At 43.4% G+C, this 52,978-nt stretch overlaps 2 protein-coding genes across 2 annotated transcripts; both read right to left on the reverse strand.

Moving 5' to 3' along the window:
* Positions 1-1,847: 1,847 nt before the first annotated feature.
* Positions 1,848-2,533, reverse strand: LOC119920760. Its single transcript, XM_038740913.1, has one exon. The coding sequence runs from the start codon at positions 2,531-2,533 to the stop codon at positions 1,853-1,855; it is 681 nt and encodes a 226-aa protein (XP_038596841.1). The 3' UTR covers positions 1,848-1,852.
* A 14,889-nt stretch (positions 2,534-17,422) lies between these two features.
* LOC119921125 (translation initiation factor IF-2-like) lies at positions 17,423-28,450 on the reverse strand. Its single transcript, XM_038741485.1, has 3 exons — positions 28,375-28,450; positions 27,521-28,048; positions 17,423-17,754 (listed from the first exon to the last, which is right to left on the reverse strand). The coding sequence occupies exons 2-3, from the start codon at positions 27,944-27,946 to the stop codon at positions 17,749-17,751; spliced, it is 432 nt and encodes a 143-aa protein (XP_038597413.1). The 5' UTR covers positions 27,947-28,048; positions 28,375-28,450; the 3' UTR covers positions 17,423-17,748.
* Between the last annotated feature and the right edge of the window lie 24,528 nt (positions 28,451-52,978).

The following is a 52,978-nucleotide window of genomic DNA, read 5'->3' on the forward strand; positions in this document are numbered from 1 at the left end:
GTTGATTCCCAAGCTGGGGAGTGATTTGGAGAGCACACTGTTCACAAAAAAACCCTGATGGAGGGCAAGTAGATCTTAGTCTGCTTGTTTGTGGGTATCGGTATTCTGCATTTTGTTGGTATAATAAATCTTGGTTCTTTAGATAAGTGGCTGGTTTGGGCTCCTCTTCCTGGTCATATCCTGAATCCTCCTACCCAGTTTAGAGAAAGGACCTCTGTGGGTGACATGCATGCAGCAATACCATCTTTTACTTCTGTCAAACCTCAGCCACTTTTATATGGAGATTTATATTTAAAAAAATAGAAATCCAAGTGGTTTTTATTGTTGCTGAAAATAAACAGTACTGTTTTTCAATCCAACAGAAGAGGTTAACCAGATGGAAACCCGGGGAAAGCCAAAATGACAGCAGGTAGGTACTGGGGTAGTACTAGATAATAATTACAACAATAACAACGATAGTAATAATAACAACAATAATAATTATGTTATATATTAAGTCCTATGTGCCAGGCACTGTTCTAAGCACTGGGGTAGATACAAGGTAGTGTAGGACCAGACAAAGTCCCTGTCCCACATGGTCTTAATCCCCAGTTTTACAGATGAGAAAACTAGGCCCAGAGAAGTGAAGTGACTTGCCCAAGGTCACCCAGCAGTTATGTGGTGGATCAAATCAGATGCAGTCTCCATCTGATACGAGGCTCACACCAAGGAGGAAGGAGAACTGTTTTTAATCCTGATATAACAGATGAGAAAAGTGATGCACAACAAAAGTTTAAAGTAGAGGGACAGGGCATTGCTCACAGCTGAGTTTGAGGGGCAAAATCAGATTGAAAATAAAGATCCACATAACTTTAGAATGTACAAGTTTTTGTCCCGCTTTGTTTCTGCTGTCATTGAGAGACGCAGCGTGACTCCATGGAAAGAGCATGGGCTTTGGAGTCAGAAGTCATGGGTTCAAATCCCAGCACCGCCAATCGTCAGCTGAGTGACTTTGGGCAAGTCACTTAACTTCTCTGTGCCTCTGTTACATCATCTGTAAAATGGGGATTAAGACTCTGAGCTCCGGGGAGCAGGGACTGTGTCCAACCTCAACATGTCTAAAATAAAATTTCTTATCTTCTCACCTAAACCTTGTCCACCCCCTGAAGCACAGAGAAATGAAATGACTTTCCGGAGGTCACAAAATAGGCAAGTGATGGAGCCGGGATTGACCCCAGTCCTTCTGACTCCCAGGCCCAGGCTTTAACTACTAGGCCATGCTGCTTCTCCCAACATATTCAAGCAATATTCAAACACTCGCTTCATTAAGTTCTTAGTGCATGCCAAGAACTGAACTGAACCCTTGGGAGGTACAAATTACGGAGTATTCATTTATGTATTTGCAGGGGCCCAGTGGACTTGGTGAGGCAGGTGGCGCTGGTAGTCTCAGGCAGCTGGCGACAATGGCCCGGCCGAGGACTCGGGCTGGCTGGTGCAGTGGCCTGGAGGTGTCCGGGCGGCTGGATTGCTGGCCCAGCAGATGCTTCAGGGAGGGTGGCACCAGTAACACGGTAGAGTAGGCAAGGGGGATGGAATTGGGTGAAGGTAAGGGTGAAGGTAAAGGTGAAGGTATTGGGTTAGCTGGCATCAGTGGTCCAGGAAAGACGCCGGGGAGGGTGGCGCCAGTGGCCCAGCCTAGGCATAGCCATGTGTGGTGCAGTCACCGTACGTACCAGTGGCCAGATGTTGGAGAGGGCGGCACGGTGAGAGTTCCGGGCTCCAGGAGGTGTCAGGGAATGATGAAGGTGCTGGCAGGCCAGTGGAGGCGTGAAGCTGGCCATCAAAGTCTGTCCCCACTGGTCCGCTGTGGAGATTACTTGGCAGCATTGTCGCCGGATCCAGGGGCGGTCTCCCCTTCCTGCCCCAATTCTTTCTGGTCTGATGGATCGGACGGTTGGCCATGTCGGTGTGGAGTGGCGTGGCTCTGGATGGCAGTGAGGTGGGAGCTGCTGCTGCCATGGAACGCAGCTTCCACTGGCCTCACCTGACCAGTGGCAGGACCCTCCATATCGCTGATCTTCTTTCTCTTTGCTGGAGGTCCGTCATCCTCTGGGGAGTGGGGCCCCTTCTGGGGCTGGGGAGGGGCCAGTGGCATGAACACTGGTATGAATGCCGGCATTAATACTGGAACAGCCACGGGCTGGGGAGGGTGGACCATTTCCAAGGCTCTGGGGCACCTGAATCCCCTGATAATGCGGGTTATGAAAGAAGCCCAATGTCCCAGCCTTGTCACCTTTGCTGGCTCTGTCCACTGCTTTCCAGGCCTCTTGAATGTCTTTCTGGGGGACCCAGGTTCCTCCCTTTCCCTGTTGGTAACCTCCTCATGGGTCCTCTTCCTGGGCCGGCAAGGGGCGGATGGCACTGCCGCTGGTGCAGGTGATGGAGCAGGCACCGCTGCAGCCTGGGGGTGCTGGGGCACCTCTGAGGGTTTATAGCAGGGTATACCTCTGATGATCCCAGTTACAAAGGATGTCTGGTGACCGAGGGCAGTCATCCCAGCCTTCTCTGGCCTTCCAGCCCTTTTCGGCCCTTTAGCAGGGGGGCCCCTCCTCCTCCCCTCCCTTCTGGTTTACCCCTTTATGGGGCCTCTTCCTTGTCTGGGGATGGGCAGGTGGCAGCATCCCAATTTTCATTTTCTGCGGCAATGGAGGGTCCCCAAAATAATGATGCTTTCCACTGCAGTCCCTGCTCCCCACCTCGCTGGGTATAGCCCGTGGTGGGGAGCTTGAGGCCCTGCAAAGGAAACAGAAGAGAGGACCCACCCCCTGGTCAGCAATGAGCCAGAGAGTATTTGTCAGATTGAGAAGGGAGGGCATTCCAGGCCTGAGACAGGACGTGGGCTAGAGGTCGGCAGCAAGATTGGCAAGGTAGAGGCACAGTGAGGAGTGAAGTATGCAGGCTGGGTTGTAGACAGTGAAGCGAGGTGAGATAGGAGGGGGCAAGGGGATGAAGTGATGAGGGAGGGCCCAGGGCTGGGGAAAATGTGAGGCAGACCGCCCTCCACCCGGCCAACTCTTGGACTCTTCAGTGATAGGGAAACTCCAATAGCCTCTAGAGAGGCCCTACCTGCTAGGTGGCAATGGGTAGAGCCTGGCAATTCCTTCCAATGCAAGGTGAAATTCAACTTTACCATGATGGCTTGTCGATGTTTTTTCTCAGAGAAATGAGAGGTTACTCTGGGGGTTGCCTGTTTTATAGGGTTGGAGGGTCTGTGAGGTTGTCAGGGTTCTGTGAGGTCACGGGGTGGAGGTGAGATCCTGGGGGGGGCAGGGGAGGGGCAGGGACCCTCTCTCACAGGCCTGGCTCAGGACCTGCCCATGGATCGAGTGACAATGGGAAAGGAGTCCAGCACACAATGGCCGACCCCCACTACTACTATCATTACTGCTATTACTGAACCAGTCATATTTTTGCAGCACTTACTGAGTGCAGGGTGCCATATTAAGAGCTTGGGAGAGTACAACGTAACAGAGTTAGTAGATTTGTTCCTTGACAAACAATGGATCACAGCGAAGATTAGTTTAGAGGGGGAGGTGAGTTCAGTCACTGGGGCAATCTCTAGATACCCTGCTATTTTTGGTGCAAATGTGATCTCGGCTCTCAAGCCTCAGATCTTTAATCCCACAGTAAGTGCTCAATAAATATGATTGAATGAACTAATGAATGAACCAGAACACTATATAATTATGAAGCATTTTTAAAATGGAATGTGTTAAGCACTTACTATGTGCCAGGCACTGTTCTATGGGCTGGAGTAGATACAAGATAGTCTGTCATATTTATTCAGCACTTACTGTGTGCAGAGCCCTGTACTAAGCACTTGGGAGAGTGCCATGCAACAATAAACAAACCCAATCCCTTACAGTCTAGAGGAGGAGACGGACACTGTTGTGAATTAAAAAAAAAGAAATGACAGGTAGGTCCATAAGTGCTGTGGAGCTGGGAGGGAGGATGAGTAAAGGGAGCAAGTTAGGGTGATGCAGAAGGAAACGGGAGAATTGGAAAGGAGAGCTTAGTCAGGGAAGGCCTTTTGGAGGAGATGTGTGTCTTCAATAAGGCTTTGAAGAGGGGTGAAGTAATTTTCTTTTGCATATGGGGAGGGAGGGCATTTCAGGCCAGAGGCAGGAAGTGGGCAAGAGACAGACTGTGAGATAGACGAGGTTGAGGTACTGTGAGAAGGTTGGAATTAGAAGAGCAAGGTGTGTAGTCTGGTTTATAGTAAGAGAGTAGCCAGGTGAGATAGGAGGGGGCAAGGTGATTGAGTGCTTTAAAGACAATGGTGAAGAATTTCTGTTCGATGTGGAAGTGAATGGGCAACTACTGGAGCCTTTTGAAAAGTGGGGAAACATGGCCTGAACGTTTTTGTAGAGACCTGATCTGGGCAGGAGAATGAAGTAAGGACTGGAGTGGAGGGAGCCAGGAGGCTGTGAGGCCAGCAAGGAGGCTGATACAGTAACCAAATAGGATAAGTGACTGGATTAACATGGTAACAGTTAGGATGGAGAGGAAAGGGCAGATTTTACTGTGTCGGTGTGTGAAGGTGGAACCAACAGAATTTAGTGATTTAGTCATGGATTGAATATTTTAGTGGAATGAGACAGAGGAGTTGAGGATCAAGCCAAGGTTATGGGTTTGTGACATGAAGGATGGTGGTGCTGTCTACAGTGATGGGAAAGTGAAGTGGTGAACGGGGTTTGGGTGGGAAGATAAGGAGTTTTTTTTGGACATGCCAAGCCTGAGGTTTTGGGAGGACATCTACCCCAGTGCTTAGTACAGTGCCTTGCACTTAGTAAGCACTTAACAAATACCATTTTATTAATAATAATAATAATAACCAATCAAGGGTTCTTATTGAGTGCTGATTTTGTGAAGAGCACTTGGAAGAGTACAACACAGCACATCATCGCATAGGACAATGCTTAACACAGCATTTAACAAATACCATAAACACACACACACACACATATGTACGCTCGCATGCACACATATGCACACATGCACGTATGCACACACACACACACACACACACACCTGAGTTGGTAGACACATTCCTTACCCACCAGGGGCTTAATAGCATACGTGGCTCAGTGGAAAGAGCACGGGCTTGGGAGTTAGAGGTCATGCGTTCTAATCCTGACCTTGCTGCTTGTCAGCTGTGTAACTTTGAGCAGATCACTTAACTTCTCTGTGCCTCAGTTCCCTCATCTATAAAGTGGGGATTGGGATTGAAACTATGAGCCCCAAATGGGACAACCTGATCACCTTGTATCCTCCCCAGCACATCGAACAGTGCTTTGCACATAGTAAGCGCTTAACCAATGTCATCATTATTATTATTATTACTCAAGGAGTTTGGAGAGGAGTGGCAGGAGGGTGATGGGGCGATGACTGGAGGGAGCCATGGGGTCAGGGAAGGGTTCTTTTTGTTTTTTTAGGATGGGGAGATAGGGGCATGTTTGAAAGCAGAGGGGAAGAAGCCATTGGGGAGCAAAAAGTTGAAGATGACTTGCCCAAGGTCACCCAGCAGGTATGTGGCAGATCTGGGATTAGAACCCAGATCCTCTGACTCCCGGGCCCATGTTCATTCCACTAGGCCATGCTGCTGGGTGGCGCCCAAAGTATTAATCCAACAATCAATTAGTCAACCATATTTATTGAGCACTCACTGTGCAAAGAGCACTGTACTAATTGCTTGGGAGAAGACAATATCCTAATATATTGGACACATTCCCTGCCCACAGTGAGCTAACAGTCTAGAGGGGGAGACAGACATTAATGTAAATAAATAAATTACAGATATGTATACAAGTGCTGTGAGGCTAGGAGTGGGGATGAAATAAAGGGAGCACATCAGGGTGACCCAGAAGGGAGTTGAAGAAAAGGAAAAGGGGTAAATCTGGGAAGGCCTCTTGGAGGAGATGTGCCTTCAATAAGGTTTTGAAAGGGGGCGAAGTAATTGTCTGTTGGATATGAGGAAGGAGGGCCTTCCAGGCCAGAGGCAGGATGTGGGCGAGAGGTCTGTGGCAAGATAGATGAGAACGAGGTATCAATCAATTATATTGAGCATATACTGTTTACGTAGTACTGTGCTAAACACTTTGGAGAGTAAACTATAACAGAGATAATAGACACGTTCCCTACCCATATGGAGCTTATGGTCTAGATGGGGAGACATTAATATAAATAAATACATTACAAACATACACAAAAATGCTGTCAGCAATCTCCCATCACAGGAGCTTTTGGTTGAAATTTACCCCTAAAGCAGACTTGGGTCAAAATGTAATTTTTCCACTGTAAAAACTGTTTCGACACACTCACCTGCCCCAATTATATCGAGCCACTAACTGAAAAATAGTTCTTTTCACTGAGAACATTACGAATGAATACTTGCTATCAGGTTTTTCATGTACATTATTTAGAAATGTGGATCAACAAAAGCATCTCCCGCTTTCTTCTTCTGAATACCTGGGCTTCTTGAGGGAAACATGTCTGAAGGAAAGCCCTGTCTGTGATCCACCCAGCCGGTGTTAGTTACAGGGCTTATGGTTGATTCATACCTCCCTCAAGTGGTTGGATTCTGTGAAGAAAATCGGTCCCGTTATCCTTAAAGAGCAGATACAGGCATCAGGCAGTCAGTTAGTTAACCGTATTCATTCATTCATTCATTCCTATTTATTGAGTGCTTACTGTGTGCAGAGCACTGCACTAATCTCTTGGAAAGTGCAATTCAGCAACAGAGACAATACCTGCCCAAAACAGGCTCACAGTCTAGAAGGGGGGGAGACAGACATCAAAACAAGTAAACAGACATCAATAGCATCAATATAAATAAAAATTATATATACACACACATCGTTAATATAAATAAATATAATTATAAATATGTACATGTATACACAAGTGAGAGCCTGCCTTGTGCAGAATGCTGTCTTAAGCACTTGGGAGAGTTCAATATAACTATATAACAGAAACATTCCTTGCCTACCAACCAGTTTACAGTCTAGAGGGGTGATGTGAGTTGAAGTTACATGACTAGCCCTACAAAATTGAATTAGAAGTGGAAGCAAGCTTCAGACCACCTCACATTTGAAAGCTCAGTCCAGTATTTCCTTAAGGGTAGGGAGCGCATCTACTTACTCTCTTGTATTGTACTCTCCCAAATGCTTAGGGCATTTGAGAACATTAAGCACACACAAAGTGCCTGATGAATATCATTGATTAAATGATTGATTGAGCAAGGCAAGAAGTCCAGCAAATGGCTTTTAGTTCAGTGGTTAAACCGCAAGGTGCAGTTGTGATTTTTGAAGGGACTTAGAATGATTTTGACTCCTTTCCTGGACATTATCTGCAAGGAACCTAATTCACCATATGGTTTGCCATCAGTGTGATCATCAGACTCATCCTTAAGTGTGTCAATTTCCAGTTATGTGCTCTTTTTATTTAAGGCATGATGTGTGGTCACATGAATATCAGTAAAGGAACTGGTTAATTTCATTAGCCAGTAAAAAAAAATCCATAATCTTATTAGCATGATAAGAAACTGTATTGAAACATAGAAAATGAAAAAGTGTACTAATTAATAGAGAAAATGTTTGAAACACACATTAAAACTTGTGTCCCAAACTGGCATTCAGATAATAGTAATAGCAATAATAATAACCTTATGGCTTAGTGGAAAGAACACGGGCCTGAGAATCAGAGGACCTGAATTCTAATCCCAGATCTGTCACTTTAATCAATCAATCAATCATATTTATTGAGTTTTATGGGGTACAGATCCATGAACTAAACCCTTGAGAGAGTACAGTATGAAAGTTGGTGGACACCCTTACACTTACCTGCTTTGTGACCTTGAGCAAGTCACTTAATTTCTCTGTGCCTGTTTCCTCATCTGTAAAATGGGGATTAAATCCTAATCCATTCATTCATTCATTCAAGTGTATTTATTGAGCTCTTACTGTGTGCAAAGCACTATACTAAGCGTTTGGGAGAGTACAATATGACAATAAACAGACCTATCCCCTGTCCAAAATGAGCTCCCTCCTACATAAGCTTGTGAGCTCCAAGTGGGACAGTGAGTACCCAGTAAGCACTCTGCACACAGTATGTGCTCAATAAATATGACTGACTGGCTGACAGGGATTGTGTCCAACCTGATTGTCTTGTATGGGCCCCAGTGCTTATTACAGTGCTTAGAACACAATGAGGGCTTAACAAGTACCACAAGTATTTGTTCAGGGCTCACTATATGCCCCGCATGTTGCTAAATGCTGTGGGGAGATGCAAGTTAGCAAGGTTGTCGTGGGAAGGTAATGTGTCTGTTATATTGTTATATTGTACTCTCCCAAGTGCTTAGTACAGTGCTCTGCACACAGTAAGTGCTCAATAAATACGATTGAGCGAATGGTGACTGAAAGGGACAGTGTCTAACCTGATTGCTCCAGTGCATAGGACAATGCTTAGCACATAAGAGGCCTTAACATGTACCATTGCTATTTGATCCTCCCCCTTCTAGACTGTGAGCCCTCTGTTGGGTAGGGACCGTCTCTATATGTTGCCAACTTGTACTTCCCAAGCGCTTAGTACAGTGCTCTGCACACAGTAAGTGCTCAATAAATAATATTGAATGAATGAATGAATGATCAGGGCTTACTCTGTACCAAGCATGTTACTAAGCGCTCTAGGGAGATACAAAACAATGAGGTCGTTGTGGTCAGGGAATGTGTCTGTTCCATTGCTATACTGTACTCTCCCAAGTGCCTAGTACAGTGCCTTACTGTAAGCACTCAATAAATATGATTGAATGACTGATTGGCTGACTGACAGTCTAACCTGATTGCCCCAGCACTTAAGTTCAATGCATAGCACAAAATGAGGGTTTAACATGTACCATAGCTACTTGATCAGGGCTTACTATGTACTGAACATGTTACTAAGCTCTGTGGGGAGATACAAGACCATAAGGTCGTTGTGGGCAGGGAAAGTGTCTTTTACACTGCTATATTGTACTCTCCCAATTGAGTGCTCTGCATACAGTAAGCGCTCAATAAATACGGTTGACTGACTGATAAGATAATCAGGTTGGACATTTTCTCTGCCTCTTATCAAACTCATGTACCAAGTAGGACCAAAATTCACAATGTCAGAACAGAAAGGCTTTGGTGAAAACCTGGAATCTGAGGTTTTTTGACTTTGACTGAATTACTCCTGCTATTCTTTATTAGGTGTTGGAGTATATTCCATTGTCTATTCCACCTGGAGAGGCATCAATTCCTGCCCTCGAGGCTTAGAACCTAAGTCAGGCTGACAGTACAACCCAGACAGGTTTCTAATATCCTCTTAGCAGCTTGGTGACAGAATTCTTTTTCCATGTGTCAAAGACTGTACACAGGCGTTTCGATCACAGTCACAGTTTAGTGAGTTGATAACAAAGGATGTCCTCATGATATCTCTCAAAGAACCACAAGGGGATAAGTTTGAATAAGCCCCGAAAAATGGAAGTATTTGTCCCTTTATGAGTTCTGTCATTTTTGCACAAAAATCTTTATTTCATTTTTCCTTTCGCTCACTCTTCTCAGCCTCTTGATTTTTTACGATCAAGGGCATTTATTGAGCTCTTAGTAGTAGCGATAGTAGGTAGTAGTAGCAGCAGTAGTACTAACAGTATTTATTAGGTTCTTACTGTATGTGGAGTACTGTGCTAAGAACTAGGAACTCACAATTAAAGGGTGGAAGTGGGGAGAGGGGACTGGAGACAGATGAATCAGGAAAGATGAAATAATAAAACACAACCCAGTCAAATGGAAACACAATAAAAACAAAATCGGTAGGGGGCTGGAGCTAGAGGAGCAGAATTTCAGGCTCCTTGTGGCTCAGAGTCCAAGGCAGAGCGGGTACCTCAGCTGCCCCTTCGGCAGCCACCAGTCTCCTCTTGCTGTGGGCAGAGCATCAGATGTAAAAGTTCCAGAGTTGGTTTTCCCTGGTGTTGTTCTGAAGGAATTCCAGTGTCCCCCATATCTGCTTTGGGGGCTTTGACAGAGCTTCAAGAGTTCCAAAGTCATTATGAGTCACCTCCTGGCTGATTGAAGCCCCTCCTTCCCCCAACCAAGTAGCAGGTCAGCCAGGCCTCAGACTTGCATTCAGCTCCTCAGCGGTAGGGACAAGGTCAATTACTTCTGAGGTGTGTTTCTGAGTGCCCTCTGAGGGGACCAGAGAAAACACAGCCACAGACAAAGAGGTTAGCATTACAGCTAAGCTGCTAGCCCAGTACCACGTGAGTTACTAACCTAGTGGCTCATACCTGCCACATTCTGTTTGACAGCCCCCTGGAAATATCATTACTTTTTGATTCATTCATTCTTTTTTTTTCTTACTTTCTCGTCTAAGCACTGTTAATCAATGTGTCGCCTACATTACAGAATTCTGAGACAGTTGTTTAGCAATTTGTGGCCAATATGGACTTTTGATTTAATCTTTCGTTTGTTTTTCTGTGGGATTTGTTAAGAGCTTGCTGTGTGCCAGACATTGTACTAAGTGCTGAGGTACAGAGGAGATAATCAGATTGGATACAGTCCCTGTCCCGCATGGGGCTCACAATCTTAACATCCATTTTACAGATTAGGTAACCGAGGCCCAGAGAAGTGAAATGACTTGCCCAATGTCTCACAGCAGCAGACAAGTGGCGGAGTCAGGATTTGAATCCTGGTTCTTCTGACTCCCAGGCCCATGATGTATCCACTAAGCCATACTGCTTTGTGTATGGCTTTCTCGGTGCAGGCTGATATATTACTCTGGTTCTCTTTCGACATAGAATCAACATCAGCAACACTAGTAGTACTAGTATTTAGTAAGTGCCTACTTTGTGCAAAACACTGTTCAAAGTACTGGGAAAAATGCACTGTCGGGAATCTGACGCTGTTTCCAATCTCCATGGGGTTTACCATATAAGAAGAAAGAGGAATAGGATATTAGTGGCAAGACACATAGGAAAAGATCAATCAAAGAATACATAGGCACTTGTCTGCTGGGTGACCTTGGGCTTTACTTCACTTATCTGTGCCTCAGTTACCTCATCTGTAAAATGTAAAAATCTGTACCTCATGTAAGCCCCATGTGGAACAGGGACTGTACCCAACCCAGTTTGCTTGTATCCACCCCAGTGCTTTGAACAATGCCTGGCACATAGTAAGCACTTAACAAATACTATTATTATTATTATTATTATTATTATTATTGTTATTATTATTAATCAGGTGGAGATTAGACATAGTCCCTGTCCCTAACTCACTGTGACCAAGGAATGTGTCTGTTATATTGTTATATTATGCTCTCCCGAACGGTTAGTACAGTATTATGCACGCAGTAATGCTCAATAAATGTGATTGACTGACTGAGAAGGGACTGGAGAAAGAAACATCAGGGATGATGAAACACAACAGGGATGATGAAAAAATAAAACACAACACAAATACACAAAATAAAAACAAAATCAGTAGGGGGCTGTGGCTAAAGGAGCAGAATTTCCTCATTGATTTGAAGTCCCTTGATTTGACCTCAGATCCATCAGTAGGCTTTATTGAGTGCTTACTGTGTGCAGAGCACTGTACTAAGCATTTGGGAGAGTATTATATAATAGAATCGGTAGACATATTCCCTGCCGACAAGAAGTTTACGAAACAACACAAATGTTAAAAATCATGTGAAAGACAAAGGTAGATAGAATGAGAATAATTTGGGGACTGTTGCTTGAGAATTAAAGGCTCCTCAAAGCTCAGCATCCATTAAATAAACAGTCACGGTCAATCATTCAATCATATTTATTAAGCGCCTAGTAATACCAATAATATTTATGGTATTTGTTAAGTGCCCACTATGTGCCAGACACTGTTTTTAGTGCTGGGGTAGATACATGGTATTTGGGTTGGACACAGTCCATGTCCCACATTGGGCTCACAGTATTAATCCCCACTTTACAGATGAGATAACTGAGTCCCAGAGAAGTGAAGTGACGGGCCCAAGGTCACAAAGCAAACAAGTAGCGGAGCCGGGATTAGAACCCAGGTCCTTCTGGCTCCCTAGCCTGTGCAGTATCCAGTAGAGCACTGTACTAAGTGTTTGAGAGCATTTAATATAGAAGTAGAACTGTATGTAATGCCCTTCCCAATATTCCAAGTGCGGAGAGGGCCTCAGGTTGCTGCTGGGGGAGGGGCTGGAGGTTAGTTCCAGTGGTGAGGGAGGGACTGGAGCTTCACTCTGCCCCAACCCATGATGCCTGGCTGATTCCACAGGGCCCTCAGTACGGTTTTGTTGAGGGTGGCTTCCAAGCATGGCACAGTAATTCTTAAATCAGATTTCAGATGGAACTCCAAATCTGTTGAGAAAGAAGAGTGCCCCAGAGTTTCCCAATTTTTCTTTCTTAAAAATTTCTCCTCCTAGATGGTATTTGATATTTAAGTGAGAACTCAAAGAACCCAGTTACGAGGGCATAGGATAGCTCTCCGGATGAGTTGAGATCATTCTGTGCAATGAAGTCACATTTTTTAACCCCTCCGTTCGTACCATTTTATGTCCCTTCTGATCTCGAAACAGAATGGGAGGCTATAAATTTGGCAGTGCTAAAAAATTCCATCCAATTTTCCAGTTTCAGAAAGAATAGTTCTCTGGGCTATTCAAAGATATTATAAATGTTAAACATTAATTCTGTCCACCTGCAGAAAGGAAGCTTGGCCTGAGCATTCAAGCAATTGCATAAAGCTATGAATTAAAAATCCAATTTTGAGGGCACGTTAGAAGAACTGAATGGGGTTTGTCACATAAAACAGTGAACGGGCTAAGAAATAGAATGGCCCTTTATACAATATAAGAGCATTTCAGAGCTGGAAAATCTGTATTTAAATGTCTATCTATTTGTCCATTCAGTCATGAACTAAGTGATTTATTTTCTTGTCCCCCTCACCCCATTACATTTTCACGTACAATATTGCATGGGTGTTTCAAAGAGCCCATTTTGAATTATGTATAGATAAAATTATGGCTAAAAATGGTATTCATTAAACGTTTATTATGTTTCAAGCACTGGGATAGACACAAGATAATCAGGTTGCACACGGTTCCTGCCCATATGAGGCTCACAGTCTAGATAGGAAGCAATGGGACTTCCCATTTTACAGATAAAGAAACTGAGGCACAGAGAAGGGAAGTGACTTTCCTCAAGGTCACACAGCAGACAAGTGGCACAGCCGGAATTAGAATCCAGGTTCTCTGACTCCCAGACACATGCTCTTTCCATCAGGCCGCACTGCTTGTGTAGTGGGCTAACAAGCAGAACACTATTATAATAGTAATAGTATTTATTAAGCACTTACTGTGTGCACAGCCTTGTACTAAGTGCTGGAGAAAATACACAGATGTGAATTAAACACGGTCCCAGTCCCTCATGGGAGTCACAATCAAAAAATGATGCAGACTCAATCAAAATGTAAAATGATGTGAAATGAGCACCATAAGGGAAAATGATGTTTGAAGTCTATATCCTGGGGAGAGGGGTAGGCCTACATGGAAGGGAACTCCACTTAGGCTCCTCAGTAATAATAATAATAATAATAATAATAATGGCATTTATTAAGCACTTACTATGTGCAAAGCACTGTTCTAAGCACTGGGGAGGTTGCAAGGTGATCAGGTTGTCCCCCAGGGGGCTCACAGTCTTCATCCCCATTTTACAGATGAGGGAACTGAGGCCCAGAGAAGTTAAGTGACTTGCCCAAAGTCACACAGCTGACAAGTGGCGGAGCCGGGATTTGAGCCCATGACCTCTGACTCCACAGCCCGGGCTCTTTCCACTGAGCCACGCTGCTTGGTGGCGGAAGGGGCAGTGACAGCGGTGATGATGGTAAGGATGATGGTGATGGTGATGATGAAGATGATGATGATCATAATGAGATTTCCCATTGAGAATAACAGATGAATTACAGTCCTAAGACTTCAAGGTGGAGAATCTTTTCTCTTCTTTTTTTTCCTTGTCTCTTCTTTTCTTTTCCTTCTTTTTCTTTTTTCTTTTCCTTTCATTTTCCTTTCTTTTTTCTTTCATTTTCCTTTCTCCTTTCCTTTCCTTTCTCTTCTTTTCCTTTTCCTTTCCTTTCCTTTCTTTTATCTTTTCTTTTTCTTTCCCTTTCTTTTCTTATCTTTTCTTTTCTTTTCTTTTTCCTCTGTCTTCCTTTTCTTTCTTTCCTTTCACTTTATTTTTCCTTTCTTTTCCTTTCTCTTCTTTTCCTTTCTTTTCTTTCCTTTCATTTCTCTTCTTTTCCTTTCCTTTCCTTTCCTTTCCTTTCCTTTCCTTTCCTTTCCTTTCCTTTCCTTTCCTTTCCTTTCCTTTCCTTTCTTTTCTTTTCTTTTTCCTTTCTCTCTTCCTTTTCTTTCTTTTCCTTTCCTTTTCCTTTCATTTTCCTTTCTCTTCTTTTCCTTTCCTTTCCTTTCCTTTCTCCTCTTCCTTTTCCTTCTCCTTTCCTTGCTTGTCTTCTCTTCTCCTTTCCTTACCTTTCTATTCCTTTTTTTTCTGTCCTTTCCTTTCTTTCCTCTCCTCTCTTTTTCCTTTTCCTTTTCCTTTTCTTTTCTTTTCTTTTCCTTTCTTTCCTTTTCTACTGTCTCTTCCCTACCATAGCACTGTATCATAGTGCTACACTGTAGTGCTCTAATCCTAGCAGGAAATGACCTTATTAGCCAGACATTATCTAAGATACCTTATGATGGTATTTGTTAAGTGCTTACTATGTGTCAAGCACTGTTCTAAGTGCTGGGGTAGATACAAGCTAATCAGGATGGACACTGTCCCTGTCCTATATGGGGCTCACAATCTTAATCCCCATTTTACAGATGAAGTAACTGAGGTAGAGAGAAGTTAAATGACTTTCCCAAGGTCACATAGCAAACAAATGTTGTAACAGGAATTAAAACCCAGGTCTTTCTAACTCCCAGGCCCATCCTGTATCCATTAGGCTATGCTGCTTCCTAATGGACCTGTCCATCTTTTGGCATGCCCTAGATGGTTCTTAGGTCAGAAACGTTGACCGTGGGTGACTTAAGTCCAGCAAATATGGGATGAGAACCCATGTCTCATTCCCAGAGCCATGTTCTTTCCACAGGACCAACAGCATGCTTCATTTGCAATAAACCTTTGGCTGAAATGCATCTTCCTTTAATCAGAGATGGATGGTAGCATTACAAGTGTTTATGCTGTTTATAGGGAAAGAAACAAAAGGGGGGAAATCAAATCCCTCTAGACCGCACACTCCTGGAGGGCAGGGCACATGTCGACCAACTCTATTGTATTATATGCTCCCAAGCACTTAGTACAGAGCTCTGCATACAGTAAGCACTCGGTACCTACCACTGATTGATTGATTAATCAAATCACTGGATAGGAGGAAAAACAGAAAACACTCAACTTGGATTTGCTCATTGGACTGAAAGTCAGACTGTAAACTTGTTGCGAGCAGGGAATGTGTTTGTTTATTGTCGCAGTATATTCTAAGTGCTTCGTACAGTGTTCTGCACACAGTAAGGGCTCAATAAATACAATTGAATGAATGAATGAAAACAGAGGTGTCTTTTATTTTGATGGTTCTCTGCCCAATATCTAGTCCACCTAGACCCAGGGTAGGTGTTCAATAAATGCAACTGTTTGAATTCGAAGTTCATCCAAGTTCATCAGAGTTTATTCAAATTTCTTAGTGGCGAATAAAAAGGAAAAGAGATAAACAAAATAATTAAATTCAGAAGGATATCTGAAGTCAGATGAGCTGATCTGTTCACTAACTGGGACGTTCTAGTCAATAAAATAGCACTTAATATTTGAAATGCAGTTGTTTTGAAATAACGTCCTTACTACAAAGATTCAACTGCTAAAGGCATTTGCCATTATGACTGTCTGTGAGCCTTTCAAAATGTTCTGATCAGGTACCTGGGAAACAACAGAAACTTATCGGTTTCAGACTTTGCCCCATCATGACCTACATTCATATTCACCAACCTCAGGATCCATGAACAGTCTTACTCTGTCTTTTCAGCCCATGAACAAAAACATAGGTCACGTTTCTGATGTCTTTGTGTCATGTGAGTTTTGTTTTAGTGAAAAGCACTTAAGAGCATTTCACAATGCAGATGCAGTGAACACTTTGATTGTCCACGTTGGAGAAACCTTGTTCATGGCCTCCTTCTGGTCTGAAATGCCCCCCTGTCCCCTTCATATCTGACAGAACATTACTCTCTTCATCTTCATAGTCTTATTCAAATCCTATCTTCCCCAAGACCTTCTGCCATTAAGCCCTCATCTCCTCTATTTTCTCTCCCTTCTACATCACCTTTGCTTTAGGAAACTTTCCCTTTAAGCACTTGATATTCACCCCACCCTCAACCTCTCAACACTTGGGCACATATTATGCTAGCGGTGTCATTTTCAATACAGAGGAGAGCTATATATGTATTCTGGATAGAGACAGAGAGTGTCCAGAGGATATTTGCATTCTTTTGAACTGAAGAGACAGAGAAGAAATGTAATGTCTACATAATCTTGAGCACAGTGAGGGAAAAACAAAGTGTTTAACTCTTCCATACCCTGAGCAGGTAGTTTGAAACCTCTAGTGTCAAAGGGTTTGGTCTCAACTGACTATGGAGATAAAACTGTTTTGATCTGGAACATTAGCATGAGCATAAACAATCAACAAAGAGACTGATACACAGAAAAGGCCGTTTTAACCATTTGGCATAAAGGACTGTGGTTGCTTGGTTGGCTGGTCAGTTATATTAAACATGTTCTGTGTGCTGAGCACTGGGCTAATTGCTGGGGTAGGGAAATTATAATTAAATCAAACACTGTCCTTTGACCACACAGGGCCTAAATTCTAAGATGGGGTAGGCAGATAAAAAGAATGATAGCAAGAGATTTTGAGTCATGGGAGGGATAGAGGCCCTGTCTAAATTCCCAGCTGGGTATTCTTTCCCAGCACTTAGCACATACCTCTAAATTATATATTATAAATTATTTATTCATAGAATATTTTTATCTATATTACCTATTAATTATCTATATTACCGTCTCTCCCTCTAGACTGTGTAAACTTATTGTGGGCAGGCAAGGTGTCTGCCAACTCTGTTGTACTCTCCTAGGTAATTAGTAAAGTGCTCTGCCTATAATAAGTACTCAATAAATGCCATTCATTGGTTGACTGAGTTCAGTATTCAGCAAACAGTAAACATTTTATAAGTATTAGTACTACTAGGAACAGATTACAAATGATAGTAATAGAATCAACGTCAAGATAATAATGGTAAAAGACGTAAGTAAAGGGTTCTTCCAATAAGGAGTCCTCAAACTCTTCAAAGATTCAGGCAAAGAGTGTTTAATGATGAACGGTGGTGGTGCTTCTGGGTATCATGAAGGTGGGACTTGGCATCCGGTGATGGCAGACTTGGAACTCCTGGTCTTGAAGGGGATCCAGATCTTCCTTATGTCAAGCTCTGCCCACTCTCTGTCCCTTCAGGGAATGGGGCTTCTAGCACATGGGAAGAAGTTGTTGACACCGAACTTGGACCACACACGGTCAACTGCTCATGAGCAAGGCAGCAGGAGAGAGACTTTCACTCCAACAGGTCACCGTGGTTGAGGAAGGAGCACCCATTCTGGTTGTGCCAACAGCAAACCCCAAAGACTCAGCACTGAAAAGAATAATGATAGTACGTATTAAGCGCTTACTATGTGCCAAGCACTATTCTAAGCACTGGGGTAGATAAAAGTTAATTGGGTTGGACACAGTCCCTGCCCTATATGGGGTTCATATTCTTAATCGCAGAGTAGCTCAGTGGAAAGAGTACGGGCTTAGGAGTCAGAGGTCATGGGTTCTAATCCTGACTCTGCCACTTGTCTGCTGTGTGACTTTGGATAAATCACTTAACTTCTCTGTGCCTCAGTTTCCTTACCTGGAAAATGGGGATTAAGACTGTGAGCCCTATGTGGGATAACCTAATCACCCTGTATCCCCTCAGCACTTAGAACTGTGCTTAGCACATGGTAAGCACTTAACAAATGCCATCATTATTATTATTATTGTTGTTATTATTAATCCCTATTTTACAGATGAAGTAACAGAGGCCCAGAGAAGTGAAGTGACTTGCCCAAGGTCACACAGCAGTCAAGAGGCATAGCCAGGATTAAAACCCAATACCTTCTGACTCCCAGGCTTATACTCTATCCACCAAGCTGCACTGCTTCTCTAATCCAGCTGCTAGTTCAGTGTTACACGCTCACACATCCACATCTACAGATACTGCTCAAGCTAATGACGATGGTTCATTGGTCTCTCCCAATATGGTGTCCTTACATTTCTTCATCTTTCCCTTCTTTCCTCACCACAGCCATTGCTGGGAAGGAAGCATGCTGGGGTAATAACACACACACACACACACACACACACACACACACACACACACACAATAGATTGACACTGAGCAAAGCACTACCTAATAATAATAATTGTGATATTTTTTAAGTGCTCACTATCTGCCAAGCACTGAACTCAGAAAGGCTAGGGCAGATGCAAGTTAGTGAAGTCTGACAGTCCCTGTTCCACGAGAGGCTAACAGACTAGAGGGAGAACAGATATTAATACAATGTTCTGCACACAGTAAGCACTCAATAAAAACCATTAATTGAGGTATTGAATCCCCATTTTACAGATGAGAAAGCTGAGACACAGGGTATTTCAGTAATTTACTCAACGTCATACAGCTGCCAAGAGGCAGAGCTGGGATTAGAATCCAGGTCCTCTAACTCCCAGGCCCTTGCTTTTTTCATTAGTTTCCCAAATAATATTCCTTAAGAATTCATCTTGAATTCTCATACTCTCTGCTGGTACCATTGTTAGTCTTTTGGCATCCAAATTATTTCTCTACTTTTTTTTTTTACAACAAATAACTTTACAAACAATAATGAGCAGGGATAAGTGCACTAATGAAAAGGAAACTTTCCTTTATTCAGACTTGGTTTATGTTTGCATCCAGTGTTCTAGAAAAAAAAAATAGAGTAGAGCACCCAGAAGATTTGCGGGATATTTATCTAGTATTTTTCTATAGTTCCCTCATAAATCTTCCCTCAGCTTTCTAGGGCGATTTTGTAATTAATATTAAAGAATATGTGGTTTTGATACTCAGAGCTCAAGATTGTAAGCTTCAGAGTCTTATGCTACCACCTAGTGGAAAAGGTAAGTCATTATTGTACTAAAACAATCTTTGGGCATTGAATGGTTCACATGAGCTGCATTGATATTTATTGTTGTGAAGGTTGTACTTCAGTCTCATTGAAAACATCTCATTATTTCAATAGTTAGTTTTAAGAAAACAAACATGCACAATCTTGTCTGCATGGCTCAATTTATGTGAATCACTCAAAGGACATCTCTCAGCTCATTGTGGGGAGGGATTGTGCCTGTTATATTTTTGCGTTGTACTCTCCCAAGCGCTTAGTACTATGCTCTGCACACGGTGAGCACTCAGTAAATACGATTGATTGATATAAAGGCAATTGTCAAGCAAACATATAGCACCTTTAAAACTTGGCTACAATACTGTCAAGATTCTGACTCTAGTGTCATCATCATTAAGCAATGACAGGGTTTATTTAGCATTCTGTGACCAGTGGAGCTCCAGAATCTCAGAAATGCACTCATTTTTGAATTGTCAGACCAAAAGCAGGAGACATAAGTCAAGGAGGCTTCTAAATGCATTCAAATCTAAGGAATACAGATAACCATGTCAGCGCCGCTGCATTCAGAATGAATAGGAGGAGAACGTTTGGCTTATTCTTGTGGGAAATATTTGCTTGGTATATAAATGCAGATTGGGCTGTGTAAATCAACCCATCCGTGGTATTTACTGAGACCCCAGTGATGCAAAACAGTGTAATAAGCAGTTGGAAGAGTACAACAGAGAAACACATTCTCAATGAGTTTAAAATTTAGTGGGGGAAATAGACAAAGATTATATATCAATAGAGGAGGAAGGACAGGGATATGGCCAGTGCTACTACCAAGATGAAGACGAAATAACTGATTAAATAATTCCATACCAATTAATCATATTTATTGAACACTTGCTGTGTGCAGAACCCTGTACTAAGAGTTTAGGAGAGTACCATATAACACACACATTCCTGAGCTTACAGTCTAGAGGGGAGTCCATATGTACATCCTTTCTAGAGATAGGAATATAATTCACAAGTCCTCAGTGTGGCCATTTGGTCGACATAATTAGGATGTTGTGGATTAATCCAGGAAGGCTTCCTGGTAGAGGGTTTTGAAGTAGGGGAAAGCTGAGGTCTGGCTGATTTGGTAGAGGAGTTAGTTTCAGGCTGGGGAAGCATCAGGAGCAAGGGCTGGGGAGGGGTTTGGAGGGAGAGTCAAGAGGGTATAGTTAGAACATTTGCTAGAGAGTAGCAAAGAGAGGGAGCTGGGGAGTAGCTGTGAAGCGAGCCATTTTGGAAAGTGGAGAGAGCTGATGGTCAGCTTCAAATCCAGTAGAATGGAGTTTTGGGTTTGTTTATTTTTTCTGGTGTGGGGTAGGATGAGAAGCTATTAGAGGCTTTGGAGGAGTGGAGAGACCTTTCAAGAAGATGATCCAGGGAGTGGCATGTAAATCTAAACTGAAGGGAAGAGTGGCCAGAGGAAGGAGGCCAGTGAGGAAGCTGATATTGAGTTCTAACCATGAAAAACAGGGTTTTGTTTAGGTGGAGAGAAAGGGGCAGATTTGAGAGATGTTGTGGAAGAAGAACCAGCAGGATTTAGTAGTTGATTGAATGGGATCGTTGAAAGACAGAGAGGAGTTGAGATTGCAGCTCTTGGGACAGAGAGGACGGTGGGGTAAACTTGTTGTGGGCCTGTGATGTGTCTGTTTATTGTTATAGTGTCCTTTCCCAAGTACTTTGTACAGTACTTTGCATACAGTAAGTGCTCAGTGAATATTATTGAATGAATGAATGTGGGGACAAGGTGGGTGTAAATTGCCTGAAGCGATTGATTGGTTTCCCGGAGGGCCTGAGGGCCCCATCTGATATCACCTCCACCACCCAGGGAAAGGGGTGCTTGCAAGTATCATAACTATTACCAAATTCATGCATTCATTCAATCATATTTACTGAGAACTCGCTGTGGCAGAACACTGTACTAAGCACTTGGGAGAGTACAATAGAGCAACAGACACATTCCCTGCCCACAATGAGTCTTGTTCTGTGCCCCACCTGCTCACCTACACAACCCTATCTAACAGGGGTCTGTTCAAGAGGCCTCTGAGTCTGAAGGTCTGAACCGCCTGCTCCCCACCCCACCCCTCAATCCAGGCACCTCCAGTCCAACAGCTCCGCCCTTCTGCCCAAACAGAGATGGCTGGGGGGGAAGTGGTAGACTTTACCACAGCCCAGCTGGGACACAGAGTCCCAACTGCCTCCCCCACTTCCCCCTATGAATCAGCCTGGAAGCCCTCCAATCTCTCTGTCTGACCTCAGGGCTAATCGTGAGCTAAAAGTAAACAACTTCTTTGCCAAGGAAAGGCTAAATGCCTCTAAAACAACCTGAAATAATAATAGTGGTATTTGTTAAGCACTTAATATATGTGCTATATTGTACTAAGCGGCTGAGGTAGACCCAAGCAAACTGGGTTGGACACAGACCTTGTCCCATGTGGGGCTCACAGTCTCAATCCCCATTTAACAGATGAGGTAACCGAGGCTCAGAGAAGTGAAGTGACTTGTCCAAGGTTAAACAGCAGACCAGTGGCAGAGCGAGATTAGAACCCATGACCTTCTGACTTCTAGGCCTGTGCTCTATCCACCACTTCATGCTGAAATGACAGTCTTCCTGATCCCACCCTTTTGTGGTTTCCCCTTCAGTACTTGGGGACCAAGTACAAATCAGCTGCATCAAGTAATCCAGAGTTTCAGGTAACGATTTACCACAGTGCTCGTGTTTGTATCCTGGGACACAGATCGGAGACCAAAGGGCAGAACACCTGAGACTCGGACCTTCCGAATTGCAGAAGTGGGGTGTACCGCTAGATGGCAAAACAATGTTTGGGATTTTATAGCATCTTGGAAAGGCCAAGAAGAGCCTCTGGAGGACAACCATCAGAGAGCAGCAGAGAAAGAGATAAATACCGTGCAACCCAATCTTGAACGATGTGACAAGAGCGGTGGGCTGTTTAGAGACCCAAGGAGCAGACAGACCAGCTCGATCTGCAGCTATCGACAAATGTGTTGCTCATCTCATGAAGATTTGGCATATTGTACTCCCCCAACTGCTTAGTACAGTGCCCTGCACACAGTAGGTGCTCAATAAATCCTTTTGAATGGTTGATTGATTCTGATGGATAGGGTTGAAATAAGTCCCAAAGTGTAATTCAAGTACAGAAACTGAGCCTCCCCCTTGGAAGTAGAAAGATAAAAATAGAGTCAATGGCACTGGGAATTAAAGCTGTTTTCCCTGCCTTGCTACACTGGGAAAAAATGGAAGAAGAGCAGGAACATAATAATTCACTTCGCCAATGAGTAGAATACTTCCTATGCTGCTGTGATCACATCAGCATGGCTTCGGTTGGGGTGAGACCTTCAAGGAGAATGAGAAGCAGAGTGGCCTCGTGGATAGAGCATAGGCCTGGGATTCAGAAGGATCTGGGGTCTAATCCCGGCTCTACCACTCATCTGCTGTGTGTGTGTCCTTGAGCAAGTCACTCCACCTCTCTGTGCTTGAGTTATCTCATCTGTAAAATGGGGATTAAGACTGTGAGCCCCATGTGGTACATGGACTGTGTCCAACTTGATTATCCTGTATCTAGCCCGGTGCTTAGTAAAGTGCCTTGCACTTAGTAAGCACTTCACAAATACAATTTTATTAATAATAATAATAATAACCAATTAATCAAGAGTTCTTATTGAGTGCTTATTTTGTGAAGAGCACTTGGAAGAGTACAACACAGCACAACATCGCATAGGACAATGCTTAACACAGTCAGCATTTAACAAATACCATAAACACACACGCACACATGCACTCACGCAAGCACACACACACACACACACAAAAAAAAACCCACTCCCCCTGCCCCCCAACTTGGTAGACACATTCCTTACCCACCAGGGGCTTAATAACATACGTGGCTCTGTGGAAAGAGCACGGGCTTGGGAGTTAGAGGTCATGCGTTCTAATCCCGGCTCTGCTGCTTGTCAGGTGTGTAACTTTGAACAAATCACTTAACTTCTCTGTGCCTCAGTTCCCTCATCTGTAAAATGGGGATTGAAACTGTGAGCCCCAAGTGGGACAACCTGAGCACCTTGTATCCTCCCCAGCGTTTAGAACAGTGCTTTGCACATAGTAAGTGCTTAACAAATGCCAATATTATTATTATAATAGCTTGACCAGTGCTGTAATAATAATAATAATAATAATAATAATGATGCCATTTGTTAAGTGCTTACTATGTGCGAAGGACTGTTCTAAGCATTGTGGGGGATACAAGATGATCAGGTTGTCCCGCGAGTGGCTCACAGTCTTAATCCCCATTTTACAGATGAGGTAGCTGAGGCCCAGAGAAGTTAAGTGCCTTGCCCAAAGTCACAAAGCTGACAATTGGCAGAGCCGGGATTTGAACACATGACCTCTGACTCCAAAGCCCGTGGTCTTTCTACCTAACCACGCTGCTTCTCTAATGACTTCTGTAATAACTGTGCAAAATGATTGACCAGTTCTCTTACTGTAGCAAATGATTGCAAAATTTGCTTATTATTTGTTATTCAAAAGCTTCTGTTCTAAAACTCACTCAACCTACATATCTGGTTACTGAAATGAACATACGAAATGAAAATCTTATTTTCATTTCAGTAATCAGATCTGTAGGTTGGGTCAATTTACTTTCCATTAAGCAAAAGGAATATGTTGAACTCTGTCCCTTTGTTAATAACAACAATAATAATAAGGATAATAAGAATTGTGTATGTCAGTTGCTTATTAGATAATAATGATTGTGGCATTTGTTAAGTGCTTACTGTGTGATAAGCACTGTACTGAGTGCTGGGGTAAATTCTAATCAGGTGAGGCATAGTCCCTGTCCTACATAGAGCTCAGCTCTATGAAAATAAGTTGATACTGAGTGAAATTCTACTAGACACTACCCCGAGTCCCTTTGTGATGTACTGCTGCTCCATTGGCTTCCCTTTATAATATAATAATAATAATAATAATAGTATCTTTTAAGCACTTACTATGTGCCAGTCAGCCTACTAAGCATTCACTCATTCAATCTGACTCCACCCACCTCTCAAATTCAAATTCTGAGGTATGTATTATGTACATATTGCAACATCAAGTAAAAGATTCCACAGATACTGTGTATTATGAATGTGGAAGAGCAGAAGTTCTAATTGATTCATTTATGCAATTGCATTCATTCCACTGTGTGCAGAGCACTGAACTAAATGCTTGGAAAGTACAATACAGTAATAAAGAGACAATCCCTGCCCACTCCGGGCTTACAGTCTAGAAGGGGGAAGGCAGACATCAAAAAAAAAATAAACAGGATTCAAAATAAGTAAATAGAATTATAATTATATACGTAGCAAAACAAGTAAACAGGCATTAATTTTACAAGATTAGAGATACGTACATAAATACATAGCTTTGGGGCAGGGGGGTAGAGCAAAGTGAGCGAATCGGCGCAACAGGGAGGGAAGGGGGAGCTGAGGAAAAGGGGAGCTTAGTAACAGCATATATTGATTGTCATTTTTGTAATCCACATATATAGGCCTAGAATTATAACAAGAGCGGAGCAGGTACAATACAGTCAGATCAGACGCAGTCTCCATCTGACACGGGGTTCACGCCAAGGAGGAGGGAGAACCATTTTTAATCCGTATATAACAGATGAGGAAAGTGATGCACGAGGAAAGTGATGCACAACGAAAGTTTAAAGGAGAGGGACAGGGCATTGCTCACAGCTGAGTTTGAGGGGCAAAATCAGATTGAAAATAAAGATCCACATGACTTTAGAATGTACAAGTTTTTGTCCCGCTTTGTTTCTGCTGTCACTGAGAGACGCAGCGTGACTCCGTGGAAAGAGCACGGGCTTTGGAGTCAGAGGTCATGGGTTCAAATCCCGGCTCTGCCAATCGTCAGCTGGGTGACTCTGGGCAAGTCACTTACCTTCTCTATGCCTCTGTTACCTCATCTGTAAAATGGGGATTATGACTCTGAGCCCCGGAGGGACAGAGACTGTGTCCAACCTGTTTCCAACCTGTGTCCAACCTCAACATGTCCAAAACAAAACCTCTTATTTTCCCACCTAAACTCTGTCCTCCCCCTGAAGCACAGAGAAATGAAATGATTTGCCAGAGGTCACAAAATAGACAAGTGATGGAGCTGGGATTAACCCCAGTCCTTCTGACTCCCAGGCCCAGGCTCAAATTACTAGGCCATGCAGCTTCTCCCAACTTATTCAAGCACTATTCAAACACTCGATTCATGAAGTGCTTACTGTGTGCCAAGAACCTAACAACACTTGAGAGGTACAAATAACAGAGTATTTATTTATGTATTTGCAGGGGCCTGGCGGACTTGGCGAGGCAGGTGGAGCTGGTGGTCTCAGGCAGCTGGCGATTGTGGCCCGGCTGAGGTGTCTGGCTGGTGCAGTGACCCGGAGGTGTCCAGGTGGCTGGATTGGTGGCCCAGCAGATGTTTCAGGGAGGGTGGCACCAGTAACACAGTAGAGTAGGCAAGGGGGATGGAATTGGGTGAAGGTAAGGGTGAAGGTGAAGGTAAAGGTGAAGGTATTGGGTTAGCTTGCATCGGTGGTTCTGTCTCCCCCTTTTAGACTGTGAGCCCACTGTTAGGTAGGGACTGTCTCTATATGTTGCCAATTTGTACTTCCCAAGTGCTTAGTACAGTGCTCTGCACATAGTGTGTCATCCTCGACTCCGCTCTCTCATTCACCCCTCACATCCAAGCCGTCACCAAAACCTGCCGGTCTCAGCTCCGCAACATTGCCAAGATCCGCCCTTTCCTCTCCATCCAAACTGCAACCCTGCTCATTCAAGCTCTCATCCTATCCCGTCTGGACTACTGCACCAGCCTTCTCTCTGATCTTCCGTCCTCGTGTCTCTCTCCACTTCAATCCATACTTCATGCTGCTGCCCGGATTATCTTTGTCCAGAAACGCTCTGGGCATATTACTCCCCTCCTCAAAAATCTCCAGTGGCTACCAATCAATCTGCGCATCAGGCAGAAACTCCTCACCATGGGCTTCAAGGCTCTCCATCACCTCGCCCCCTCCTACCTCACCTCCCTTCTCTCCTTCTACTGCCCAGCCCGCAACCTCCGCTCCTCCGCCGCTAATCTCCTCACTGTACCTCGTTCTCGCCTGTCCCGCCATCGACCCCCGGCCCATGTCATCCCCCGGGCCTGGAATGCCCTCCCTCTGCCCCTCCGCCAAGCTAGCTCTCTTCCTCCCTTCAAGGCCCTGCTGAGAGCTCACCTCCTCCAGGAGGCCTTCCCAGACTGAGCCCTTTCCTTCCTCTCCCCCTCTTCCCCCTCTCCGTCCCCCCATCCTACCTCCTTCCCTTCCCCACAGCACCTGTATATATGTATATATGGTTGTACATATTTATTACTCTATTTATTTTACTTGTACATATCTATTCTATTTATTTTATTTTGTTGGTATGTTTGGTTTTGTTCTCTGTCTCCCCCTTTTAGACTGTGAGCCCACTGTTGGGTAGGGACTGTCTCTATGTGTTGCCAATTTGTACTTCCCAAGCACTTAGTACAGTGCTCTGCACATAGTAAGTGCTCAATAAATACGATTGATTGATTGATTGATTGATTGGTTAGTACAGTGCTCTGCACATAGTAAGCACTCAATAAATACAATTGATGATGATGATGATGATAGGCACCGGGGAGGGTGGAGCCAGTGGCTCCAGGAGGTGTCAGAGAACGATGAAGGTGCTGGCAGGCCAGTGGTGGTATGAGGCTAGTCAGCAAAGTCTGTCCCCACTGGTCCTCCCTGGAGATTAGGTGGCAGCATTGTCGCCAGATCCGGTGGTGGTCTCCCCTTCCCGCCCCGATTTCTTCCGGCCTGATGGATAGGACGGTCGGCCATGTCAGTGCAGGGCGGGTTGGCTCTGGATGGAGGTGAGGTGGGAGCTGCCACTGCCGTGGGCCACCGCTTCCACTGGCCTCACCTGATCGGTGGCAGGACCCTCCACATCACTGGTTTTATGTCTTTTGGACAGAGGTCCATCATCATCCAGGGAGTGGGGCAGCTTCCAGGGCTGGGGAGGGGCCGGTGGCACAGGCGTTGGTATGAATGTGGGCACAACTATGGCAGTGGCCACTGGCTGGGAAGGGCGGACCACCTCCGAGGCTCTGTGGCACCTGAACCCCCTGATTACCTGGGTTACGAACGAGGCCCGACGTCCCAGCCTCGTCACCTTCGCCAGTTCCGGACGCTTCTTTCTGGGCCTCTTGAGTTTCTTCCTGGGAGGCCCAGGCTCCTTCTTGTCCCTGTGGGTCACCTCCTCATGGGCCCTCTTCCTGGGCCGGCAAGGGGCTGATGGTGCTGGTGCGGGTGCTGGAGTGGGCACTGCTATGGCCTGGGGGCGCTGGGGCACCTCCGAGGGTTTATAGCAGCGTATGCCTCGCACAACCCTTGTTACAAAGGATGCCCGGCGCCCGAGAGAGGTCATTCTGGCCTTCTCTGGCCTTGGCTTTCTAGCCTTTTTCCGCCTTTTAGCAGGGGGGCCCTCCTCCTCCCCTCCCTTTGGGTTTACCCCTTTAGGGGGCCTCTTCCTTGTCTGGGGATGGGCAGGTGGCAGCATCCCAACCTTGCTCTGTGCCAATGCAGGGTCCCCAAAAGCCTTCCACCGCAGTCTCTGCTCCCCACCTCGCTGGGTATAGCCCACGGTGGGGAGCTTGAGGCCCTGCAAAGGAAACAGAAGAGAAGACCCACCCCCCGGTCAGCAATGAGCCAGAGAGTATTTGTCAGATTGAGAAGGAAGGGCATTCCAGACCTGAGATGGGCCATGGACTAGGGGTCGGCAGCAAGATAGAGGCACAGTGAGGAGCAAAGTATGCAGGCTGGGTTGTAGACAGAGCGAAGTGAGGTGAGATAGGAGGGGGCAAGGGGATGAAGTGATAAGGGAGGGCCCAGGGCTGGGGGAAATGGGAGGCAGACCGCCCTCCACCCAGCCAACTCTTGGACTCTTCAGTGATAGGGAAACTCCAATAGTCTCTAGAGAGGCCCTACCTGCCAGGTGGCGATGAGTAGAGCCTGGCGATTCCTTCAGATGGTAGGGAAGACTCAACTTTGCCGTGATGGTTCATTGCTGTAGGAATGAGAGGTTGCTCTGGGGGTTGCCTGTTTTATAGGGTTGGAGGGTCTGTGAGGTTGTCAGAGTTCTGTGAGGTCACGGGGTGGAGGTGAGATCCTGGGGGGGCAGGGGAGGGGCAGGAACCCTCTCTCACAGGCCAGTCTCAGGACCTGCCCATGGATTGAGTGACAATGGGAAAGGAGTCCAGCACACAATGGCCGACCCCCACTACTACTATCATTACTACTATTACTCAACCAGTCATATTTTTGCAGCACTTACTGAGTGCAGGGTGCCATATCAAGAGCTTGGGAGAGTACAACGTAACAGAGTTAGTAGATTTGTTCCTTGACAAACAATGGATCACAACGAAGATTAGTTTAGAGGGGGAGGTGAGTTCAGTCACTGGGGTAATCTCTAGGTACCCTGTTATTTTTGGTGCAAATGTGATCTTGGCTCTCAAGCCTCAGATCTTTAATCCCACAGTAAGTGCTCAATAAATACGGTTGAATGAACTAATGAGTGAACTTGAACACTATATAATTATGAAGCATTTTTTAACACATGGAATGTGTTAAGCACTTACTATGTGCCAGGCACTGTTCTAAGGGCTGGAGTAGATACAAGATAATCAGTCAGTCAGTCAGTCTGTCATATTTATTCAGCACTTACTGTGTGCAGAGCCCTACTAAGCACTTGGGAGAGTACCATACAACAATAAACAAACCCAATCCCTTGCAGTCTAAAGCAGGATACAGACACTGTTGTGAATAAAAAAAAGAAATGACAGGTAGGTCCATAAGTGCTGTGGGGCTGGGAGGGAGGATGAGTAAAGGGAGCAAGTCAGAGTGATGCAGAAAGGAATGAGAGAATTGGAAAGGTGTGCTTAGTCAGGGAAGGCCTTTTGGAGGAGTTGTGTGTCTTCAATAAGGCTTTGAAGAGGGGTGGAGTAATTGTCTGCCAGGTATGGGGAGGGAGGGCATTTCAGGCCAGAGGCAGGAAGTGGGCAAGAGACGGACTTTGAGACGAGATTGAGGTACTGTGAGAAGGTTGGCATTAGAAAAACAAGGTGTGTAGTCTGGGTTATAGTAGGAGATTGGCCAGGTGAGATAGGAGGGGGCAAGGTGATTGAGTGCTTTAAAGACAATGGTGAAGAATTTCTGTTTGATGTGGAAGTGGATGGGCAGCTACAGGAGGCTTTTGAGAAGTGGGGAAACACGGCCTGAACATTTTTGTAGAGACCTGATCTGGGCAGCAAGAGTGAAGTAAGGACTGGAGTGGAGAGAGCAAGGAGGCTTTGAGGCCAGCAAGGAGGCTGATACAGTAAACAAATTTGGATCGGATAAGTGACTGGATTAAGATGGTAGCAGTTTGAATGGAGAGGAAAGGGCAGATTTTATTGTGTCGATGTGTGAAGGTGGAACCAACAGAACTTAGTGATTTAGTCATGGATTGAATATTTTAGTTGAATGAGATGGAGGATTTGAGGATCAAGCCAAGGTCATGGGTTTGTGACATGAAGGATGGTGGTACTGTCTACAGTGATGGGAAAGTGAAGAGGTGAACACGGTTTGGGTGGGAAGATAAGGAGGTCTGTTTTGGACATGCTAAGCCTGAGGTTATGGGAGGACATCTACCCCGGTGCTTAGTACAGTGCCTTGCACTTAGTAAGCACTAACTAATCAAGGATTCTTATTGAGTACTTATTTTGTGAAGAGCACTTGGAAGAGTACAACATTACAACATCATATAGGACAATGCTTAACACAGTCAGAATTTAACAATACCATAAACACACACACACACAGGTATGAATGCACACAGCACACACACATGCACGCACGCACACACACACACACACACACACACACACACACACACCAGAGTTGGTAGACACATTCCTTACCCACCAGGGGCTTAATAGCATACGTGGCTCAGTGGAAAGAGCACTGGCTTGGGAGTTAGAGGTCATGCATTGTAATCCCATCTCTGCTGCTTGTCGGCTGTGTAACTTTGAGCAAGTCACTTAACTTCTCTGTGTCTCAGTTCTCGCATCTGTAAAATGGGGATTGAAACTGTGAGCCCCAAGTGGGACAACCTGATCACCTTGTATCCTCCCCAGTGCTTGAAACAGTGCTTTGCACATAGTAAGCGCTTAACAAATGCCATTATTATAATTACTATAGCTTGACCAGTGCTGTAATAATAATAATAATAATGATGATGGCATTTGTTAAGCACTTACTATGTGCAAAGCACTGTTCTAAGCGCTGGGAGGGATACAAGGTGATCAGTTTGTTCCATGAGGGGCCAACAGTCTTAATCCCCATTTTACAGATGAGGTAACTGAGGCCCACAGAAGTCAAGTGACTTGCCCAAAGTCACACAGCTGACAATTGGCAGAGCTGGGATTTGAACCCATGACCTCTGACTCCAAAGCCCGTTGTCTTTCCACCTAGCCACGCTGCTTCTCTAATAACTTCTGTAATAACTATGCAAAATGATTGACCAGTTCTCTTACTCTTGCAATTGTTTGCAAAATTTGCTTAATATTTGTTAAATAAGGTAATTATTTGTTAAGTAAGGACAACCCAGTAGAGATGTCTTGAAGGAAGGACTAAATGCGGGACTGTGGAGAGAGAGGGAGATCAGGGCTGGAGGTGTAGATTTGGGTATTATCTGCCTAGAGGTAGAAGTTGAAGCCATGGGAGTGAATGAGTTCTCCAAGGGAGTGGGCGTAGATGAAGAATAGAAGGGGACCCAGAACTGAACTTTGAGGGGCACCCACAGTTAGGGGGTGGGAGATAGAGGAGGAGCTCAAGAAAGAGACTGAGAATGAGCAGACAGAGAGATAAGAGGAGAATCAGGAGTGGACAGTGTCAGTGAAGCCATGGCTGGATAAAATTTCCAGGAGAAGTGGGTAGCCAACAGTGTTGACGACAGCTGAAAGGTCAAGGAGGATTAGGATGGAATAGAGGCCATTGGATTTGGCAAGAAGGAGATCATGGCTGACCTTTGAGAGGGTGGTTTCTGTGGAGTGAAGGGGATGGAAGCCAAATTCGAGGGGGTCAAGGAGAGAATTGGAGACAGCAGGTGTAGACAACTCACAGAGAAGCAGCATAGCTCAGTGTCAAGATCCTGGGCTTGGGAGTCAGAGGTCATGGGTTCTAATCCTGGCTCCACCACATGTCTGCTGTGTGACCTTGGGCAAGTCACTTAACTTCTCTGGGTCTCAGTTCCCTCCTCTGTAAAAGGGGAATTAAGACTGTGAGCCCCACGTGAGACAACCTGACCACCTTGTATCCCCCCCAGCGCATAGAACAGTGCTTTGCACATAGTAAGCACTTAATAAATGCCATCATTATCATTATTATTACTCAAGGAGTTTGGAGAGGAGTGGCAGGAGGGAGATGGGACGATAACTGGAGGGAGCTGTGGGGTCAGGGGAGGGTTTTTTGTTTTCTTTTTTTTAGGATGGGGAGATATGGGCATGTTTGAAAGCAGAGGGGAAGAAGCCATTGGAGAGCATAAAGTTGAAGATGGCTGTTAGGGAGGGAATAAGAGAGGGGCAAGTGTTTTGATAAGGTGTGAAAGAATGGGATCGGATACACAGATGGAAGGGGTGGATTTTGAGAGAAGGCAAGAGATCTTCTCAAGAGATACCACTTGGAAAGATGGGAGAGTTGAAAAAGAGGCAGGAGCAGGGAGGGACTGAGGCGGGGCAAGGAGAGATTTTAGGGAGATCACACCTGATTGCATCAATTTTCTTAATAAAGAAGGTGGCAGGTCATTAATGGCCAGGACAGAGAGGTGTGGGGGGAAAAGGGGCTTGAGAAGAGAGCTAAATATCTGAAACAACTGGTGAGGGCGATGGGCATGGGTGGAGAAATAATTTTGCTGGGCAGAGGAGAGGGCAGAGTTTAACCACATAAGGTTAAACTTGAAGTGGATGAAGTTGACCTGAAATCTAGATTTCTGCCAACAGTGGTCTGCAGTTTGTGCATAAGAGTGAAGAAGGAGGACTGTGCAGAAGATCCAGGGCTGTGGGTTAGAGATATGAGATGAGCAAAGAGATAGGAGAGCGAGGTAGTTGAGTTCAGTAGAGAGGGTAGTGCTGAGAGTTTCAGTTTGGTCATCAAGGGAAGGTAGTTTGATTATGGAGGCTACATGGGGCAATGATAAGTTTAGAAAATTGGATGGGGTAAAAACATTGAAGGTCTCTGTGGGGGAACAGTATAGATTTACAGGGAGGAAGTGTATCAGAGAGGTGGCAAGTGACGAAGTTGTGTCCAGATAGAGGGATTTCAGAGTTGGTGGGGGTAGAGATTATGCAGTGGCTAGAGATGATGAGAGAGAGTGTGTGTCCAAGTTGGTGAGTGGGTGAGGTGGGGTGGAGCAGGAGGTCAGTGGAGTTGAGGAGTGATAGAAGGCAGACAGCAGAAGGATCATCAGGAACATATATATATGGATACTGAAGTCCCCAAGGATCAGTGTAGGCCTGGAGAAAGAGAAGGAATGTGAGAAAGAGATCAAAATGGTTAAAGAAGTTAGAGGTGGGACCTGGGGGCCGGTCGATGACCAGTACTAGAAGCTGGAGTGAATGTAAAAGTGAATGATATGGGTTTTGAAGGAAGGAAAAGAAAATAATTCATTTTAATGCCCTCCTGCTAGATGGAAGCTTTTCCGCCAGGAGTCAGTCCTGGTTTTTTTCCTAAATGATCTTTGATAAGTGCTTATTATGTGTCAGGCACTGTATTAAACTTTGGGGTACATACAAGTTAATCAGGTTGGACTCCATTCCTTGTCCTAGAAGGGGCTCACCATCTTAATCCCCATTTTACAGATAAGGTAACTGAGGCAAAGAGAAGATAAGTGATTTCCCCAAGACAACACAGCAGACAAGTAGCAGAGCCAGGATTAGAACCCAGGTCCTTCTGACTCCCAGGCCTGTGCTCTAATCATTAGACCGCACTGCATCTCGCTACTACACTCTTGTTGTAGTGTGAGAGATCCATTCCAGGAACAGCTTTACTGAAGTGCGTTTAAAATGCAACACCCCTTGGGTTTGGTTCAAAGATGACGCTACTCATTGAGTCTTGGAGAAAAATCTCTTACACAGTTGCACACTCTGCCTATTCACATATCTGCTCCATCATCCACCAAATTCAATTTTCCCTTAGCCCAAACTCTGTGGCTAGAAACTCAGAGTTGATTTTACAGATTCGCTCTGTTGGTAGGATTCTGAAGCAGTGTGGCCTTATGGAAAGAGCATGAGCCTGGAAGCCAGGATACCTGCTTCCTAATCCTGGCTCTGCCACTTACCTGTGACCTTGAGCCAGTCGTTTGCCTTCCCTGTTCCTCAGTTTCCTCATCTGTAAAATGGGGATTAAATATCTGTAATTCCTCTCCCTTAAACTTTGAACTCCATATGGGACAAGGTCTGGGTCCTAGCTGAATATCTTGTAACCACTCAAGTGTTCAGAACAGTGCTTAACACACAGTAAGCACTTATCAAACATTACAATTATTATGATTGTGATTATTATTATTATCCATAATCTTGAATTGATTCAGCGTGTTCACTGTAGCTTGACCTAATCTTTCTCTCTGCCGACCCCTTGCCCACATCTTCATCCTGGCCTTCTTCCTTCCCTTTCATATCTGACATATCACCACTTTCCCCATCTTCAAAGCTCTCCTAAAATAACATCTCCAAGAGGCCTTCCCCGACTAAGCCCTCACTTCCCTTATTCTTTCTCCCTTTTGGGACACTTTCCCTATTTTCCCTCCTTTCTGGATTGCCTATGCACTTGAATCTGTAACCCTTAAGCTCTTTGAACTTCACCCCTTCCCCACAGCATTTATGCACATATCCATCTGTAATGTATTTTAATGTCTGTCTCCCCTTCTAGTCTGAAAACTCCTTGAGGTCTGGGATTATGTTTACTTATTCTATGTATTGTGCTCTCCCAAGTGCTCAGTACAATGCTCTGCACCCAGAAGGTGCTCAACAAATACCACTGATTGGTAGACCAGTTGATCATACCAGAAACATTCAATGTCTGTGCCACAATTGGCTAAGCATTTGTCTTGAAAAGTGATCTGTGACTGACAATCCTGATGTCAGTTGGTCAGTCAATCAGTTAAACATATTTACTGAGAGTTTACTGTGTGCAGAGCACTGTGCTAAGCACTTTGGAGGATACAATACAAAAATAGAACAGACCTATTCCCTGCCTACAGCAAGCTTCAGCCTAGAAGGGGAGGCAGACAGTGTTATAAATAAATAAATTACAGATACGTACATAAGTGCTGTGGGTCTGGGAGGGGCGATGAATGAAGGGAGTAAATACGTCAGAGTGTTGCAGAAGGAAGTTGAAGAAAAGTAAAAGAGGTTTTAGTCAGGGAAGGCCTCCTAGAAGAGGTGTGTGCCTTCAATAAAGATTTGAAGGTGGGGAGAGTCATTGCTGAAAATGAAGAGAGAGGGTGTTCTTGGCCAGTGGCAGGATGTGGTGGCGCGATAGATGAGATCAAGTTACAGTAAGAAGGTTATTCATTTAATCGTATTTATTCAGCACTTACTGTGTGCAGAGCACTATACAAATACTTGGGAAGTACAAATCAGCAACATATAGAGACAGTCCCTACGCAACAACACGCTCACAGTCGAGAAGTGTGCAGGCTGGGTTGACTGTATCTCATATAAATCTAGCATTAAGGTCCAAACTACTATTAGTGAGCACACAAAAGAAACAAATATGGAGCTCCACATCACTAATCTGACCTCCAAGTCTTCCCTAGGGATCTCCACTTTTTTCTAGCTTATAACACCCTCTCAGTATAAACAGATGGGTCTCAGATCTTTATAGCAGTTCAACCTAACTTTTTTTTTCTTTAAGTGGTATTTGTTAAGTACTTTATCTGTGTGCCAAGTACTGTACTATGTCCTGAGGTAGATACAAGATAATCAGGTCAGTCATAGTTCCTGTCCCTCACAGGGCTCGCAGTCTCAATTCCTGTCTTACAGATGAGGTGACAGAGGCACAGAGAAGTAAAGTGACTTGCCCAAAGTCACCCAGCAAGTAAGTGGAGGACCCAGTATTAAAACCCAGGTCTTTATGACTCCCAGGCCTGGGTTCTCTTCACTAGGCCATGTTGCTTCACTCCCTTATTTCCTTCTGCCTTCAACTTTACTTGGATATTCTGCCAACCTCACAAATTTAGCATGTTCAAAGCAGAACATCTCATCTTCCCACCCAAACCCTGTCTTTCCCTCGACTTCCCATCACCTTAGAAAAGCCTAACCATCCTTCCTGTCTCACAAGCCCATAACTTGGTATTATCCTGGATTCATCTCTCTCATTCAACCCACATAGTCAATCTGTCACCAAATCCAGTCAGTTTATACCTCCACAGGGCTAAAATCCACCTTTTCCTCTCCATCCAAACTACTACTATGCTGATCCAAGCACTTATCCTTTCCCACCTTGACTACTTCATTAGCCTCCTTGCTGACCTTCCTGCATCTTGTCTCTCCCCACTCTAGTCCATACTTGACTCTGCTTCCTAGTTCATTTTTCTACAGAAATGTTCAGGCCATGTTTTCCCATTCCTCAAGAACCTCCAGTAGTTGTCCATCCACCTTCACAACAAGCAGAAACTCCTTACTACTGGCTTTAAGGCACTCAATCACTTTGCCCCCTCCTATCTTATTTGGCTGATTTCCTTTGACAACAGCCATTACATTTCATTCTTCTCACACCAATCTACTCACTGTACCTCTATCTCACCTATCTCATTGCTCACCCTTCACCCACATCCTGCCTCTGGCATGGAAGTCCCTCCCCGTTCATATCCTACAGGCCATTATTTTCCCCTCCTTCAAAGCCTTATTAAAATCCCATCTCCTCCTAAAGGTCTTCCCTGACTAAGCCTTCAATCTCCATCTCCCTTCTGTGTCACCCTAGCACTTGAATTTGTACCCTGTAAGAGCTTGATTTTCTCCCCACTCTCTACCCCACAGTACTTTATATAGAGCTATAATTTATTTTAATATCTATCTCCCCCTTTAGATTGTAAACTCCTTGTGGGCAAAGGACCTGTATACCAATTCTGTTATATTGCATTCTCCCAAGTGCTTAGTACTGTGCTTTGCACAAAATTATCACTCAATAAATATGATTGATTTTTACTGATCTCTTGTGTAATAGCCAAGGCACTTAGAAAAACAATGCTACTAATAAAATTGTTTTCAATGCACATAGCATATCTTCTCCTCCCTCCTCATTCAACCATCCAACAATAGCATTCTTTTCTCTCAATATTGATGTTTTAATTTGTAGAAAAATTGGCCTCTCCATCTTTCAAGTTCTTATTAAAAACACTTTAGAAGCAGCTGAAAAACGTTTTTGAAATGCAATGATTTTTAAAAAATTCTCATTCAGTTCACAAATGTTTATTTATGAGGATAAGTTGGATATAGTTTGTCCAAGAGCTAAAATAGTTAGTGGACATTTGTGTTACATAATACTCGCCCAAGCGCTTAGTACAGTGCTCTGCACCCAGTAAGCATTCAGTAAATTCTATGGATTGATTGTTTCTAAAGTCTTCTGTGTTAGCTGCTCTCAGACTCTACATAGTACATTTATTGTTTCCAGGGCCTGGTTCAATGTTTCGCTTGGAGCAGAATGAACAAAAGGAAAAATGAGATTCATTTTGAACATTTGCAGGATTTAAAGCTGTCAGAATCTGAGGGACATAATGGATATTTCTCACTAAAAAATGCTATGAAAAGGCCTACAGATGTAAAAACAATTAGGAAGACACTTATGAAAATATATTGATTTTGATCTCCAATTATGTAGGTAACCTTTCACCTTGGAGCTTATTCAAACTACTTTATGGAATACACTCATGCGTGAATTGATTCAGTTTTTGCTGAAATGCTAACCCCTCTGGGAGGTCTTATTGAACCATGTACTGATGGACACTCCTAAGGGCAGTATTTGATGGAGTATGTTGTATTGTGCTGCTTTTTCAAGGCAATTTGAATAGAAAATTGGTCACCATCCTTCAAAGAACGGACCAAAACCCAAGCATTAACCTAACTGGTCCCCAGGAAACTTTTATAAGGTATAATTATGAAAGGAAGGAGAATTTAGTCACACTTTAAAATGTTTATTAAATACAATTCTCTAGATCAAAGAGTGTATAAATAAAAGTCTATTGGGTTAGTTTTGAAGGAAAGGGTTACACAAACTAGATAATGGCGGTAGTTTGCAGGTCAACAATGTCTTTTTTGTGGTATTTAAGTGCTTACTATATGTCAGGCACTGAACTAAGCACTGGGGTAGATACAAGATAATCGGGTTGGATGAGATAAGAGATAACTGATGAGATAACTGAAGCACAGAGAAGTTAAATGACTAGCCCTCGATCACAAACAGACAAGTGGTGAAGCTGGAATTAGAACCCAGATACACAGGCCTGTGCTCTTTCCACTACGTCATGCTGCTTCTCATTGTTCTAAGAAATCCCCTGAACCTGACCTTATCATCCAGGAGATGGGAACATCAAACTTAAAATGATGGAACAGTCCAAAGGATGCCCGTTTCTAGGGCATAGTCAATCAGCCTCCTCCCTCCCTGAAGAATTCATTTTCGCACATCATTGTCCATAGTAGCTGATGAGAATTAAGTTGCTAACCATGTGCAAGAGTGATCAAAAAACAAAATGGTGGTGTTTTCATAGTTCACAGTGACTTCCTCTTTCCAGGATTTTCAACTGCTTCTGATTCTCTCCCTTTATCATAAATAGAAGTCCTTTGTGAAACACTGAACCCCAGTGTTTTATGTGTATTTTACTTCAACATTCAGCAGCTGATCCACACACTCCAGTTACCACTGTCTAATACCTTTGATCAATGTCTTCTGCCTGGTCTGTCTAGCATTGAGTTTCACTGGCTGGAAGTTGGAGGAGCTGGCTTCTGACTCTGCCACTTGCCTGCTGTGTGACCTTGGGCAAATCACTTAACTTCTCTGAACCTCATCTACAAATTAGGGATTCAATACTTCTCTCTCCTATTAGACTGTGAGCCCCATGTGGGACAGGGACAGTGTCTGACTTATCTTGTTGCATCTGTCCCAGTGCTTAGTCCAGTGCTTGTCTCATTGTAAGCACTTAACTAATGCCACAGTCATTATCATCAAAGTGCTCTGCACACAGTAAATGCTCGATGAATACTATTGATTGTTACATTGGATAGACATTCCTTAAAGAAAGGAAAAATAATATGTTGCCGACTTGTACTTCCCAAGTGCTTAGTACAGTGCTCTGCACACAGTAAGTGCTCAATAAATATAATTGAATGAATGAATGAATAAAAATTGTGGTCTTTGTTAAGTGTTTATTATGTGCCAAGTGTATATTAAGTATTGGGGTAGTTATGGGATAGTAAGATCCCACGGGGCTAATGGTCTAAGTAGGAAGGAGGACAAGTATTGCACCTGAGGGAACTGAGCCCCAAAGAAGTTACATGATTTGCCCAACGTCGCCCAGCAGACAGGTGGTGGAACCTGGACTAGAACCCAGATCCTCTGACTCACTGCCCTGTGTTCTTTTCATTAACCCACACTGCTTCTCATTACTGGCATATGTTAGTGATAAAATACCAAATTGTCCAAATGGTTCAGACCCCCAAAACACATCTGGGCCTCAGCAATCTAGACAGTTCTACCAGAAGCACTCACTTCAACTGGAAATACCTAGATGATTGTAGCTGAATTGCCTTTGGATTGAAGAAAATATCTAAACAATCTGTCAGTGGACATCTAGCCTAAACTTGCTAATATGCCCTCTGAACACCTGTCTCAGAAGCTTGACAGTGTCCTGCTCTATTATTTCTGGTGAGATTGTTATATATTAAACTCAGCTCAAATAGAATCTTTTATTTGCATGTGTAATGACTTCTGAGGAGCTCCGAGGTCTTTAAAATAAAACAGGTTTAAGTTTAAAGCAGGGAGCCACAGCAGAAAATGTGGGCTGCAGTGGGTTAGCTGATTTTTAAGAAGTTTAAGGGAGCAAGGAAATAATTTTTCTTTTTAATACTTTATTTTTGTTGGGCGGCTTATGGTGGGAAAGATTTTGTGATAAAGAGGGCTCAGAGGATTTGACTTCCAGGAAGCCAGTCAGAGAGCAGAAAAGGAACTTGAGGCAGACAGGCCAATCAGGAGTCACTGGGTTGGATGCTGGAAGTCAGAACGGGGTGGGAGGAGGCTGGGTTCAGGAACACAGCTGGGGGTGGGAGCTTAAGGCCCCCTCCCCACCCCCCAAACCTCAAATGGCAGATCTTAGGCTAGAGCTGTGACTCTGAATTGTTTCATGCCTTTGTGCCCCTGACAAAAATAGCAGGTTTGAGCTTGCAGCTGGTTCAGGAGTTTGTAAACATGAAATTCCTTGGCTCCAGCCCAGAGAGGAGGTTGGATAACATTTTGAAAATGAAAGGCACTGTTGGAAAGGAATTGGAAGTCTCCTCATTTCACAACCAAGCAAAATGCCCTATGGACACCCAGTAGAACCAGTCAACAAGCATACACTTTCCTCAGGGAGGGGTTGGAGAGACTCACATTCAGACAAGTCAGCCCCCCTTCAAAATAGCATTATGGATTGTAATTGGATTGCCTCAACATCCTTCAGCCCCAGACTGGGTAACTATCCATGACCAGAGAACACTGATAATGCAATTCCCTTGAGTGTGTGTTTGTCTAGCTCATTGTGGGCAGAGAATGTGACTGTTCATTGTGATATTGTACTCTCCCAAGCACTTAGTACAGTCTTCTAGGCACGGTAAGCGCTCAATGAATATGACTTGACTGACTGAAAATGCAGGAGGCTGTGTGCTGGCACTTTGGTTTTACGACGTGGTGCCTGAGAGGTTGCAATGTGGAAATCATTATATAAAAAACTAAGCCCATTGCTAAAGTAGTCAGATACTTTGAATATTTCCAATGGTGTGAAGGTGAACAACTGTTGTGTGATAATTGGCAGCAAAGCAGTGTGGCCTAGTGGGGAAAACACTGGCCTGGGAGTCACAAGGATATGGGTTCTAATCCTGGATCTGCTGTGTGACCATGGGCAAGTCACTTAACTTCTCTGTGCCTCAATTGCCTCATCTGTAGAATGGGGATGAAGATTGTGAGCCCTATGTGGGACAGGGACTGTGTCCAGCCTGATTAACTTGTACCTACCCAAGTGCTTATTACAGTGCCTGGCATATAGTAAGCACTTAACAAAACCAGAAAAAAAACTCCAACAAACTCTAACAAATCCAATGTCATTTTTGAATGTCGTCTGACTTTTTTTATACTAGTCCTATTTTCCTTCATGTTGTGGCATAAAAAGGTCCTCCTCTCATTTTTTTGTTTTTATTTTTGTTTTAGTTGTGTTATTTGTATTTGTTAAGCACTTATTATGTGTCAGGCACTGTACTAAGTGCTGGGGTAGGTACAACATAATCAGAATGGGCCACAGCCCCTTTCCCACATGGGGCTCAACCTTAATTCTCATTTTACAGAAGAGGTAGCTGAGACCCGGAGAAGCAAAGTGATTTGCCTAAACTCACACACTAGACAAGTGGCAGAGCCAGGATTAGTACCAGGATTAGAACATAGGTCCTCTGACTCCTCATTCTCCTAGAATCATTTATTGATACTCTGCTGAGTCACTGGGGTCATAAATGGATCCCAAATATTAAAAAAAAAACAAAAACAAAACGAAACAAAAACTTTGCTTGCACTTCACAAGTTGCTGAACACCCTCCTGGCTACTTGCTCATTGTACTGTTTGCCCCAAGGGGAACATGACTGGCAGGACAAAAGAATTTGAGCAGAACTGTGCAAACTACCAGCCCAAAGCCATCTCTTCCTACAGGATCAAGGTTAAACTTTGTTCCCACCTGGAGACTTCAAGAGAATCAGCAGCATCCTCAACAGTCTCACATGTCAAGCCCTCCCATTAATTAACTTCACCACACTCTATCTCTTTTAATCTTTTAGGAATTCATTCATGAAGATTGGTATATCATTCATTGGTAAATTCATCAGCACCTGTTCCATCCCAGGAAGAACTAGAACAGTGGGAGCATCATGGTCTTTCCATCGCTCTTTGCTTGGACTCCCAGCAGCCCCTGCTACAATCCAAGAACTCAAACATTGGTAACAATGTGCGTACTTCAAGGCTCTCCTTCCCAGGTCTCCCATTAGTCCCTACTCCGTTTCTGGCGTGGCTCAGTGGAAAAAGCACGGGCTTTGGAGTCAGAGGTCATGAGTTCAAATCCCGGTGCTGCCAATTGTCAGCTGTGTGACTTTGGGCAAGTCACTTAACTTCTCTGTGCCTCAGTTACCTCATCTGTAAAATGAGGATTGACTGTGAGTCCCACGTGGGACAACTTGATCACCTTGTAACCTCCCCAGTGCTTAGAACAGTGCTTGCACATAGTAAGCGCTTAATAAATGCCATCATTATTTACTGTTTGCAGAGCACTGTACTAAACTGGTTGACTCATTCCCTGTTCACAAGGAGTTTACAGTCTAGAGGAAAGAGACAGATATCAAAATAATTTATGGATATGTTCACAAGTGCTGGGGATGAGGTATGAATATTAAGTGCTTAGAGGGTAAAGGATAAAGTGTGGCAGTGAAGAAGGGAGAGGGAATACGGGGAATGAGACCTTAGTCAGGGAAAAGATGGCTGTTGCCTACCTCATCACTCCTTCATCCTTAGATTGTGAGCTCCCTGTGAACCAGGGAGATTGTCTCTTTCTCTCATCCATGAACTTCTTTCCCAGCCCTGAGCACAGTGCTTCACATATAGTAAATACTTAATAAACACTATTATGACTACTAAATTATAGAAATGGATTGTTTATGGAATGCTCAATACCAATAGTCTGATCCTTTTGAATATTGAATGATGAATTATTTTGGAGAAACACATTTGCTCACTATATCAATATTCTTCATTACTGTACAAGTCAAATAATGACCATTCCTGTAGTTTACTAGTCAGGGGATGTTTTGTTATCTCAGCTGGAGAACAATAGAGTCCACTTTTACACTGTTTGCCTTGTGTAATTTTATAATCTCTGCACAGAACTTTCACAGATCTTCACAAATACAAAGTTGTCTATTCTCCCTCCCTAAATGAAAGGATTTACTGGAGTTTAGGAGCCACCATCCAAACCACATCAAAAGAGCAAATATGACAAAGCCCCTGTCAAAATATTTAGTCAATTGTGTTTTGAAAAAGCCAACTGGCTAATTTAATACTTAAAGCCGGAGTGATTGGTAAAATCTTCAGCAAACATTTCACGCTCTGTACACATTAGAGTTTCATATTGGAGCGACCAAAACTAATTTACAGAAGGTCTTGCTTGACACTTTTCTAGGACTTTAATTTTGTAAGATTAAAACCGTATCGACCCAGAGTGGTCAAGTGTGAATTTTTCAATGGGACAACTCAAGGGACTCATTCTCTAGATGGCTATTTTCTTGGCACATCTCCATATCTAGATACCTGCACAACAACACATATTGCATGTATGAACTGTCTAACAAGTGAAAAACCTTTTATATGTGGGTATTGCCTGTTACTAAAATGGGGAGATTCACACCAGCCTTGTAGGTAACCCTTTACCATCATTATCACCCTCATCCTCAACATGGACAGGTTTTGCTGAGGCCCTTTTGTGTTGAGAATTACTGAACTAGGCCTTTGGAGAAAGTATAACAGAAATGCAAGACATGTTCTACATGTTTTCTTCATTGTATGGTATTTGTTAAGTGCTTACTATGTATCTGGCACTGTAGTTAGCACTGGGGTAGATACCAGCAAATCTGGTTTGGCACAGTCCCTGTTGCACATGGTAATCACAGTCTTAATCCCCATTTTATAGATGAGGTAACTGAGGCACAGAGAAGTGAAGTAACGTGCCTAAAATCACCCAGCGGATAAGTGGTGGGCTGGGATTAGAACCCAGGTCCTTCTGACTTCCAGACTGATGCTCTATCAATTAGGCCACACTGCTTCTCTAAAATGGTTTATAGTAAACCCCCTGAGGTGATTTACACTGTTCTACCTGAGACCTTAACTCACCATACCAAATGTACAATAGGTGAACGAGTAAGATCAGTAGCTACAAGTGAATAACACACACAAAGAAGTATAAAATAATATTTCTCCATGCTGGGAGAATAGTGTGTAGCCATGGATTGCAGAAATAGCATTGTCTAGGAGATAGAGCACAGGCGGGAGTGAGAAGGACATGGGTTCTAATCCCAGTCCCTCCATTCATTCATTCATTCATTCAATCGTATTTATTGAGCGCTTACTGTGTGCAGTGCACTGTACTAAGCGCTTGGGAAGTACAAGTTGGCAACATATAGAGACGATCCCTACCCAACAGTGGGCTCACAGTCTAGAAGGGGGAGACAGACAACAAAACAAAACATATTAACAAAATAAAATAGAATATGTAAATATGTACAAGTAAAATAGAGTAATAAATCTGTACAAACATATATACAGGTGCTGTGGGGAGGGGAAGGAGGTAAAGCAGGGGGGATGGGGAGGGGGAGAGGAAGTTTACTAGTCTGCTGGGTGACCTTGGGCAAACCACTTAACTTATCTGTGCCTCAGTTACCTCATCTGTAACATAGGGGATAATACTGTCAGCCCCATGTGTGACAAGGACTTTGTTCAACCTGACTACCTTGTGTCTACCCCAATGCTTAGAATATTATCTGTCACATAGTAAGTGCTTAACAAATACCATAAAATAAAAGGAAGAATAAGAAGGGAGGTAAATTTACAAGATTCATTATGGAGGAACAAAATAATCATGATGATGATAATAATAATAATAGTTAAATGCTTACTGTGTGTCAAGCATTGTAATATGTTCTGGATTTGGATAAAAAGATAATCATGTTGGACTTAGTCCCTGTCCTGCACAGGGTTTACAGTCTAAGTAGAAGAGAAGGGAATATAGGCATTGATCCCTCATTTTACAGATGAGGAAACTGAGGAACAGAAAACTTAAGTGACTTGCACAGGCAAGTGGCAGAGCTGGGATTAGAACTCATATCCTTCAACTCCCAGACCCATGCTCTTTCCACTGGGTCACATTGCTCAAGTGGGATCATAGGAAAAGAAAGGAAGAAATAGGGAAATTCTGGTGATTGATTGTCTTGCAGTCAGTGGTCAAGATTTGTGTTTATGTGAGAAGAAATGGGAAGGCATTTCAGACATTTGAGAATGAGTTTCCCCATCAGTCAATCAGTCAATCAACTGAAATATTTATTGGGTCTCTACTAGATGCTGAGCACTGAATGAAGTGCTTAGTAGGGTATAAGTGTTGGTAGACACAATACTTGCTCTAGAGGGGCTTACAATCTAGTGGATGAAAAGCGGTGAAGCTTACTGGAAAGAGTGCGGGCCTAGGAGTTAGAAGACCTGGGTTCTAATTCTAGCTTTGCCATTTACTTGCCTACTGTGTGACCTTAGACAAGTTCATTCATTCATTCATTCAATCGTATTTATTGAGCACTTACTGTGTGCAGAGCACTGTACTAAGTGCTTGGGAAGTACAAGTTGGCAACATATAGAGATGGTCCCTACCGAACAATGGGCTCACAGTCTAGAAGAGGGAGACAGACAACAAAACAAAACATGTGGACAGGTGTCAAGTCATCAGAATACATAGAATTAAAGTTAAATGTACATCATTAACAAAATAAATAGAATAGTAAATATGTACAAGTCAAATAGAGTAATAAATCTGTACAAACATATATACAGGTGCTGTGGGGAGGGGAAGGAGGTTGGTGGGGGGGGATGGGGAGGAGGATAGGAAAAAGGGGGCTCAGTCTGAGAAGGCCTCTTGGAAAAGCCGAGCTCTCAGTAGGGCTTTGAAGGGAAGAAGAGAGCTAGCTTGGCGGATGTGTGGAGGAAGGGCATTCCAGGCCAGGGGGAGGTTGTGAGCAGGCTCTACGCCTCAGTGTTATCTGTAAAATGGGGATTAAATAACTGATTCCTTTCTACTTAGAGTGTGAGCCCCAAGAGGATCAGGAACTGTGTCTGACCTGATTATCTTAGATCTGCCCCAGCACTTAATACAGTGGTTGTCAGATAGTAAACACTCAACAAATACCACAATTGTTATTATATACTTAGATGACATTTTTAATAGATGTTATAGGTGAGTCACAATTTGTAAGGGGCAAGTAGAACAGAATTATGGTCCAGTTTAATCTTCACACCTCCTTGGAGGCAATTAACGTGGTAGTAATAATAATTGTGGTATTTATTAAGTGCTTCACTCTATGTCAAGCACTATTATAAGACCCGGAGAAAATACAAGATATTCAGATCAGGCACAGTCCTTGTCCCACACAGGGTGCACAGATTAAGTAGGAAGGTGATCAGGTAATGAATCCCCATTTTACAGATGAGGTAACTGAGGCACAGAGAAGTTAAGTGACTTGCCCAAAACCACAGAACAGATACATGGCAGAGGTGGGATTAGAACCCAGAATTTCTGAATACCAGGCCTGTGCTTTATCCACTAGGCCATGCTACTCCTCATTTTATACTGGTAAAATATATGTTGGCCAGGAATTTTGTTCTAATTTTTTTTTCTTTCCCCAGGCCATCAGTCACAAAATGAACAATTTTTAGCACCTTGGAGAATAAATTTCCCAATGGAAATAGCAGTGGAAAGAGTGAGTGGACCAAAATTTGTTAGCAGAGCTGGAAAATGGCCAAGGTAGTCTTATGAAATATTGTCCATGGGGTAATAATACCCTAATGAGGAATATAATATAGGTGCCATTCCTAATGGTTGATGGGTAAGTCTTTCTGTGGGTGGATGGAGAGAAAGATACAAATTGGATACAGTTAACATACCCATTGTAGTCCTGACCTACTAGAATTGAATATCATGTCCTTCAGCTATTGGTTCCTTCTTCTCTTCAAGCACCTAATCCAAGCGACATTCTACCACTATTGTTATTGGCCCCAGATAACTGGCTATTTAGTGAAATTAAATATATACTCATTAAACATCTTATTATGTTTGCTCTTAGTAAATCTTGGACAAACTGTGGTATGAGTTTCTATTTGCATGTGTTAGAAATGTTGTTTCAGTGAATTAGCAGAGCAAGAACTGCAGGTATTTTACCAAGAATGAATGCCAATCTGTAGGGCTGATGATAAATTCAATTTCCATGAAGGCTCTGGATTTTTTTTTTTTCTGAATGCATTTGAACCCAACAGGGACATTAAAGTTTCAGTCGGTGATGACTGTATCGATTGATGAACAATCATTTTTGCAGACCAAAATAAGAGGCTTTGGGAAGTTTTTCAGAGGGAACATTTTTGGCAAAATTGCCTCTGAGAATGAATGCCACTAATGGTGGTGTCCAAGTATTTATTGAGCAGCCACAGGGCAGATAGGCTGTTGCAGCACAGAATAAATAATTATCTTACACATTTCTTTCATAAAACATTAAAGTCAGTTTCAGTTTTGGTTCAGTTTCTCTGGTGAACAAACCCTTTGGAGAATTTCCCTTAAGTAATGTGATCACTAACTTCAATTAATACCGTAACTGGATTAAGAGACTCTAAAAAAAGCACCAGTGTTTAATTCTGAACATACCTCAACTTCCATTTCTAAATACCATTTTGGAGCCATTGTTTCCTAAGCTCTCTAGAATAACAGACAGTGGATGACATTTATGTTTGAAATGGGGATTCTTTTGTAAAATATATATTTGAAGGCTTTTCATAGAAAAAAAGAACTTTTTGTGTAGATGATTTCCAATGCCCTTAGACTGTGAGTTTTTATGTAGGATTCCTGAGGAGAATAGTTGATCACAAAGAACCCCACACAAATGTTATTTTTAGGGATGGTTATTTATTTGAACAGAACGAAACAGTGAAGAGTACATTACATGTATCTAGCGCCAGTGAAATCCCAAAGTTTTCTTTATTGTTTATCCCAACCTTATCTGCTCTCTCCCAAATAATTGGATCTTGAAATTCAGGCTATAGCGATTGCAAGAGGCAACTATCCCATGAGATTATGGGCATTTCCTGTTTAATTCATGAAAAGACAAACAGAAAGTCAGAAGATTAGGGCAGAGCAGAAGATGGAGGTGACTCTTCCATTTTTATTTGCCTGAAGGATCTGGGTAATTCTGCCAACCTTTCCCCTTTTTTTTGGAGAAAGCTGGACTAGTTTTTATAATTTTCTTCTTTGAAAACAGACCAATGACAAGAGAAACTAATTCTTCTAGATTAGTGTGGCCATCACTATTCTTTCTATCAAGAGGATTTTCAACCAGTTCAAGAAATACCGTGAACCTGCATACACACTTTGGCATATGGGAGGGTGCTCTCTTTTCACTTTCTAGAGGGAATCTCCTTCATCCAGACCATTCTGGATGATTCATCCTAGTTGGAGAGGAGAATGGCCAGGAACCTTGGGCTTCTGGGATTCTTGGAGCCACTGGTCTGGAGCAATCCCTAAGGCAGCTGTGGTCCCTGGGAGACTTCAGATTTCCAAGTAGATGCCTGTGCCAGCTGGGGCCTAGAATGCCCCCCTCCTGGTGGGCAGCTCTGCCCACTGAGATTTCCTTGTGGGCAGGGAATGTGTCTGACAAATCTACCATAGTGTGCTCTCCCAAGCGCTTGGTACAGTGCTCTGCACATAGTAAGTACTCAATAAAGACCATTGATTGATCTGAGGTCATGTCTCTTGATAACCATAGTAGGGGTAGACAACATGTATTCATTTTGACCACTCCTACTTCAGCTCTTCAAGTCCTTTTCTATTGACATTATTCACTCCCTCCCTCTTTTTTTTTTTCAATTTTGAACCCAAGGTAAACCACACCAAGACTCAGAATCCAGCTATCTGTGCTCTGAGACATTTTGCAAAGTGATCCTGTATAATCTCTTTCTTTTCAAATAAAACTTATCTGCTTCACCCCTTTTGATTTAGATTGTATGATCTTGAATTAAATGGTAAGCTTCCTGAGTTCAGGGATTGGGTCATATGCTTTTAAGCACATGGTGGGCAGGGAATGTGTATGTTATATTGTTGTGTTGTACCCTTCCAAGCAGTTACTACAGTGCTCTGCACACAATAAGCACTCAATAAATATGATTGATTGATCGATTGACTGAACTTTCTCAAGCACCTAGCACAGTCTCTGCTTATGGTGAGTATTCAATATTTTTAAATGAATGAATGAATTTAAAGAAAATTTATCCCAGTTATGCTTTTCTCCAAAGTGAATGACCAAAATCAGTTCAATACCCAGGAAAGTTTTCTGAGTCATTTAGGCACTTGAAATTTAACTTTATTAAACCACTATGTACTTAGGTATGTACTCACCCCCACTAATTGACCCCACAGAACTTATTTATATAACTTTAATCTCTGCTGTTTCTCCTTACCTGAAATTAGTTTTAATGCTTGCCTCCCCCTCCAGACTGTAACTTCCCTGAAGGAAGGAATTTCACCAAGTACTGAATTCTCACAACAACTGCACCAAGTAAGGGTTCAATAAGTATAATCAATGGATTGATTGAATATCATGATGGTGAGATTCTCTTTCCTTTGTTATTGAAGTATTTTTACCTATTTTTACTCAAAGAAGAGAAACTAAACAATTGTGTGGCTCTCTTTATTTTACCTTTCTACCCTGACCTTCCAACTCTTAAGTCTTAACATGAAATCAATTTCTTTTTTGGAGGCATCAGTGAGTTTCTATTTGAATTTCTGCTCAGTCTGGTGCCTTTTGGATAGGTGAACATTGTGGTGTTGACTAGATGTGGGGTTCTTCTTCATCCACAAATGGAATGAAATTACTAAAAAGATTGTGTTTGTCCTAGGCTTTGTTAAAAATTTGCTATTGGTTACCAAGCCACTTGGAACATTGTAGCTGCACACTTCAGTAATTAGAAGACCTAAAACTTTCATTAGACTTTGACCCTGAATGGGTTAGATTGATCAATTAGAATTTGGGCAAGTCACTTAACTTATCTGTGCCTTGGTTACCTTATCTGTAAGAAGGGGATTAAGACTGTAAGCCCCATATGGGACAGGGACTGCGTCCAACCTGATTACCTTATATCTACCCCAGCACTTAGTACAGTGCCTGGCACATAGTAAGCACTTCACAAGTACCAAAAAAAAAAAATTCCCCTTCCACATGATGAGATGTGAAATGGATATTTTTAGAGCTTCCACCTGTGTAAAGTTTAAGAGAAATCAAAATTCATCTGAAACTGAAAATAGCAACAACCTTTTATTCTGAATAAGGCAAATAAAGTAGGTTATAGTGAAGAGAAAATACAACCTTAAAATCCAAACAATAGCTATAATTTAATTTCCATGCATTATTAGGGAGTCATTTGTTCCATCTGGGGTTAAGGTTGACAGACTTAAATTTAGATTGCAGGTAGTGACCTGCCTCAAGCAAAAAAAAAAGGAAAGAAAATATGACTTTATTAATTCGCTTTTGTTAGTCTTTTTGCTGTAAGTAAAAAAAAAGGGGAGGTCAGAGTTGCCATCTCATGAATACTTAAATTTTAGTGACTTCCAACTTATAGGACCCATGAGGCATGACATGTTTCAAAATAATTACATAACTAGTAGCAAAGTGAAAAATGGGAAAGAGGTTTTGGAAATGATTCTAAATTCCCATGAGTAGACAGGAAAATACCCCTTAGTCACAATAATATGAGCAAAGCGCCCTGCTTTGGGTGGGGTAATCACAAATTGGGGACTTTCTCCTGACACCCATAAAGGGTCTGCTTTCAGCTGGGTGGTCGAGTGTATGTTTCCCTGAAGGCCATAAGGTTTCTTCTTGCCTTGCTTTTCCTTAGCATAGGCAGCAACTGCAGCACCCTCTGCTGCAGGGATTCTTGGAACCCAGAGGGTTCCCAATAAGGCCTTTATTGGCCATACTGGAAATCCTAAGGATACATCTGTGGGGAGGAATGGCTTTGCAGCAGTCAGAAATTGGATGGCACGGTTTGAGCAGAGATATGTGCAGGTGGAGGATCTGGGAAACCACCAAAACCAGCACCATGAACCATTCCTAATCACTACTGTCATTCCTCTGGAGCCCATCTTTTCCTGTAATTGGTGTAGAAGGGACTGTCAGAAATGCATCAGTCTTGCATTCCCTACCTGTAACTTATTTTAGTGTCTGTCTCTCACATTAGATTGGAAGTCCCTCCAGGGCAGGCATGATGTCTCTTTCATACTCTCCAAGAATGGTGCTCTGCATGTAGTAAGCATCCAATAAATACCACTGATGGATTGATTGGTCAGTTGGTAGAACCCCATTCACTCAGCCAAAAAACAGCCATTGGAAGACCCATTTGCACATTTGAGTCCCTAAAGGAAACTTCCAAGTGCATCCAGCGTTTTCAGTGGTATTTTCAAAGACCTCAAATGGAACTTTGATTTTTTTGGTTATAGTCTTGAGTTCTAATTCCCACCCTTCCAGCTGTCTATTGTGTGACCTTGGGTGAGTCACTTAACTTCTCTGTCTCTCAGTTTCCTCTTCTATAAAATGGGTATTCAATACCTGCCCTCCCTCTTAGACTGTAGGACAAGGACTTTGTCCTTTGGCTCTAGCCCAGTATTTAGTACAGAGTCTGGCACATGTTAAGTGCTTCACAAATAACACAATTGTGGTCATCATTATTATCATTATTACTAGTAGTAGCCCTTCCACATGCAATCTGATTCTGGCATTCATTGTGCTTGAAGAGATCTCACTGAACACCCACCCTCGGGCCATGAATGGACACCAAGCATGTTCACCTTCTCCCAAGCCTTGGATTTCAAAATAATACTTATTTTTACTGTTATATTTAAGTGCTTACTGTATGCCAATAATTGTACTAAGCACTTGGGTAATCAGGTTGGACACAGTCCCTGTCCCCCATGGGTCTCACAGTCTTCATCCTCATTTTACAGATGAGGTAACTGAAGCACAGAGAAGTGACTTGTCCAAGGTCACACAGCAGGCTAATAGCTGAATAGAGATTATATTCCAGGTCCTCTGACTCCCAGGCCCATGCTCTCTCTAGCAGGTATCACTGTTTTTCTAAAAAACAATTATTGTAGTACCAGTTTCTGCTCAGGATAATGATTACAATAATTATGGTATTAATTAATAATAATAATAATTATTATTATTATGGTATTTATTAAGCACTTACTATGAGCCAGACACTGTACTAAGATCTGGGGTGGATAAAAGCAAATTAGCTTAGACAGAGTCCCTGTCCCACATGGGGCTCACAGTCTCAATCCCCATTTTGCAGATGAGGTAACTGAGGCACGGGGAAATAAAGCGATTTGTCCAGGGTCACACAGCAGACAAGTGGCAGAGCTGGGATTAGAACCGATGATCTTCTGACTCCCAGTCCCGTGTTCTAGCCACTATCCCATGTGCCACGCACTGTTCTAAGTGCTGGGGTAGATACAAGGTAATCAGGTTGGACACAGTCCCTGTCCCACATGGGCTCATACTCTTTATCCCCATTTTCCAGATGAGGTAACTGAGGCACAGAGAATTGACTTGTCCAAGGCAGGCAGGTGGCAGAGCCTGGATTAGAGCACATCTGCTCTGACTCTCAAGCCCATGTGCTTGCCACTAGGCCATCCTCCTATCCAGAATCTACAGCTTCAGGGAGCAAGGGTGTTGCTTGGGGAAACCATTTCTGACCCTGGAAGGGGGTGGTACCGGGAGAAGGCTCCTGCCTTCTTCAGCGGGTGAGAAATAGTTCTTGCAGCTCGGAATCAGACAGGAGGCAGCTCCAAATAGAAGGGATATGATATGGCGACCCAGCATTTACCAACCAGCTTTAAGTGGGGCATAAATTGATATAATTATCAAGTGCCATCCTGCACACGGCCCCAGGCACAGTCCATTAGCTGAGAGGATGGGCCTCACACATTCTGTCCATCTATTATTCTTAATTGGTTGTTGAGGCGGTAGGCGGCCACAGCCTTCTGCAGCTTCCGACGCTAAAAGATCTGTACCTTGTGTTGTCCATCTCCCAGGGCTCTCTGAGCATCCTGTTTCAATTATAGGAAGAAAAAGAAGACATTCCGCTGCCTCAAAAAGCAATGCCTTCAGGATGTGGCTCTCAAAGATGCAGTGTGGGGTCCAAGTACTCTTGGGAACACAAGAAAACACTGGACAAGAAATGCTGAGATGACAGTACGTTTTCCTATATTCTGCTCACGATTCTCCTCTTCAGGGAGAGCTGAGAGAAAATGAAGAGACAGCAATCTCGGGCAGTGCCTAAGAGATCTGATTTCTGAGGTAACCTCCTTTAGTGAAGCATCTCTTACACTGGCTGATCAAAAACCCAATTTTTTTTATCCATTAAGAAGGCAAGCCTACAAACACGCTCCCCTACCATCTCAGAACTGAAAGCTGCCCAGATGCA

This window comes from Tachyglossus aculeatus (genome assembly GCF_015852505.1).
Source record: "Tachyglossus aculeatus isolate mTacAcu1 chromosome 12 unlocalized genomic scaffold, mTacAcu1.pri SUPER_6_unloc_1, whole genome shotgun sequence".
Lineage (NCBI taxonomy): Eukaryota > Metazoa > Chordata > Mammalia > Monotremata > Tachyglossidae > Tachyglossus > Tachyglossus aculeatus.

Bases quoted from the DNA above. Each gene is read 5' to 3' on its own strand.
- LOC119920760 (XM_038740913.1), bottom strand. From the start codon at position 2,533: ATGACTGCCCTCGGTCACCAGACATCCTTTGTAACTGGGATCATCAGA.
- LOC119921125 (XM_038741485.1), bottom strand. From the start codon at position 27,946: ATGCTGCCACCTGCCCATCCCCAGACAAGGAAGAGGCCCCCTAAAGGG.